Below are 72,089 nucleotides of genomic sequence, written 5' to 3'. Positions count from 1 at the left end.
TGAATTTATACCATTTCAACGCCTTTGCAGATGACTACCCCCCCCCCCCCCCACATCATGTAAAGCAGGTGTGCACTACAACGCTGACCATTTTGTGAATCAATTTTCTTGTAGTGAACTTCATTTCATACCTGGCATTTTCTAGTTGGTTGATCTGAATGTCCACATCTTTCTATTATTATTATTTTTTTTTTGCTAAGTAGGTGTATACCGGTATGGCCTTTTCAGATAGGGAAACGAGGGTGTTTTGGTATTTTCGAAAGTAAAGTTGAAACATCTCATGCACTTTTACTGAATTTTATTTGAGAGAGGGCAATTGACGAGGTAATACCCTAGCAACTTTCCTATTCCATCTCTTAAACCTTCTTTATGCTATTATCTGGACACCCTATACAATAATTAGTCTGTAGATGGCGCTGTTCATCCTGTCGGTCTCGTGGGCCTTCTTTGCCTAGTGTCGGTCTCGTGAGCCTTTTTTGCCTAGTGTCGGTCTCGTGGGCCTCTTTTGCCTAGTGTCGGTCTCGTGAGCCTTTTAAGCGTAGTGTCGGTCTCGTGGGTTTTCTTTGCTTAGTGTCGGTCTCATGAGCCTTTTGTGCGTAGTGTCGAACTCATGGGCTGTATAAGTCGTGGGTTTATTTTACTTGATGTCGAACTCATGGGCTTTATTTACTCAGTGTCGAACTCGTGGGCTGTATAACTAGTGGGCTGTCTGACTTGTGAGCCGTATGACTCGTGGGCTGTATGACTTGTGAGCTGTATGACCTGTGGGCTGTATGACTCGTGGGTGTCGGTCTCGTGACGTGCACCCGTATGCACGGGGTGTATACGATGAGGTGCATCGGTGCGTGGTGTGCTGTAACAAACTATAAAGGAGTGATTGAAACGAAATACTTAGAGCCAGAGTCAACATAATTACGTTACTATACTAGTAGTCATAAAAATAAAAAAGGGGAACTTAGCTATAAATCTGTGTATAAATGCACATTTAACTATTATTGACCTTATTGAGTCCTCAATGTACCATACAAACTCTACCAAAACTCCTGCACTGGATTTACTATCATAAGAATAGAACATAATAAAATCTGGTTCACCTGTAACACAAAAATAAAGAGGTATTTAGCATTCAGCGACAACAACTAAAAATTAGCTTCTCTCGGAGCTCTTTGATAAGGGCTGTGAAACGTTGAAATGCGGTTATTTCAGATCATCCCGTATAATAATTGCTTTCGCAATAATTCCTTTTTATTTCTCTCTCTTCTTTTACAGAATATGGCATTGTTTTGACGTCACATAGCTCTTTTGTGACATTCAGTGAAATTCAGTTGTCTCTTTGTGCTTTCATAAAAGCAAGCTATTGTGTATATGTGTTACCACAATGCATTGCTTATTTTGAGAAATATGAAAATAAACTAAACTGAAACTGTACTAAGCTGACCTGATATTGCTTTGATTTTTTTTCTTTCTTTTACCCATGATATTTGAGGAATGGAACATCCTCCAAAGTTGTCCACATTCTGTATGTGAATAGAGAAGTTTGGAAAACTGGTCCTCATTGCTGTTTTGCTATCCCAAGGTCGACGAGACTGAGAAGCCAGGGCCCTGTTTCATAAAGCTTTTCGTAAAGTTACGCAAGACTTTACAAACGACTGGAAATATGAAGTGCCAAAATGTGTGCACATTTTTCTCTTTTACGTTTTAACAAAGTACGACTGTATGTAAATATTTCATCTACTAGGGGCAAAAATACATTTTCAACTAAAATCGTGCGGTCTTAAAATGTAAGAATGATCATTATCATCTGCAAATTTCAACTTCAGCTATTCCAATTAACAATGATTAGGAAACTCACTTAGCCTGTCATATATAAGTTGTTCGTAAATTCATGCGTAACTTTAAGGGCAGCTTTATGAAACAGGGCCCAGGCTGGCAAGGGGACACTTCCATTAGTCAAGAGGGGTGTTGCTAGGTGGACAACAAAGGGGATGATTCAAGATACATTTTGCGCTCTTATATGCTCCAAGTAATCAGCTTCACAAATATTATGAAAACTTTTTTATAACCATATTTAATCTAACATGATTATTATCTTATGGCATTTATGTTAAGTGATGGCACAAAACATTCAACTCATTAAAAAGAAATCACAGTTATGATGCAACGATAACAGGGAACAGACACGACTGTATAGGCAGATACACTGCACTGGCTGGTAGGTACGTAAAGAAGGTGAACAGATGATGTCTCTGCACTGTCTCGTACTTCACTGTCATTGTTACCTCATGGAAATGTGAAGCACTCTACTAGGAGTATTAAAATCGACAACAAAGTAACTGCTCAGCTACTGTGATAAAAATTAACAGCCTGACGGTATGTATCAGTTGTTGCTGTTTTGCATAATTCTTTTGAACATTCCGTGTGACTGAGTGCATGTGAATTTGGAGGTGGTCGGCGCTCTAGTGAACGTCATACTATTAATGTACTGAGTACCTCCCATGGGTGAGACTAACTGCAAATTTAAATGTTTATGATATCAATAAATCAAGTAATTGCATGCTTATGCATCGTTACTTTTTCAATACATTACCTGAGTATCTGATGGAAATGTTTTCTTTGAATCTGGATGTACATGATTATGATACTAGAAATAGACAACTTTTTCATAAATCTAGAGTAACTTCCCATTCCCTCAAATTGATTCGGTATATTGGGCCAAATGTGTGGAATTCTCTGCCTCCATCGCTACGCAATATTCAATTTCTGACCTCATTTAAAACTAAGTATAAGTTTTATCTTTTGTCTTTTTATGTTTAACGCAATTAACCTCCTGTTAAATATCTTGTATACACTCACATTCACACACACGCTCACACACAATCACACATTGAGTAATCTTGTGCTGTAGTTAGTTATTTTTATGTCATACATAATTGGTGTATCTACCTGACAAGCGTCATATAGGCATATTTTACTGGTACATCCTATTTTGTTTTTCTTTATCATAATGCACTCTGGATTCTTTTATTGTAACTGCTCGCTGAAATACTTTTCAACATTATTATACCTGTAAATATTGTGTATATATGAATGATTGTTATTTTCCATGTTTTGTTTTATGAAGAATGAAATAAAACGAATGAATGATTAAAATTTGAGCACAAAACTTCAGCAGCACTGCATAAACCAGAACCCTATAATCATTGCAGTAGGCGTTAACTCGCTTTTGTGAGAAATTGAGTGATTTTCCGGCGAAGAGAGCAAAAAGCCAAGCAGGCATTGAGAGAAGGGCCAGAAAACACTTGTGCGATATCATTGTGACAATGAACAGTGAAAGGGAACATACTTTAGATGAAGAAGCTTTCGCTGAAGGTCACGAATAATACGGTTCTTTCATCGTGCGCTAAAAGATACCGTTCTTTTTTTTTCCCCTTCTCCTGCATGAATTCAGCTTTGTGTTTTTGTCAACAGTAGCCGTGAATCTCGACGCTATTGATTGAAGAGGTTTCGCAATGGCTTCAGTTGATATTCGCAGGAGCACTGCCGAGGATATACCGCAGATATATGACAAACTTCTCGAGCTGAACCGAGAGACTGGACTGACGAACAATTTTCAGACAACATTACAAGGTAATCGTGCCACTAATCATAGCACATCATATTCCCCTGTCGTTGGCCTTTAGAGTCGTAGAATTCCTCTAGTCTTTTTATTGCATTGTCCTGTATATTATGCTTGTACTGATCCGTATATGTTTTCCTTCATTTTCCACAGGACACTTCAGCATAAACAGAGTTCAGTTTCCCTTCAAATGACACAAAGCAGTGACAAGATTGTCGATCGACAACGATAAAATCGAAATTGACAGCAATCTGTGCAATATAAAGGGATGGCTCAGTGACAGATATCTATGGACATCGATTGTCTGTCGTTTTCATGGCCTATGCGAATAACTTATCAAATCTATCATCTTGTTCTCTTCCTCTGCTCGTCCACGTCCTCGCCACCATCATCCAGTTTTGATCCGGGCTTCTCTCAGATAACGGGGATGGTCGAATTTACTGTCTTACAGCTACCGCTCTCACGTTACCCCTTCTCACCACCTCGCTCAACGTCAGACACCCTCCTTCGACAAACCTTCCGAAGCTCCTCTGCAACATGTCTCTTTCTCGTGTTCTTTGATCGTTCTGGTGTTCGTGGTTCATACTTTCCTCAGGACACAGTCATCTTCCTTTCTCAGGACGTGCCCATACCACCTCACTCCATTCGTCCTTGCTATCATACCCGTCACTGTCCTCATTCTTCTTTTTATCCATCAGTTTCACATCACACATCGCGCTCCCAACGGCTCTCTCGGTCCTGAAGAAAATCCACATTCGCTTTCCCTTTAAACACCACATATTACTCTCGTGTAACATTGCAAATCTCATACGATTCCGATAAACTCTTCCTTTTTATCTTCAAGGAGAACCTTTTCCATAAGCTTCTCGGGCTCGTTTTGCGTGTGTGTGTGTGTGTGTGTGTGTGTGTGTGTGTGTGTGTAAGGGGGGGGGGGTGCTTTTTAATGTTCAAGCTGCTGTTATCCTCATCGTCAACATCCTGCTACCACAAGTCCCGTCTTAACAGAACCTTCCGAACCAGAGTTACCGCGACAATGTGTTGACAATCTTTTCTTACCCTACCAATGAGATGCTCCATGCTGGATGTTGTCTGGACGTTGTCGCAGTAACTTTTGCCCAATTTCTACACTAGGATAATTACCCCGACATTACCCTGGCTTTACTGCGACAGCGTTCGGACAACCCTTTTAAGACGCTCTCGCGGTATGTAAGATTTGGCTGGTACATTCAACACCCATGCGCAATAGTCAAGATAGAATGGTGTACCGCTATAATCGATCACGTGCATAGATTGTAACGACGTTTTGTTTACCAACATGGTTGCATACCTGAATGAACACATTGTATTTTAATATTATTTGTTTTTAATATGATTTTATTTTAGATATGATTTTTAGATATGATTTTATGGGTATAACAATTTATCAGTAAGATTATTAAAGGATGCAGCAAGTTTTGTTTGTAAGCCATTGCTTTACATTTTTAATTTGTCCTTAGAAACTGGAATTTATCCTCAAGCCTTAAAGATGGCCAACGTAACACCAATATATAAAAAAGGACCGAAATCGGACCCCGAAAATTACTGACCTATCTCGGTTCTGCCAATAATTGGAAAGGTTTTTAGAGAAAATTGTAAATGATAGGCTGGTTGATTTTTTTTAGTCCAATGATATTTTTTATAAACACCAGTATGGCTTTCGTAAAAGATTGTCTTTAATTGATCTTGTAAATACACTAATGACATCACTTGATGAAGGAAAAATAACACTTGGTATTTTTATAGATTTAAAAAAGGCTTTTGATACGATGAATCATGCTATTCTTTTATGTAAATTGGCTCATCATGGTATTCATGGAATTCCACTTCAATGGTTTGCTGATTATCTGTCCAACATATCTCAGCTGTTATCTTATAAAGGAATGGTCTCGACACCGAAGACTATAACTTGTGGTGTCCCGCAAGGATCAGTTTTGGGGCCTACACTTTTTGATATTTATAAATGATTTGCCACGCTCTTCCTCTTTCTTTAAATTCAGATTGTTTGCTGACGATTCAAATATTTTTCATACTTATGCTGCTCGCCAAAAAGAAATTGATGTGAATGAAGTAAATGAAAACCTGCATAAAGTTCAAACATGGTGTAATGTCAATAAAATTACAATCAATTTAAAGAAAACAAATTATATGGTAATAAGAGGAAAACGCCAGTTAGTTGCGATGAGGGGTGCGATAAAACTATCTGACACAGACATTGATGAGGTGAGTGTTGCATCCTTCATCGGAACTCAGGTTGATTGTCATCTTACTAGGAAACCTCACATTCAATTGGTAAATAATGTGTTCGAAGGAAAGTATAGGTGTATTGTATAATTTACGACAGTATGTTCAACAGCGCATTCTTGTGCTTTTGTATAAATCTTTTATAAATCTTTTTTACAGCCACACATATTATTATGTGGTATTAAGGTACGGGGCAGTACTTATAAATCTCACTTAAATTGTAGACACATTTCTCAAAAAATGGCTCTAAGAGCTATAACATTTTCGTCGTTACGAACATATTTAGAACCATTGTTCCAACGATTCAAACTTCTAGATGTTGTTGGGTTACATAAGTTCTCAGTTCTTTTATTTATGTATGATCTCTGCAATGGAACTATTCCGCACCCTCTGTATGACCATTGCCAAATTGTGTATCATACTTACAAGACAAGAACAAATGAAAAAAGAATGTTGTACTTACCAAAACTTAGAACCACACAGGGACAATTTTCGATTTCCTACTTAGGACCAAAAGTAAAAGATCTACATTTCGTAAATGCCTTGCAGATTTCCTACTCTAGTAGATATTATACTGTATCAAGTATTATTAGTATATTATATCAGAAAATGAATGATGTATAAATAATTCACAGTCATTTCAACTAACCATGTAATAATTTTTCTTTTGTATTTAGCTTTTAGTATGAAGATCAAGGTGACCTATCTCGACTAGCACTTGTGCTAACTTTTGGTTTCATTGTTAACAACAGCAACTTTGAAGAATTATGTTACATGTATCCTATTTAACTCTCAAATATCATCATTTAATCATGTTATTGTAAAGGAGTAACAGATACGTATATTTTTTCCACATATATATGTAGATACAATTGTGTTATGATTCTTATATGTACATGTTCAAAATATTGTTGCTAATAAAACTTCAAACTTCAATAATGAGTATGAACAATTTTCTCATTTTCTGACACAACTTGGAATATAAACACTAAACAAAAAGTTCCCCCTAAAACAAACCTCTGTAATTTATGAATCAGGAAACTTTGAGGAAATCTGAATACAGGATTACGTAGCTGTATTTCTCGGCTACCTTTCATGTGAAATTCAGTGGATATCACTTGTTCACGCTTGAGTGAGCATGACTCAAAATGGTCACTTTTTGAAGTTCACAAGCCCAATTTTGCAACTTTGATTTGGTGATATCGGAACAAATCTAAATTTTCCAGGATAAAAAGGCATGCAACGTATAATTTATGTGCTTCTTGTCTTACCATGTGACTTGTGCTCAAAATTTCACGGTTGAGTGAACACGGGGTGAAAATTACTAAAATGGCCGATTTGACATGTTTCTCGTGGTAATTTCTATCAATCAAAATTGAATTCGTGTGTTGATCAGTTTTTACACACAATTCATGTAATTTCACGGTTGAATGAGCACATTAAAAACAAAGAAAAATAACAATCGAAATTGTGCAGTAAGAATTGCGATAATTTTTCGCACTGAAATCAACTGTTTAATGCTTTTTGCATTGTGTTTGATACAACTGTGCATACAGTGATCACTTGACATTTCAGTCACGTTTCATCGCGCCTGTGGGGCTGGAAAACCTTTTTTACCCTATATAATAAAAAAATCTTCTTTGTTTTTTATGCTTTAGTTGAAACGTTGGGAAATTACTCTGATTTCAGTGAAAAGAATAACATTTCAATAAAAAATGACATTGTGACATGCTCCAGCGAGCACATAAGATGAGCAAAGTGTGCTGGTCAAAACCATTTTTCATGGTTGAAATTCCCATAAGATTTACATTTGTTTTGTTTATGAAGACGTGTTCAGCGATTTTAGCGGATAGAGCCTAAAAAGTGACTGCAGATGCTACCTAATCTGTGTTATATTGCCATAACGATCACATTATAGTCAACGAACATTTTAAGCAACTATCATCACCATCACAATCATCAACATCACATGAACAACAAAGGCCACTATCTCACCACAATCAATATCTGTCTCCAGACTCTCAGTGCATATTTGCAGCACGGGAGGATATTGATGTTTAACAAAAGTGACATTTGGTATCATGTCAACGATTAATTGCATTTATTTCCCCCTGAGTTGATGCATGATTTCATGACGTCACAAAGACATCAAGAACTTAATGCCAAAATTAGTATTCAGTAGCGAGAACAAAGGCCCGGAGATTTAATTTGCATAATTTCTCATCTCTGCCCCAACAAGGGGATTTCATCAAACTAATGGCAGACCAATTTCCCACGATTACTTCAATATTTAATCAAAGGTAGCCATGGATTATAAGGGGAGTTTCCAGCCCCATGTACCCTTTGACGTGTAAAATTTTGAAGGAATGCCAAGGATTACTGAGACATTTATATCGGTCTTAAAACGCAATAATGAAATGTTTTTCAGTTGATTTCAGATGCAGGATATTAATGCAACACCTGCTGGATGATTTCAATAAGATAAATCATTGTTTCGATGATTTCAATAAGATAAACCATTGTTTCACAATGTGGTCATTCAACCGTAAAATGAATCACATTGCATGCAAAAGTCATTGTTATACAACACCTTAGAATGATGTCAAATTGTGATTGGCCAAGAACATGTCACATGACATTCAATAGAAAACACCTATCAAACTCATTGAGAGTGACAGCCGTGCAATAGGCCCCTGGCATGGGCCTATTGCACGGCTCGCAGGTACTAATGCACGGCTTCGCGGGGGGTTACTAATGCACGGCCGCTCGACTTCACTAGCAAAGCGCCAGCAAGCTGGCCGGCTGCGCTGCCGGTAAGTTCATTCACAGGCCAGGCGCGCGCGGCGGAGTACTGCAACGTTTTACGTGTACGCGCAGCTACTTTACCTAGCTAGTTGCATGTATTGCGGCCTTACGTTATTACGGCTGTGTTTTTATTTTTGACTCTGATCTGCTACGTGGACCACAGTGATCTCAAAATCAAGACTTTATTTCAAGTTGAGAAACCGTAATTTGATTATTTTTCTGTGTTTTTACACAAAATCATTGTCGGATATAGACAAGACCTACTAGATCTACCGACATCTCAGATCGGCCTAACAGTTAGGCCTAACGCGATCTAACGTTAGTGTAGAATGGGTATAGACCTTGCAGAGTTTGCGATTCCTGTGACTGTGTGGTCGAATCATGACGAGTGTTTGAAAGCAGAACACTGGGTGGTTTACAATTCTCGGCCCAATTGTTACATTTATTTTTGGGCCTTCCCGAGTTGGCGGTCACTAATTTAATACTGTGATTGTGGACAAGATGTTGTATAAAACGAATAATTTATGATTTTGTTCGTACATTGGGGCACGTAATATCGCACTCGGCGCGAGATTCGCCACTGGTCTATTCAACGCGGCGCTACGCGCCTTGTTGAATAGACCAGTGGCTCATCTCGCGCCTCGTGCGATATTCGTGCCCTAATGCACTCACAACTCATAAATTATTCGTATATTATAAAATGGGTTCAAGAATGTAGCCAATTGGAAGCGCTGAAATGAGTCACGTGTGCGTGCATTATTTTGTACGATCATGCACGGCCTGACCTCACAATGTTTACACTAGCAGTGCGCACTCAATCGTTTGTTACAAGTGCGTCACGCGCTACTATACGCGCTGTCAATCCTGTAAACAACTTCTAGTTCGGGCTACCAGCCGGCCTTTCTTGTGCATAACATGTGGCGTATGTATACTCTTATACGTACAGTACTTATATGTGCGGGATTTCCGAGTGCGACGTGCGTAAATGTTTGGGACAAACATCTTCGGACATCTTGACTTTTGAAACGAGTGCTACATGTAGCTGACTGGTATTGACCCACAAAAGTACGTGAAAAATGCTGTTAGTTTTCGACCCATTTTATAAAACAAATGATGCACAGGATTATTTCGTGGCGTTAGTGAAGGTGCGCCGCACCTTCACTAACGCACTCTATCCTGTGCATCATTTGTATATTAGCTTTCAAAAACAAAAATTCCTCCTCTGCACATGAGCTTACCATGGGGTTTATGGCCAAACTGCCAATTTTTCATTATGTAGGATAAAAAAAGGGGGTTCCAGCCTCACTTGCTTATTGAAGCGTGACTGAAATGTCAGGTGGTCACTGATATGCGTGTGGGTATTAGTACAATATAAAAAAAAAACATACAGTTGATTTCAGTGCACAAAATTATCGCAATTCTTTGTTTTAATGTGCTCATTCAACCGTGAAATTATGTGAATTGTGTGTAAAAACTGTTCAACACACGAATTCAATCCCAATTGATAGAAATAACCACGAGAAACATGTCAAATCGGCCATTTTAGTAATTTTCACCCCGTGTTCACTCAACCGTGAATTTTTGAGCACAAGTCACATGGTACGACAAGAAGCACATAAATTATATGTTACATGCCTTTTTATCCTGGAAAATTGAAATTTGTTCCAATATCACCAAATCAAGGTTGCAAAATTGGGTTTGTGAACTTCAAAAAGTGACCATTTTGACTTTAAGTCATGCTCACTCAAGTGTTACCAAAATATCCACTGAATTTCACATGAAAGGTAGCCAAGAAATACAGCTACATGATCCTGTATTCAGATTTCCTCCAAGGTTCCTGATTCATAAATTACTGAGGTTTGTTTTAGGGGGAACTTACTTTTTATTTAGTGTTAGATGCTGTATATGAATTTTGCTGTAGTGAGTTTTTCTTGTAATACAAAATGAGCATCCTCCTCTCATTACAAGTGCTGCGTTTGACAATATGGAGCTGAGCTGAAATCGAAAACAGTGATTGTTACGGAAACCTATACATAGAGGTTTTTGATATGTACCCTTGCTTTCTCCTGTGGCTTTATTGCCCGAAGCGAGGAATTTTGTTCTTCGGAGGTTGTCCGGACGTTGTCTGCGTAATTAGGTCTATTCAGATAAGGCATTAGTAATTTTTGTTGTTTTACAGCAGGATAGTCAACAAAACTAAATCCTCTGTCTATATCTTGATCACTTCGTTTCTGAAAGAACTGGAAGAATCCGCTGCCGATAAGTCATTTGAGGCTTGGGTGGCCGAGGTAACTCCTTCTACCGAAGCGGGAACTTCCACGTCCGGACATATAAAACTCCGGCGTATAATCGGTTGCGTGCTTGCCAGCAGGATTTGTCATTACTTTCAAGGTTACCTCGCTTACATCCAGGGGCTCTACGTTGACGAAGAATATCGAGGTACATAAACTGGCTTGCCTCATCATACACTAAACTGGTGTTTATACTTACTTCCATAGTAATTAAAGAACCTTAAAGTAGGACTCTCTGGCAGTCACTAGAAAAACAGACTGACAAAAAGACCAGAAGAAGTAGTTTTGCGAGATAGGTTGAAACTGTCCTGCAATACTCAGTTATAAATAGTTTTATATACTCTTGTACCAGTTCCAAATGTAAGTGTTGACTTTGTAAAATGTACGTACACGCTCCGCAGACTTTTTTTATTCAATTTGTTCAGTTTTTTGCCTATCCAAGTGATCTCAATTGTGGTTTGAGTTAACCTCAGAAATAAAATTAAATCAAAAACGTAGATTTAAAAAGATACACCCAGAAGTTATGATATCCTTGGGCATGCACTGTGCAGGCGCTAGACTGAGGCACGGCGCCATATATGCTATGTCATTGTGTGGTTGCTTTGAATCATCACCATCTGCTACAGTAATGCATAGTTGTTCTGACTTCAACATTTTGTTTAGATTGATGTGAGCACTACGCAGCGTTTATCAAAGCACACAACGAGTTTCATTCATCATTCATTTTTTCCAGTACATAATATGTGTCAACATTACAAAATATGAAATGATATTTATGGATAAACAAATGATAGGGTGTGGCATTTCAGATAGTTTGCGTCTCATCCATTATTTCCCAAAGCATGAATGGAAAATATGACTTGGAGACAAAGATACATGCACAGTCTAGTCAGTTAGTCATTTCTATTGACCTTTTACGTGCACAACATTTCCCTTCCAGGCAGAGGAATTGGTACGCAACTGCTAAGAGCAGCCCAGACGGTGAGATAATATAGGCCTATCGATTTCTTTTCCATATGTCGTTAATAGCAACAACACTTCTTGTTAAGCATTAACATTTCCTCTATTCTCTCATTTTAAGCAGACTTTTAATCTTGTTCATTTCATTTCACATTGTTTACCAAAGAAAATACACTGCTGTAAAGAATACAGTCCCACCGTATGCTAACATTTATGTGTTGATAGTCGGTTATATTGAGAAAATCGAATTAGGTAATTATGGGTAAATGGGGAAATATCACTGGAACAGTACATGCAGAAGCAATGAAAGAACGATGTGAAGTGGTAGTGATTTCATGTAGTCTTTATTCATAGTGTGCGTATGAGGCTGGTTTTTCAATGAAGTTCTCTCTCACACTCAAACACAAACACACACACACGATCACTCGCACCTGCTGGCTAGAGAGCCTATATTTGATACGTAAACCATTTTTTTCTCGGGGCTCTCTTTAATCCAATCACAGCGGGGAATCGCCAAGAATTGCAATGGCATCTACGGCATCATTCATCGAGATAACATCGGTACAAGAAAGACATTCATGAAAGTATAACAGGCGGCAAGGTCGGTGACTCTTACACGATAGTAAAGACTTCCTCCGTCGATGCTGACAAAACTGCATGAATGACGAATTCTTCCATAGAAATGATGCACTCATTGTTTCTGTGAATCAAAAAAAAAAACAACAGTAAAAAATATTAAAAAAATAAAAACCTGTCTATCACAAACTATGTTCCATTGAATAGAGTTATAGTTAGTATCATCATTACTATACTGTTTACACCATCAGTCATTGTTTTATAATCAACACTATGATGTTCTCTAGAACTGCGAACTATCAGGATTTTTTTCCGAGAATCTGTTGTGCTATTCTTAATTCATCTTTCTTTAGATCTGAAATAAATATCTGAATAAGGTTAGGATGACTCTTATGAGAGGCTAAATAGTTTTGTCATCAGCAAACATAATAAAACTGAAAATCGACAATATATCATTTATTGAATCATCTAAATGTACTTTGTACAGTAGTATAGGGCCTATATAGGGGGCCAAGTATTGAGCTTTGAGGGACTCCATATGGGATGTTTTATATTATGGGTGAGTCGTAACCATGCACACTTACAAATTATTGCCAATGAGATAAGTAACCTTTATGCCAAGAGAAAGCTGGGTCTCGTATATCATCATCCGATTTATAAAGAGGAGTAATAATAACAATAATTATGATCATATTTTTTTGTATCAAAGGTCTTGCTTAAATCCATAATATGGAAATCACATGAAAGTTGTTGTGTAACTTTATCTATTAGTTACACAATGGCAAAATTAGTTGCACATTTTTTTTTCATTGAAACGAACTTGCATTGATTATAGGTTGTTGCTGAATGTCAAAAAACGAAATCAATCTTTTATATACAATCTTTTTCTTAAACTTTTAAAAATTAGGGTAATAATGAAATAGTACGATAATTTATTACCTGCGGATTTTTAAAAAAAATCTGTTTTATGTTTTAATGTCAATTTCGCAATCTTTGGCCAATTCGGGCATAATCCATACTATAAAGACATGTTGAATATATATTGTAAAGGAGATGCAAATGAAAAACATCTACATTATCACTATTTGAAGCTAAATCAGATCGTAAAGAGAGAAAATGCATGGTAAATATATGTACCAAATCAGGAATATTGTTTAATTCTTTGTCATTTACATTAATGTATGATCAATGTTATTCTTTCAATTCACCTTATCATTTCTTTTTATTACTTAATTTCCATGTTGAATTCATATCATCCTCTACTTTTTGTAGTACTTGCATGTGAATAAAACATTATCTTAGATATATATGAACCTTTTTAGAAGCTTATTTCGATAAGCTTTATGCTTAAATACAAACTAAAACATTTTGGTTTACTCATATACGATTTATACAACCGAATGGACCTTGACTGAAATTAATGTTCCTGGTGTTTCATTGAAGAGTTACGAAAGGTATGTTCTTATCATAGCATTACTTTGATGAAGTTATAAGTCTCTCATATCCTCTGTGTGAATCTTTTCACACATTGATCCAACCACCGTTCGTTTACTAAGTCATCATTTTAGGCTGTAAAATTCTCAATACTTTCTTTCCAATTATACATCACTGCTTTTGGTTTTGGTATCATTGATGCTCTGAAATGATTGTGAAGATATAAAAATAAAACTGACAAGCGGTGGGATACGTCATAAAGAATACCACTATTACAGCTATCTTAATATCAAAAGTATACGTTAATTTATTGTCTATAAGTGATAGAAATGATGTGGTTATCCTGGTTTGTTTATCATATAGTGGAAAAAAAATAACTTACATAATTATATGATATATTGAAAAATTCACTGCCATCATTCACTAACGTTTTGATCAGTTAAACTCATGACATTAAATAGACTTGTGGAACCCAAATCAACAAATTTCATTATATGAAAAAGTCTAAATCAAAACTTTCCAGGAGTAAAATACGCTTATTTTCTCTGAGTATTTTATCTAAGGTTTCTATATAAACATATATTTCATTCCTTGGAGTTCTGTACAAGGTTTCAACCATGACACTTTTGCCAAATTCTTTCTTTATTTCAATAAAAGTATCCTTAATTCTTTGAAGATAATGTCTTTTCTCATCTTAAAATCTATTTTGTTTGTGTGCATATATCAAAACAAAAGCAAATATGTGGCTCATGTAACGACATCGAATTGTTTGTTTTGGTGAAAATACTAAAATAAATGGAATTGAAACTAAACTGAGCTGAATATGACATTGCTTACCTCTTTTCCTTCTTCGAGTTATTGAAAGACCGTTTATATTTGAGAAGTACTTAGAACTGAATATCATCAAAAGTCGTCCATATTTTGTATGTTAACGGAAAAGGAAAACTGGTTCTTGCAAGGGGAACATATCAAATCTTGCTACCACGTGGTAATATGTTTTGATATAAAAACACCATTTTTCTTATAATCTAGTCTTCTAATTCTACTCGGCATTTTTTGCCACTGAATACGCAAAGGAAAATTCTCTTAGAGAAACTTCATCCTTATTAATGTACTATGTCATGCATGGCATGATATTGCTAGATGTTTTCATTTCTGCTGTTGATGAGTGCTCCCGCTAGATGTAGGTCTCCACTATGTTAATTTTTCAAGAATTTTCACTGATGCACTCTGAAAAACACAACATGAAGTATAAAGTAACTGAAATCATGCATTCAAACTTATACCACAGTTTAAAGTGTAAATTTTTCGTAGGATGAGTAAAGCATTCCCATTCGTATCTTGGGTTGCTATACAAATATATTTTAACTCTTAATTAGGCCCTGCAGGTAACCAGCTATTAAGTGGCAGATAATGGATCGTGATGACAGTGAGAACCTAGCGCATGTAACGTCTTATAGGTTGTGTACATCACCATGCTTACTTTTATCAATTCTAGCTTTCTGGGTAAGGGGGTGTAACTATTTGGTACCGCTTTTGTAAAATATTTTACGGCATTGTCGTTTATCGTGTGAGATGAGTAATGTTTCTTTTACAGTGTAATAATTCTGCACGGGAATGACAAGTACTCGTCTAATTGTCCATTCTTTGAACGATTTCAAATATGTTTTTCTTCTTGAATGTTATTAATTGCAAATACTGGACGATTCGTCAAAAAACAAAAAGATACTCATATATTGCTATAAGTATGCATGTGTGTGTGTGTGTGACCGTGGATATACACATATTACGTATATCATAATGTTTCTCTCTGCGTGATTATACGTTCGTAAACAGAAGCTCAGTGTTTCAATTAAGAACAGAATTACACAGCATCACAAGTAGAAAAAAAAACACTAGTTGCATGAGGTACATGCATGGTTAATTAGACATAGCATAAAGATTTTATTCACGGCAGTCAATTTAGTACCAGTATGCATGAATGGGGTACACGAGTGCTGAGTTCGATGGAGATTAATAATGTGTGAAGCTTACGAATACAACAAACAATACCCAGACAAGTACCATATTGCCCTTATTCAAAGGAACTTAAACGCTAATTACTCAGGATTTTAGTAAAATTCTAATATGTTATTAGGAGTTGTCTTTGCCTTTGTAGCGTCTATTCAGGATGGCATTACTGAAGCCTAGATCCAAATCTAGTCAAGTTAATGGTAAGATGGCTTTTCGTAGCAAAGAGCTGCATTAATTTTGTCAATCGTGTCTGTATAGATTGTGACTGAGCTATTATAGGACTCGGTAGAATTCGCGCAATGAACGTAAAAGACATCGTATTCATGGCTGATTTAACGGTTCAGCTAAATTTTTGTGGCCGCTATACGCAGTTGGATATTCACCACGGGATACAAATTGAGTGGCCGCTGGCAGCGTTAGGCAAGTGGCCGCTATATAAAGGGTCTTAAATACAGGAAGGAGGATTTTTCAGTGGCCGCTATAAGCAGGTGGCCACTAAGACAGGCTTGACTGTAGTGGAATCAGCCATCACTATCTATAGTTGACATGAACTGGTTTCATGCTTATTGTCTATGCTCTATTCGCAAGACATTTTACTCGAAATCAATTTCTTTAAACACATGTGCTGTGAGATGTTATCTACAGATGCAGAGCTACCCAGTCTCACGCATTCTGAGTGAGACTCAAGCGTTTAGGGGCCGTCTCACGATCTCACGCATGGCACCCATTTTTCTCACGCATCTAGCGAAGTCTGCAACTTTGGCCTGTAATAAGGAGCATAGCTCAAAGGTTTAAAGTGATAGTTGCAATTGAAGATATATTTCCCTTTTGTCTTTCAAAATAAGTAAAAAATAGTCACTTAAAGACCTAATAAAATGGTTTAGACATTTTTTTCTTAATGCTGTAATAATATTAAATGTTAAATTCTAAGTAATTCTATGGTCGTGCGGGGTTTTTTACTGTTCTGAATTTTGTTCTATATTTGATAACATAATGGATGCAATTTCCTCGGTTTTGGAAAACTGTCAATACTTTCGCCGCATGCGGCGCACTATCACTTCTAAATTGTGATGACGTCTAAGAACGGAGTCGTCGATATTGCTTCATAGCCAGCGAGCTAGCAAGGCTATACTAGCGCGCAGCGCAGCGACAGCCGGCCGGCGGCCAGCGCTGGCGGGGGTGCGAGCTAGCAAGCGCATAGTAGGCGCTGCGCTGCACTACTGTCATTGGCTAAGCCTTTTGACAAAAGAATATTTAATGAATTGCATCGGATTTAATACTGCCAATAATACAGATTACAACTGTGGTACGATTGGATATCCATTATTTTCGGCAAACTCGTGAAATAGGCCCCACCACTTATCCAAACATCCCCATAACATTTCGTGCAAATCCGTTTACCCGTTCTCTTGTTATCTTGTACACAAACAAACAAACAAACAAACAAACAAACAAATAAACAAACAAACAAACATAAGGAACCCTCTACATAACCCCCTGCCGATTTTCATCGGCGTGGGTAACTACGCATTCCTTCTGACACATTAAAGAAACTGGGTAAGGCCAAAGAATACAGCTACAGGTTGTTCCACAATGAAAGTCCACAAGACATATCCTTTGAAACACGTCTTTAGAACCGCTAGCTGAATACGTTCACACAGGGTACAGGAGTCGGGTAACATCTATTCACTTCACTCAGGTCAAAGAGTAGAAGCTAGTAGATGTTTTCCTTTCACATCTGACAGCCATAACTATAGGATTGGATTACATGTAAACGTCTTCTGTGTTGACCTATAATGACACTGAATGAGATCACACAAGATGCTGCATAAGGTGGTTTCAGTTTAATATGATGAATATAGATTTTGTACTGAAACATGATTTTAAAAATCTGGTAATAGTTTGAGAGAGATCTCTTTTCTTAAAACACAATAATTATATTGAAATGATTATGAATTTGTTGTGTGAATCGGCTACCAATATTATACATTGCTGTATCACTGGCGAAAGTAGTATTAGGAGACTTGGTAATCACATTACCACATCCTTTGATGATGTGTCAATCAATCGGCATTCTATAGTTTAGTGAAAGTCACGAATACAAGTCAGATAAATTCTGTTGAATTTCTGTTCACGTAAGAAATACATAATAAAATATAATGCCGGTGGTAACAGTGAATATAATTTGAAATGACTGAAGTGTACGAAATGTTACACACAAAAATGAAAGACATGCAAATTATTCTGGCATAATTCCGGCAGCAGTTTTCATGAAGTCCTGTTTATTTTTTTTGTTATTTGAAATGTGAAATAGGCAAATTGTGAAACATTTTGTACTATTTCTTAAAGCAAATGCTAAGAATTTTGACATTGCTCTTGGCAAAGAATTATATATATCAAGTACTTGATTATCCCAACGAGCACAAAAATTAGCTGCACGAGCAAATTAGGGATCCCGTCATAGAAAAGCATTCTTCTTCGAGTTGTGACTTGAATAAAAATATGTTTCATATGTACTGGCCTTTCATATCAATTATTATATGTCAAAGTCTTTAAAAATATTGTAAGTTTCAACGGCACGTTTTGGAAGTAGGTCCTACACGTACTATTTCTTATTCAGTCATATTCTTCGTTTTTGCAAATATGCAGCGAAGAAAATTTGAAAAGGCTGTTTGTCAGAAACTAGCGTTTCATGGCAACCCGATAGTAAATGAAAATCTGATTCTCATGAATATTAGCTCAGAATATTGTGTTTTGAATGCAGGGCACTTAATCCGTATAGCATAGGTCCTACTTAGTAGATTCGAGTTTGGCATGATTAACGTGCTTTTCCTTTTGAATGTTCACTGATTATTGCTGGCTTTATATAGTTGGTTAGGGAGAAATTACTTAAACCCCAAGAATGGTTGTGGAATCATATTTGTACAGTTCTATCTCATGTGGGTGAGACAGTGCGTTGATGAACAGAGAATAGAATATGTTAGTTCTCACTGAAGGACACTGATTTATTATGTTTAGCTTATGACTTCGTAGTTTCCATTTCTTTTTGATGTAACTATTATTATGTAACTTTATTAATCTAAGACAATTTATTAATCTAAGACAATTATTAATAGGCATCTGATGCCTATTAATAATTGTTTGTAGGCGTTATTACTTTATTCAACGAAATTCACGTTCTTCTGTCACAATGACGTAGTACGATGTATCTATTATCATGAAGGCCAATTTTTTTTTTTTTCAATGCCGTTCACTTGTAATGCATGCAACGCATTTTAGCCATACAACAGCTTTTACAAGGTATTTCATTTTTGGTTTCGTTTACTATCAAGTGATGGCGCTATTCTATAAGGATCAGCAGAACCGTTCACGGCTCTGAGGATCTGTGGGCTGTCATGGTAAATACCGGTAGTCGATTCACACACTGACCGCACTGCTGACGATTAAGGGGAAAACACTGCTGACGAGCACAGGTACTTGTATTAGGAGTTTAGTTTACAAACATTAAAGGGTGTGTATAGTATACTGGTCGAGGTGAGGATCTAGCTTTCAACGTTAAGCGAGATATTCAGAAACCACTCTATGAGATGTCAAAGAGCATGCAATTCAAAGGGGTATCAAAAGTTTATTTGATGAAAATCGGTTTTGAAATGGCTGAGATATCCAAAAACAAGGTGAAACAAAGAATCCTATTAAAAGACGTGGCCTGTCGCATTTTATAATTATCATTTCTTTGGATATCTCGGCCATTTGAAAACCAATTTTCATCAAATAAACGTTGAATCCTTCATAAAATTACATGCTCTTTCATATTTTATAAGAGGTTTCCCATTATCTCACTTAGGAAAGTTCAAAACACGAATCCCCACCGTTACCATTACTGTACAGTCCCTTTAAGATTAGGCAAATACTGTACGCAGATGATATTTCTTTGTTAGCTGAAGATAAACCACCGATTGATAGGATACAAGGAATTTGGGAAAATTAGTGGATTCAAGGTTAACAAAGAAGAATGTAATTTAATTGTTATTTTTATGAAAATAATTGTGACAGGCAAGATACAGTTTGGGTCTGTTTGTTTGTTCGTTTGTTTGTTTATTTGTTTTGTTTGTTTTGTTTGTTTTTTGGGGGACCCTTTTTAGAAAGTTAAAATTTTGTTCATTTCTTTCTCTTTTTTTTTCCTTTGAATGCCACTTAGAATAAAAGGGGATATGAATTATAGACAGATACTAAGTAAAACCAAAAGGTTATTAGGCTGGTGGTAGGAAGGAAATCTAACATTTCTGGAAAAAAATGCATCAGATCAAAGCATTTGTGTTGTCAAAACTTAATCAAGACACATCACTGCAGTTGTTTCTGGGTGGAAAGTTTTTAAAGAAGACCTTTTTTTTTGTCAATTTGTATCATGAAGAAAAGACGATATACAAAGAAATAGCAAATATTATGATTATTGTATATGTGACACATACAAAAAAAATGAAAAGTTTTAAATTGTTTGTTATGACACAACGTGTTGTACTGAGAAAAATACTAGGAATTTATTTCCTGGAGAAAGTAATACAGGGTGAGAGAAGTACATGTATTTTGAATCCTGCTTTAGATCTGTTGGTGATTAGCTTTTATTGTCATTTTAATACCTTGGTAGCTACACCTTTTTATTTAAAATTTGTGAAGACCTGGCAGGATATGGAAAACTATAGGCGTTTTGGAAGGGAAGTTACGAATCCAGTATATAATTTATATCTAATTGTTATAATGCAAATATCTACAAAAGACAAACTGTGTTCGTTTTTTCTTGAATAGGGATTTTATATGACCGACTAACAAATATTCACAGTAATGGACATGGTATTATAAAGCAGTTGGTATTTTTTCAAAGTCTCGGTATTAAGATAAACACTATTTTTGATGCTTTGTCAACGGATTGGAAGGATCCTGAAGCAACAAACTTTAGCTAATTGATTTGACAAATGTTGATATATAGTTCTGAATAATTTTGAACAGAAAATTAATCATAGGTGCATAAAATAAGAATTTATGAACATTTTGTCAAAGAATTGCAAGACGCTTATATACATGTATAGCTTAGAGTAACAGGATGGTCATAACAACTTTGAGTTCACAGACAAGGGGTCGATGGTATTATTTAATTTCTCAGACCTAGAAAAGTCATCACTGATTTCAACATGCAAATATTGCATTGAGGTACAATAAAGAGATATGTATGGAAATATATGATTGAACATTTTGATGTAGCCGAATAACTTAAGAGCTGGCAAGAAATATTTTTGACAATCATCGGTTATTTTACTGATCCAAGTGAGTTGTTCAATGATTTTGTTGAAATATACTATTATGTTCAAATTCAGGAAAGAAAATAACTTGCCAATTAGAGAAAACGTAAAAAAAAGAATCATTGTGGAAACTATTCAGGATCTAAAAAAAACCACACAGCATCTTTAGTAAGTAGATTGGATTTGCATAAGACGATATGGGAACACATAGACTTGGAGTGATGACTTAATGCACTTTTATATACAAAATTCAATTTTCAGTTTTGTTTCCCCACACATTCCTCTGCTCTGTGATTGCTTGAGTTGTGTGTGTCTACATGACTTTACTTATTTCTCATTCAATTCTCAAGTCAGGAATGCAAATCAAGTCAAGAGGGAAGGACTTTGAGCTTATGTATATAGCATGAATAGGTGGAGGTGTAGGAGTTGTCGGGTGTATACATGTGTGGGGTGGATATTTGCTGAGATATGAACGTATAGCCGGGGATGCATAAGGGGATGGCAGGCAATGGAAATTACGGAGGGTAGAGTTAGAACCAGTTTTGTTATAGATGATTTATGGTTTAGGTGAGGAAAGGAATTGGTATAATTGGTAATATTTAATCAATCATATATAGGCAGGTGTTCATACAAATGCATATTATGTGGGACTAGTGGGACTAAGGAGGGTTTAGACTGGGTATAAGTGGGAAGAGGTTTTGTTGGTTTGTTTTTACAGAATAGATTTTGCAAAGTTATGTGTTTACTTTGTTTTATCATACGTCATTACCTAATAATGATAAATATTGATAACAAAATCATGTGAAACATTTTGAGCTATTTTACAGTAGTTGTAGTGGCTTTGATATTCAAAGAAAAAAATGTAATGGTTTTGTTCGATTTGCTAACACAGTGAAAGTGACTGCAAATTTACATTTTGTATTACATGGAATCAGGAATAAAAATTGCTGGGAAAGGGTACACATGTGTGTGTGTGTGTGTGTGTGTTTGCATGTTTAAGGAAATCTACGCTTTTGAAAAATATTCAGAACTCGGGATCAGTTCGAAAATAATATGAGACAAGCTTGGTAACATTTCTTTTCTCGCGTATTGATCCTTTTCCTAACATTTCGACATTCAATGTGACTAGTTATAATGACGCTCCTTTTCCTTTCTTTCCTTTTATTTTTGCCCAACAAAGGCATTGGATTGTACAACACTGTGGCAATGTACATAATTATTTCACCATACCTATAACCACATGATAACAGCACCAATATAGATGTGTCTGCACATTCACAATTCAAATGTAATTTGGAGTTGGGAATATCCTTTGCAAGAAACATTGAGAAATAGACTGATGGGATATATTGAGTACAGGTCGTATACGTTAGTTGGACATCCTAAATACATAATCGGGACCAATTACAAACCTTCAAAGTACATTTGTACACTTAATCAGAATTGTGCAGGGTATACATTCACACTGCACATGACTATAAAGCTCTTCAGCTACTTATAATACAAAATATACCCTATGGTTTGCAATTTGAAAAGAAACAAGGGACCCAATCGGTCTAGTGATTACCCCAGTACCGGAAGTTCCCCTTTCACACATTTTTGCAGACTACAAAGCAGAACGGAGCAATATAGGGATCTTTGGATGTCTCAAGTAGACCTTAAAGTCTCTGTTTGTATAATTCATTCAAATACTGACAAAAGTATTTGCTCATTTTGTACATTTTAGTATGTTAAAAAAAAAGATAAAAATGTGAAAAATGTGACAATTTCAATGGGGCCATCCCCGGATCTGCCATAAACGAACTTGAAAGTACACTCTTAAATGTATCTACTCACAGCATTTCTGGTTTTATTATTTTCTTACAAAGATTCTCTACTCTGGGGGTTCCCAGGTCCCTAGAGCCCCCCGTGCTGCACAAATGAATATAATATACATTCTATTAATCTAGCCATAATTACTGCCAAGTTTGCCCATACGTTTTCAAGAAGATGAAAAAAAATGAATGTCCAATTACTGTATTGCAACTTTCATCATCTTCACGATAGATGCTCATGGTCCGCAAGTGAGTAAGTCCAAGGCTGGTACATGTGGTCCTGTTTAATAGGATTGTACCCTTTTTATGCCCAGTGTTTCAATGCCTTTCTTTATGCATTCATAAACACAATCATACAACTCACACTTACAGGCAGAACTATAAGCAATTGGAAATGAAATGATGCATTCAAAATTGATAATCCATCTCACAGTTAAAAAGGTCTCACATATTTATTGAAAACATTCAAAATTCATCGTAGTCGTGGCCATGATATGAGAGTTGTCACAAATACTGGCTAATTACTGTATATCACATGCACAAAGGCGGTGTCTTCCATTCAACACTATGATACATCACACGCACTGATACTTCATTCTTCGCAAAACAGTCACAGACCCCCAGAGGTTACTTCACCTCCACCTATATGTACCATGAATAAGCTATGACATGCTACCACTTGATAAAACCCATGCATGTGTGGAGCATGTATCTGTCTGTGAGTGTCTCTCTCTGTCTGTGTGTTTGCTCTGTCACTGAGACTGAATTTGGTGGATACTACAGACTAAATTTTCCAAATCATTGTGGCTCATGTTTTAAAGGTTAAGCCCAAGATTGTGACAAACAGATCTGTTCTTATCAAAACTTCAAGATAGGAATAAGGATGATTATCCCCTCCACCGACATACAAAATTCAAAGCTTGTGGGTTTTATTATGCAGATCAATTTCAGCCATAATACGAATGAAAGAACAGCAAACTTACGACTTGCTAGCTGAATCAGTATGAAACAACAATGAAGATAATACATAAAATACTATGTAAGGAGTAATTAACCACCATGACAAAATGTGCACCACTTTGAAACAGAACATTACAATGATCAAAACAGACAATCAATGTAAACACAGGATTTTATAGCTGGGATAGTATTTAAAGTCACAATGTAATCTAGCAGCAGCCACAGCATAGTAATGCTAAGAGTTAAGTGGTTAATCATACACCTTGTGTGTATGCTCACTGTTAATACAACAATACAACACACAAGTATTTCATATAGTATCTGTGGAACATGGGAGTCCTAGAAATTGACTAGGTGGCAGTCCACTTTGGAAGTATGTAACAAGTTAGAAGGTATGCACGCAAGAGGAAACCTGGGGTATAAACACACAACATATACTATGCCCAGACATAAATTTCTGATCTTCAGGATATAACTCGAGCACTGGTGATACATTTAACTACACATGCATGGTATATAACAATGCAGGTAGTATAATTGCCCAAATATAAAACAATGTTTGATTGTTGACATAAGGTGAAAATTTGGCTCATTACTACACTACCATGAAAATTTCAAAATGATCACAGAGTTTAATTTCATATGAAATAAGCAGTGTGATGATTCCTAATTAATACAAATGTTACATCATAATAGCTGCTAGACGAGAGTGTTTCCTGTCAGTGTCACTGTATCATGCTTGTCATTAAAAACAAAAAATCCAACTGCTGCAAACTTAATTTTAATTTGCATCATCTATGTTGCATCCCCAATACAGGATGATATCGCTGTCTTAGTTACAGCCCATAAGGGACAATCATGAAACTGCCAGGAACTAGGAAAATGCTTTATTCCTCTTCTTGCACATTATAAAACCTTTGTTGATATTTTAGTATCTGGTTTCAAGTTTGCTGGTCCATGCAATCAAATATATAATGGAGATTTGCCTTCAAAATCATTTTGAAGAAAATTGAAAAAAGGTTTCTCTAAATACACAATGAACCATAATACAAGTCTTTTGATGTTTCCCACATAGCAACACAGTTCTAAGCACATTAAGCATTTTATCACAAACATTTTAAATACAGTGAGCATAGACGATAGTACATAATTAAATCTCAACATGCAGCAATGAAGATCATCTAGTAGTATGATATTCAAAACACATGACATGACATGACATATAAACAGTTCCAAACATTAATTAAAATAAGGATTTTTTTTTCTCCACAAATGTAGTCAGTATCAAAAGGAAATTAGTAAAATTATAATAAACATGTTATGATATGAGGCACTGAAAACAAAACTTTTCAACTGAAAGATAATGAATAATAGGAAACTGAGAGTAAAAGAAAGTAACAGAGGAATGGAAAAACCAAAATACTTAGTGGATAAGTCTTAAAATAACTGGTTGCACTTACACATATATACACCTACAATAAAATGACACAAAAGCATCGTTTACATGTATAACACATAACAAAAGTCGTGCACAGACATACACAACAACACATAAACATCTATGTGACAGATTAAGTACACTATATATAGTATAACTTTTATACCCTGTTTACAGGATAATGTAGAATGGCACAGCAAAACTGGACAACAATAAACCATCTCAATATCTCTTCATCTTTATTCATGAGATGAATCTGATTAAGGTCAAAGGGCAGAGCATTGTCATTTAGAATGAACAATATGCAACTGTTCATAACTGATAAATCTCAAATGCAATTGATTTGCAATACAAGTACGAGTGGCATTACCATCATTATGTAACATGTGACCAAATAAGCAAAATTCTTGCTGGCAGATGACTGATATCAATAAATGTGATCTGGTGAGGGGACAGCTGTGAGAAGTTACTCAAATAAATGCTCTAGTTTGCCAATTAGACATACATAGCTTGAGTGTCTATAGATCTTCATGTGCTATGACGACACAAATCCTTCATATTTCAGTTGTAATTAACATGGATACAAGGTAAAACATCTAGTGTGACACGCTTCCACATTTCTAGTCCCCATTATCTACTGTTAGTCAGAATCAAAATGTAATTCAAGATTCAAACAGTCCAAGAAATATTAGGTCCGCACTTTTGGAAAACACCTTGAAATGCAATTGAGCCTTAAAAAACAAACAAACAAACAAACAAACAAAAGAACTGCTGTAAACTGAGAAATTTTCATGAGCATGAAACTTTTGTGAATTTCATGAGCAGCCAAGATTTGTGAAAGTGAAATGCATGCAAAATTTGTTGTCTACACACTGCATGCTTATAAAATGTAGTTTACTTGTAATTTTTTCATGGTCGGCAATTCGTAAAAGCTTCATGCCGCAAAAAAGCCAATCGGCTCCAATTCACGCAACATACATGCCATGAATGTTTCTGGTTTTACAGAATATGACACTGGGCATATTTACAATTTTCAAAATCAATTTTTTAACACATGCAGATATAAGTGATGTGTGGTCATGTCCTCAAGTGTACAGTTCACTATATTACTTATATTCCACTGACAAAAAAGTACATGAGAAGACATTTAATGGTACTAGTGAGGGGCTGCCAACCTTATACAGCTGTATAATACCACATGTTTTAAACTTTTGAAAATATGCTCATACTTTACACGCTTAATCAAACTTCTACAAACAACATAGTTTTCATATTCGATAAAAAAAAAAATTCTATTTATGATGCAGAAAGAATGTACTTAATATACATTGGCAGTTCTGCTAATTTTACAAATTCTAACAAATGGTGAAACAAGCAATATGCAAACAAAATCTAATCTAATTATTTTCTTTTATAGTAAAATCAACAAATGAAGGAAGTACCACTCCAGCAAATGCAAGATTTTTTTATGGCCCAAATGTGAGGAAATTAAATGAAGGGAATAGATTTCGCCCATAGCAAGGATCAAGAGGCAACTTATCTCTTAAAGTATGATCAGTTTGCTTTTGTGACTGCACCTCACAAACTGCAAACAGATGCATTGGTTGATTGATTGAGCAGGCCATGAAAATAAGCATTTGGAATGATACCACTGAGTTGGGTTTTCAATATTTTCAGACAGAGGACTCCTTCTCCAACTACATCTGCATTTCGGAAGCCTATTATCAAGTAAGGCTAGTTTGTAGAGTTGTATTTTTTTCTTGTTTTGTTTGCTACTGTTTATTGCACTTGAAATCGATTCCTGTTTTTAGGCAGGTGAAAGTGTACTTGTGAGTCCTACAGACACACATGTACATGTACTAGCACTGTACTCAGCATTCATACATTACAATAAACATGAGCTGAGCATACTTCACAAATCCACTAACTTTCACATTAATTTCATAATCCCTTCACAGCATTTACTGTGGAGTTTCAAATCTTACCACAGCAAACATAACAAAGAGTTAAGTCAGTACACTTTAATAAACCTTAGCTTCAAAGCACCTTTTGTCAACAGTAACAATTCTGCAAGTTAAATTTGTCAATTACATATTTCAATGTGTTTAACAATATCCACTTTTGATGTATCATGAATCATTTCATTACTGTTTAATCTTCCCACCTTTGAACATTTGACCTTCACAATCTATATCAAGATATCATATACAGATATCATAAAATGTAAGGGAAATTACTGCATATTTGAGCTAAGAGTTTCTAGTTTTCATTTGGTAATAATAATGACAGACAAAGCCTAAAAATAAGTGCATTACCTGTGCCATAATGATAGCGATAGTGGTACAGTATTTTCAAACTGTTTTTTTCCCCTTATACTGATATTTAAAGAACTTTACAGCATGATATTATTCAATGTCAGAATACAGTTCATTACTTACTAGAGTAAATTGCATCATTTGAAATACATATTCCTTCTGATGGACTGTCAAACATGTTAATATTTGCTATCTCTTGCTCTGTCATACACACACACACACACACACACACATACACACACACAAATGTACAATCATATTCTTTCTCTCTTCCCAAACATTTGTGCTTTCCTAGTTGTGTTCTTTTAAGTAGTCATGAATGGTAACGCCATAAACTCCTTATGTGCCATGTTCGCATGCCCAACTCAGTCGACGGCATGCCAAGTTTGCATATTCCGCTCAAACTTACAAATCCGCCCAAACCAATTGATAAATCGCCAAATGCCACAGTACATTTACAGTGTTTCTCCCGATTCCATTCGTGTCACATGTAGCTTGCATTTTATGTGGTGATTGGCTATCAGGCAGTGCTCCCTGATGGATTTGCCAGTAAATTCTAATAGTTTCTGTCCATGTTTTGTATGCAAAAGTCATGCCTTGCTACAATAATGTAGCTACTGATCATTTGAAAGAAAAACAATCATAAATTTGTCATACAATTTACACCAAAGAAAAGCTTGGCATTTTCTCTAGAACTTTGGCCAGTACAATAATGTTCTGGGTAACAAAAATCTATAGAATTACATAGATTTGAAAAACACAATGTTTTTCCAAAACATGCCTGCCTTGCTTTTTCAGAATGATGTGGGACACAGGGGGATTACACCATGGCACATTGCTTCCCACTGACAACTCAACTTAATTCACTGATAAATCATTATGCTAGGTTTTCTTATGTGGCACTTTTATGACACAATTTTGGGTTACCAGAATTTCAAAAGAGACTGAGAAAATACACTAAAGTAATGCATCATTTTTCAGGGCAGAGTACACACAATTGAGCTCCATATTTGCTGTCATCTACAGGTGGCATATCTCAAATTATCATGGTAACCTGTGCTAACAACTCAATCGATCACACGTTTAATCACTGTTAATACACCAATTAGCACCCCAATTAAGCCAGTATCACGGTTAATCCCTAGTGCAAGGGAGTTGCAGGATGAAAGTTTGTGATACTTTTTTTTCCCTACAGAGCACAGTCATCTGTCTGCTCCCTATCACATCACAGTCATTGGAAAAATAACTCATCATTCATTATGAACTAACTTAACTTCAGTGAGTATACGACAAGAAACAGGTGGCGTAAATAATCCCCCAATATGAGGTGCATAAACAACAATGTATCATTTTGAGTATATAATCTCACAGGTTAAAGTATCATTCAAAATTTAGAGTGATTTTTTTTTAAAGATCATCAAAAGCAATCAAAAATTTTCCTAAAACTAAGTGAAACACTTCACAGCTTTAAACTACAGCATTTATGATGTCTGAATACAATATAAACAACCTTTTTTAACAGTATGGCAGGTATAATGGCATACCTTAATAAAAGCACATTAGTACATTATATTGATTAAATTTCTTTTAGTACATGTTCTTTTTACTCCCCTCTATGCTGATGTGCAAACTGCAGTTGTCATTACACTAATCATCACCTCAAACAGGATATTGGTAAACTTCTGAGGGTCCCTTTCATTGCTTGTTACTCTAATGCTGCAGTTAAAATTTGAACATTTAACACTTATCAAGTTAACCCTTTCCATACTGAATTCTGAAATCCCCATAGACTTCATACACAGGCCACCAGGTTCCCATAGGAAATGAGTTAACTCTAGTCAGGGGGAAATCCCTCTTCAGTTATTACTGAAAAGTCTACCAGGATCCATCCTTCTGAGATATTTCTATTTAAACAATGCTAATGTCAAGGTCCACTATGAGTCTTTCAAAAAGCAAACACTCCATAGAATTGATCCTTTAAAAAGTGCATACAGTGTAGTTAAAATGGCCAGACACTCTATTCCAGTCAAAGAGGGTCATTGAATTAAAGGGGGAATCCAGTCTAAATATGTAAGTTAGACTGATAAGAAAGAGTAAAATAGAACGAGTTCAAGGTTAAGATTTTGATTGAAATCAGGTGAGAAATAAGGAAGTTTCCCTAATTTTTCAGGAAACAGTTCTTGAAGAGTCAATAGGCCCTATGAATTGAGGCTCAAATCATAGTATATCTATTTAAAACTGATGACTATTCTGAAGTCATTCAACCAGGAATAACATCATGTTTCAGACTTCCATGACAGAAACATTGAATTTTCATGGTTTTTTTCACAATTAATTGAAAAGTGTGAGGTTATGACATAATTAGCTCACTCATTTGCATATTCATGTCCACTGTAAAAGAACTGTTTAGCAGATATTAGTAAAACTTCACAATGTCATAACTTCCTTTATATCTTTTCAGTCAAATATTTACAGTTGAACTCATATGAGATTTTACTCTTTTTTTTTCATCAGACTAACTTATATTTGCACTGGATTTCCCCTTTAAGCATTTCCCGAAGCAGACAGTCATTGCTATGTTTAATACCATGCCTCCCTTCATGTATGGTGTTCATCTGCGCAACATTCGATGGCTTTGGATTCTTGCCATATTCACAACCTATGGAAGGTCATAGATTCTAGACTGGCATGAAGAATGTGCCCCAGGTGAAAGAGAATTTCATCAAATAGGGATTTTCCCATGATTCGTTCACCATGGATCAAGTTCTGGAGGTCATACATATGGCCGAGGAGAAAAAAAAGAAAGAAAGAGAGGGAGACTGTGTGAGAAAGACAGACAGACAGACACACAAACACACGCAGTAAGCATACTGTAAAAATGGAAATTTTTGCTGTGTTGAAATTTTCATGCATTTCGCGCAACCAGGAACTAGCGCAAAACTAAAAACATGCAAATATTTTAGCTTGCCATATGTTCCTGTGCATGGTGTCTTGATTCCTAGAATTAAAAACACGCGAAAATCTTCTTATCCAGCCAAGCACAAAAAATTAGTTGCGCGAAAATATCAACTTTTACAGTACATGGCCTGGCAAAGTATATTCTTAACAAGTGGGCAACATACATAGTAAACCATGGCCAAAGATTGCTTCAGTGAATGAAGTAACTCGACTAAAAAAAAACAACAAACAACAAACAAACAAAACAAAACAATACAAAACAAAACAAAATAACAACACCCATAACTAAATAGCACCCAATAAGATCCATGTCTGTGTTGTAAAGGTGAGAGGATTTTATTGCATAAAAAGAGAGGCTGCACATGTGCTACGGGGGTAAAAAAAAATATCTATGTCTGTGCGAAGCAACATTCTGAACACATTTATCGAAGCAGAAGCCCTCACTTGCAATAAAAGTTAATGGGGGGGGGGGGCTCAGCAGGCACTGAGCTTATTGTTTCTCAAATGACATTCAAATACATCACTCTACAGATTGTGACTGATTCTGAATGCACTACACTACAACATTTTGTCACCACTGAGGCAAAAGGTGAAGGTCCATATTGCATGAATCATACACATTGAGTACATATATTGCATGACAGAGCATGCATCCATGCTTTATTACATCAAGTCTACACATAATAAGTCCAAAGTCGGACAAATGACTCATTCCTAATGATAACAATTTAACACAGAATTCCTCATGCAGGATTTCACAGTTTATAGTGCATGAATGCGCATTTGCAAAAGGACAATGCAAAACAAGTACAGCCACGCTGATGTCAATTCCAAAACTTTCACATAATGTTAACTACACTGTCTTTATCATTCGTCAAGAGGCTCCACTAAAATCACACATTCTCAGCATGGACTGACAAGGGATATCTTCTACAGGACACAGCCAATACAAAGATAGTACTACACAGTGTCTGAGGTTCAAGACCATTTGACAATCATGGCAGACAATTCATCAAATCTTGCACAACATTTTCCCTCTTCCCTTCACCACCCATGCACACAGGGCAGTGACTTTGTCCAGTCAGTACAGTGCATTTACCTCCAGTAGATCTCGAGGACTTCCATTCAATTTTTGAGTCTAATTGAGCAAAGTTGTGCGTAATCATACTGTCCCTCTAGTAAGAGGCAAAAACCCTCTGTCCCTCAGATAGGACACGAAATAGAGGTCCTGTGTGTGAGAGAGTCACAACTCGTGTACATATAAGATCCCACTTCTTTCATTCATCATAAAGAGCAGGGTGCGTAACCCAGAGAAGTGGTCCCACCTCACATCCAACTGGACTCCATGGAAGACCAGCTACTGCAGCTGACTATGGGCTATCCAACAATCTTCTCAGATATGGAAAATGAAACAAAAGACAAACAAACACTCTCTAAGCATCTCTTGGTGGGCTATCGCGCATACAAAGACTTCTTTGTTATGGACTGTTCACGTAGCACTGTGTCGTGGTCTGTTACAAAAGCTTTGAAGGAAATTGAAACCGAAATTTGCGTGTGAATGGCACGAGGTCAGCAATATTCTTCATGTTAATATGCCTCCTTAAACCTTAAATATTCTTGCAGATATTGGCCATTATTGTTTGTGTGAGCACGTTTGACCTCCTCATCAAGATTTTACCCTGCTTTTTGCAAGAGAAGTAGAGTGAGTTCTCATGATATTATGTGCACAGGTTGCAGTTCTCCTGTGCACTGGACAGACAACTTTATGTCTCCTCCGAAAGACTTTGCAATGAGGAGAAAATGCCTTGCCAAAGGGCATTTCTACATGTACCTGGTTTGGGACTCGAACCTCATACATATGAGCATAGAAGCCTGCAATCTTATCCATGTGGTCTTAACCACTCGGCCAGGACAGCTCGCTATTTATAGGTTCCCTTTCAGGACAACAATTCAATTCAACACTTTGTGGAAAATCAGACAATCCGTTCAAAAGAGATTTATTTTCAAAGTTTTTGATGCAGCCATTTCTGAATGAGAAAACAACTGCAGTTTGTGACATCATTTATGTAAAACAGTATTCAACAAATAGAGATAATTTCACAAAATTTGTCTTTAATATAAAAAGTACACATTCCCTCAATTTGTAACTGAAATATGTTTTGAGGAAAATCATTCCCACTGCTCTCTGAAAAGAGGTTTAATGCTCTTTTCATTATGCTAGAAAAGTATAAATATACTGAATTTCTTTATTGTCTTTATATCATTGTACATACATGACGTCACAAAGCGTGGTCGTCTAATCCAGTGGCGACTGCATTAACTCTAAAAGTTGATAATAACTAATAATTTTTTTAATGATTGTCTGCTTTTTCTGAAATTCGCTGATGTGGTCCACTAATATTCCTGCATTCCGTAAATCGTACATCTGGGTTTCATTCTCTATTTAAGTAATCTCCTGGCAGTATTGCAATATCCAGACACTATCGCCCCTGAGTAGTCAGCCATGCAGCTAGGCCGGAAAAATCGTGCTACATCCCTGCGTCTGCACGAGGGAGACTCCCATACAATCAAAGTAGGCATTTTCACAGAAGGCATGATGAGGCTGGCTAGACGCACTGCTAGACCGATCCTTTACTTGAGCAGTCATCACATATTTGGCAGTAATCCATAAAAGTTATAGATATGATGGTTTATAGTAGGCTTTGTGTATCATGACACCGCAGCAGCAGCAACAACAGCAACTTCCTGCTTGAAAATCTTTGCAGAACGGGTGGAGGCTGAGTCGTGGCAGGCAGTCACATAGGCCATCCAAACCCTTCCTGGTGGACTGTGCTCAATCGGGCAAATTTTCCATGGATAGTCGCTGGGAGAGCTTTCCCTGCTTGACAGACAGACAGGTGTAATATGCCAGTTCACGGTTCCACTTTGCTCATGAGCAGAAAAAATGGTCGATCGTACCAACAGGCACGACTGTTTTTAGATTCACTGGGATAAGCATCTGTGATGTCATGATTATTGACATAATCCTCATGAATGCTATTTGCCAGCACATCCACCTGACAACAAATGTGGTATTTGGCAATATCAATAGAAAGAGATTGTCTATACATTCAATGCAAAATAATGAAATGGATGCTTTTCCCTAAGTGTTAATTAATGGATCATTCTGGTCTATGCAAATTTATTCTTTGTTTGAACAGGATTGAAGATTCCAATAAATTGTTACACAGAGCTTAAATGCATTCATGTCACTCTGAACATGAGTGAAGTGCCCCTAACCGACTGAGAAAAAGTAAAGGTCATCCACACCAATGTGCCCATGAGCAAACTCCAAACTGGCTTATTCATTTGACAATCTGCATCCATTGATTGTTGATAGATAGTTTCTGTTGCCTGCAAAGATTCAGTTGAAAGGCAACATATATGCAGAAAATAAAATGAACACAGAGCTAGGTTACCTTGCCTGACTGACAAGTGTGAGGATCTACAAGTTGCCGTAACATTTAGGCATTGACAAAAAGACACCTTTGAACACGAATTAGCAAACTTTTGACTTCATTCCAGGGGAAAAAACATCCTGGGACTGAACTTGTGGAACATACAAGCTGCCACATAACGGTAGATAAGGATGCTGCTAACATATACTCCTCTGGCTCTAGTGTGAAAATAATACAAGGAAAGAGATTATAATACATATTTTGCAAAGGCCATCATACCACGCTCTACAAATGATGGTGGTGAATGGAGAGAGAGAGAGAGAGAGAGGAAAAATATAAAAAAACAGTGTAAATGCCAACTTTATCTTTAACCTTTCATTTTCCAGCTGGCAAATAGGGCCTTGTTTGTTTCCTTGGGTGTTGCTTTTTTTCTCTAAATATCATATGTTAGGAATGTGCCTTATAATATATACAAGTGTGCAACATGTATGATATTTCACAGTATGAATGTGACACACATGCCCTTAACACGTAAGCATTAGTTAGATGTAGCAAATGTAAAATAAGGTTGCTTTTGAGTCGGTGTAGACTAGGCTAAAAGCCTCTTCTTTTTGAAGCAGTGTTTGGTTGAATTATTGTGGGTATTGCACATGCACAGACTGTGAAACTCCCCCAAAATCAAAGGAACAAATCAAAATAGTACTTGAGGTATAGTTACCCCAGGAAGGAATACAACGAACATTGTGGTACTCCCAGTGTTCATACTGTAAATCTAAACTGTAAGAAAAGTTGGGGGTTTCACATTAGTTTGGCGAGTGATAAAATTTTAAACTTAGACAAGTTGCGTTACATAAAGCATTTTTTTAACACCTATATGATAAATTTACAACAGCATGTGACATTTGGCAAGAGAATTCTCTTCCTTCTTCTTTCCAACTCAGCAATAGCACATAAATATACTGAAACAGGAACTTGATGGCAGGAAAACCTGCCTATAAGTGGGACAGGCTCTGCATGATGAGTTCTTCTAGAGTTGGCATGTCGCACGTTGGCAGGCCAGGTTTGACGTACTGCGCTAGTCTTGCCTCTAAGTCTCGCTTATCCTTGTGGAGACGCCACCTCACGCCAATCAGTGTCTGGAGGAGCGGAATCAAGAAGGGGTTTGTCTGGTCGTCGCCAATGTCCGACAGGGCTTTCTCCGCGTAGCCCAGCACGTGCGGCTGGCTCTCCAGCCTAGAGAGGTAAACCACAATGATGGCACAGAGCGTCCTTATCGTATCCTGGTGCCGCTCACCGATCATCTTCTCCTGGAGGTGCAGGGCATTCTGCAGGAAGGGCAGTGCCTCCTCAAAGTTGCGCTTCAGCATGTAGTTGTAGGCCCGCCGCAGGTCCTGGTTGTAGAAGAACTCTTGGAACTCGGCGCTCGTGCGGATGTCCTCGTGCTGGAAGATCTGCGTCAGGAAGTGCTCGAAGGCGCGACTGCGCTCCGCGATGAACTGGTGCTTGTAGTTCCCCGTCACCGCCTTCTTGGGGAAGATGACGCTGTCCATGATGTGGGGGAAGCGGCGACGGAGGTCCTTGTTCAGCTCGTGGAACTCCGAGTAGCGCCGCTCGATGATCGCCTGAGATGTGTCACTCCCGATGGTACGCTGCACAGCAATGCTGTACAGCTGAGTGGAAAAGGAAAACACAACTTATTATCAGACTACCATGTCACGCCATGACTGAGAACAGGTAGGCATGCTTTCCTCTATGGGCATGCAGAAAGGTGGAAAATCTCTGAAACAAATCAATTTATCTATGATTATCAAGTCAGACTTCAAAAAGCATACATACATAGCATACAATTCAATTTCTTGCTTTTTAAAACATGCTGTGCATACTGTAAAGCTGTTTCTTGAATTTCGCGAATCACTGTGGGGTCGTGATTTTCACAACACACGAAAATATCATCACACGCTAAGATATATTAGTTCGCTTATTACAGCTCTGACGTCAAAACACAAAAACATCTCACAAAAAAGTCTGTGACCTCCTCATTTGCGAAAGTATCTGTACGCGAAAGTACAAGCTTTCACAGTATAATGTGCAAGCTATCATATAAGGGATATGCCCACAGCACGAAATTCATTATAATTATTTGGCGCTTGTATCTGACTTTCTGGAAATGGCAGAGATAGGATACAACTAAGAATCATGGCCATAAACATGAGTTTGATTTCATAAAGAAAGGTCCGTGCATCATATCCCATTCAAAAAACGAAACCAGTGCACGTTCAATGATAACACATCTGCACAGCACTGAAAAGTTTGGAACACTTCAATGTTGATTTCAAGTGATAGCTCAATTTCATAATGCTGGCTGTTATTTAGAATTATTACTTGCATGCTGTCAGGTACATTTGATGTACAGGCAACGTATTCTACATGCATATGAATTATCAACATTTCTGTGAAAAGTCATGGTGTAATAACTTCCACCATTGCCAGCCATCATAGGCACTCTATAGGGCTCACACCTGTAAATAAAATGGGATGTCCCTGCAGCGTCCCTGACCCCTTCACAAAATCGTACAAAAGAATCCAAAACAAATGAAGAAAAAATTAATTAAAAGTCAGAAATGCAGTATGGCAAAAAACTGAATAGCTGGAGATATGGTGTATGAATTCCTCTACAAACTGCATTTTCGGTTGGAAGATGAAAGCTTTTTTTCATGGAATTTGAAAGGACTATATTTCAATGCGTGCATGTACAGAAAATAGGTGATTTTTTGAGTGAAAAAAACTCGTAGTCTGGCTTTGTGGACCCTTGGACAGAGTTTGAGCTGAAGAACCAGCCTTGGAAATTTTATGTATGAAAGGGTATTTCTCACTTATCCAGGTTAGTGAAGATGAAACAACTCATTTCTCCCAGCTATTTTACAGAATTTTTTGAATTTTGAATTTTAACACACGTCTCTATGGGGAATTATTTACCCATGTGAGCCCTATAGTGACAGTATGTGGAAGATGGAAGATCTGGCCTGAGAGTGAGCAGCAGGAGGATCTTCACTTGGGTTTCAAATGCTATTGAGGATGGGTCCTAGGACAGAGCAGAGGAGTTAATAGTCTCATTATTCTAGTATGTTAAACCCAGACAACAAACAGTTTATTTGTTGTTCTGGACAAATATGAGTCATTATATATCTGATCATTGTACTGTACACTGCCAGTATAACAAACACAGAGCTCTATTAAAAGCAAAACTCTTTACACAAAGAAGGAAATATTCAGGTTCCAAAATCATTGTCTATATCTTTACATACTTTATTGTTAAGCTATTCCACTCTTACAAAAGAAAACTGCTGATCCCCAGGACACTGTCATACAACGGGAGTCGCCTGTATAGTCAAATTACTGCAAAAGTACACTTTCAGTTTGAATTTTCCATAGTAACCATTTTTGCAGCATCATCAACACACCCACAGCTAGAAACTATCTTTGCAGAACCATATGCTGAGTTAGCCAGTATTGCACCTCATGCAGGCAGTGCACACCTAACTTGCGTGACCTAATTTCATTATACGCTTCCTCCCCACATTTGCATTTCACAACTAAAAATGTTCCCCACTGGGGGAACATTCCCAAGAGTGTTCTGCACATAGAAGAACATTACAAATGGTCTCCTAACGTTATGTTTAAAGGACAAGTTCACCCTCATATACATATGGACTGAGAGAATTCAACAATATTAGTAGAACACATCAGTGAAAGTTTGGGGAAAATTCGACAATCCGTTCCAAAGTTATGAAGTTTTAAAGTACGTATCTGAGCACTATGCAGTCACTGCTGGATGAGAAGACTACTTCAGTGTACGATGTCACATGTGTACAACGTATAAGGAAAATAAAAAGAGAATTTCACAAAACTTTACATTTTGAAGAAAGTGCACATTTCTTTGACTTGCTACTGACGTATGTTAAGGGTTATATTATTCCCCCTGCCTTCTGAAAATGAGAAGTCGCGTCTTCTTTGGTTATGCCAGAAAAGTGAAAGTATGTTGAACTTTCTTCATTTTTTCTTTATATCATTGTACACATGTGACATCACAAGCTATAGTAGTCTTCTCATCCAGCTGTGACTGAGTAGAAACTCCAAAATTTCATAATTTTTGACCGGATTGCCCGATTTTCCTCAAACTCTCACAGACGTGTTCTACTAATATTGCTGCACTCACTCAACCCATATGTCTATGAAGGTGAACTTGTCCTTTAAATCAAGTTGCTGACCGGCATTTACTTGTAACTATCCCCAGTGGATGTAGCATTTTCATGTCAGTGTGAACTGCTTGATCAGGTAGTAAAATGATTTACCTTGGTATGGTCTTATGTCAGATTCCTAATAAAAGTAAACATTAGTCACACGTACGACGTATCTTCTCAATCAACACGCAACAAGAATGTATGCAAATTCTCCCACATGAAGCAGTATGACTCTATGAATGATATTGACATACAAACTGTACATATTAGGTAAATGTCAAAAACTGCAGTTTTGTTTTGTCTCTTTACAAAAAACCACTTTCACTACCAATTCATTTCACAAACACAAAGCCAGAATAATAAGAAATAAGAAGCAAGAGCACTGCACTTCTCTATGACTGGCATACAGAAGGCATGCATAAAAACAAAACTTCATCTATATCTGTCTTCTTATTTCGCTTTTCAGCATGTTGTAGGAAAAAATAAAACAACTATTACTACAAGTGTTTTGATAAAACTACTGTGATCATTTTCATTATCTTTGTTACTAAATTGTCCTCATTACCATTACTGAATTTATGACTTTCCTCAATGTGACTGTTTGCATCATCATTCTTCATGGTTATTACCTTCAGTCTGTAATTCATCTTCTGAAAATATATGTCTAATATTAACAGCAGAGTAAAGAAATACTACATATTAACATCAGTCCCAAGTTTGGCCACCCAGGCATGAAAACTGGTCTTTGGGACTTTTTTTTAAAAATAAAAATGCATGCAACCTACCACAAACTTCTTGTACCCATCTTTCATGGTCTTGGCCGAGACGACCTCAAAGGCCGTCCTGCCCGGGAGGAATTTGTTGGGTTTCAGATGCTCCTGTCGGCTGTGGACACTCCCCGTGAAACCTGCAGGGAACGACATGGGAATGAAAGCATTATGGATAAGGAGGCTGTAGATGCTCCGCATAAAACCGGCATGGGATTTCTTGGCAATAAAAGCATTCATGATAAGGAGGCTGTGGACACTCCCTGTAAAACTGGCATGGGACAACAAGGGATTTGAAAGGATCATGGATAAGGAGGCTGTGGACGCTCCCCGTAAAACCTGCAGGGGATAACATGGAAATAAAAGCATTCATGACAAGGAATGCGAGATGGGTCCCTTTAAGTGATGATCTCCTCAAGGGACGATTCTGGACCAGAAATAACTTGATTAAACAAAAAGAAAAAATGACACAATTTACAGGAACAACAATGAACACTTTATCAAATTCGGATTTAAAGTATTCAAAATGTTATTAAACAATTTCAAAGAATCGCTCACTTTTGGAATAAAAGTTTTCAAGCAGCTGATTACGTGCAAATGAGTGAGCTGATGATGTCATCACCTCACAATATTCATTGATCATGTACAAAAAACTGACACAAATTTTCATTATTTGTCATACTGAATATGTCCGATACATTAGGTTTTATGTGCGAGCTATAAAATTTGCAAATTGTGAAGCAATGACCAAATTAACAGCTCATCAGCATACTGACTGTTCAAGAACCATTTTGTAGGAATTAGCAAAGAGTTCTTTACAAATTCATACATTGTATCTTCCTTGATTTTCGTCTGAATTATATCCAATTTTCATTGTGATGCTTGTGAAATTTCGCTCTGCCTTCTCAGACTAACTTACGTTTTGAATTATTTTTACATGCACTAAAAATGTAGGCCTATACATCTCTGAAAAAAAAAAATAGTTTTGCTTGAACCATGGAGCTACAACACTTTTAAACACATCAGGATTTCCTTATTTGCTAGTCTTTACTGGTTTTACCTATAATTTTTCTCACATGTGGACATGTTTAAATTTCACACTTTTGATTTGTATCAAATGGAAACCATTGCATAATTTAATAAAATACACAAAAAGCTAAGTGTTGTTGTTTTTTTTTCTAATAATGAATCTGTAACATCAAACTGCACCATACAGGAAAGCAAGAGAACTAAAGAATTGGCAATTACATGCATATTGATTATCCAAGTCACTTGCCACAATGATGGAAGTGAATATGAAGTAGAATGTGAAATATCAAATCCAGGATGAACTCAACCTCACATATCAGTGATTCATCAGCGATTAAAAAAAGATCTGACAACAGGAGGGAAATGGGGAAAGTCATTGTATCCTTTTTAAAATAAAGCAAAATCACCTGCACAGAATCATAAAGCATCATCAAAGTGGTTAAAACCTATAAAAATGACAATGCACAATTCAACCACAGAGAATCTGATCATCATCATTATACACTGTGTACCACCTGACAAAGCATTATCACCTTTGCCACACAACCATAACATCTTTTATGCAGACATCTCGGAATATAAAGTGTACAGATGATTGTGTCATTAATGTATTTATTGCCTCTTGACTGATGAGTTTATGTGAAACCTTGCGAGAAATTGAGATGATTATTGAGGAAGCAGACCAATATAGACATGAAGTGGGTTCACTGGCAGAAAATACCATTCTCCATACAATGTACCTTGTGCTTCCATATCCTTGACTATCATAAGCCATGTCTACACCTATCCCAAAACTTCAAGTTACTAGTATACTAACTACAATCACAAAAATTCCTTCCCTTAACCACGACAAAACTCCGATGCCGTTCACACCTACATGCAATTAGTAAAACTTCAAGTTAATGCTAACTACGATAGAAAATAAAGGTCACTCAAAACTACAAGAGCGTTGTGGTTAACAAAACTCCATTCACATTTGTCATAGTTTTAGCTCTCTGTGGGGGGGCATTCCCAAAACCACAACGAAACTACGACAATACCTTACTTAAGAAATCTCATGGTGTTCTCATGGTGTTCTCGTGGTGTCTTCGCCTTAAGGTTTTGTCGTAGTTTTCAAAACTATGTGCGTCTACATCTACTCTAACTTGAAGTTTAGTCCCCTAGGGGACCATCGTAGTTTACAAAACTTCAAGTTTTGAAAACCTTAAGGTAAAGAGATCTAGATGTGAACCCAACTGTATACAGCTTAATTGTATTTTGCCTAAACAGGCATTATGGATATGTAAACATTGTGAAGTACAATTTTGTACTGGACACTGGTTTGTTGACATGAAACCTTGTCCTGGTGTCAACAGGAGTTTCAGTGTTAAAGGGATAGTACAGTATTGGTGGAGATGAGAATTGGGCTATTAACTTTTTGTGAGATACCAAGAAAACACGTATGAAATAGTACAGAGCACACCATTCTAAGAGGAATTCAAAGTTTATTTGATGAAAATTGGGCTTGGAATGACTGAAACATCCAAAAACAAAGTAAAACAAAGCAATCATAATAAAGTGTGGGTCCCACACTTTATCAGAATTGCCCTGAAACCAATTTTAATCAAATAAATGTTGAATTCCTTATGGAATTACATGCTCTTTCATATTTCATAAGAAGTTTCTCATTATCTCACCAAAAAATGTTGGAAACCTCAAATTAGGTCTCAACCAAAATTGTATGATTCCTTTAAAGGGAACCCAAACCAAAAGAGCAATGTCGATTGAGTGAAAGCAGCAACATTAGTAGAACATCAGTAAAAGTTTGAGGAAAATCGGACAATGGATGCAAAAGTTATGAATTTTTAAAGTTTTGGTGTTGGAACCGCTGCATGAGGAGACTACTAGAGCTTATACTGACGTATGAGTGGACAACAATATAAAGAAAATGTAAAGAGAATTCCACAAAAATTCATTTTTCATGAAAATAACACATTCCATCAACTTGATACTGACAAATGTTAAGGGAAGCAATTACTCCCCCTGGTTTCTGAAAGCGGTTAGTCAAGTGCTCTTTCATTATGCTAGAAAAATGATTTTTTAAAATTTCTTTGTACTTCTTCTTATTATTGTCCACTCATACGTCATAACCTCTAGAAGTCTCCTCATCCAATGGTTCCAACACCAAAACTTTAAAAATTCATAATTTCGGCATCGATTGTCCGGATTTTCCTCAAACTTTCACTGATATGTTCTACTAATGTTGCTGCTTTCACTCAATCCACATTGCTCTTTGGGTTTTGGTTCCCTTTAAGTACAAAAAAATTGTTTGTGAATATCACACAAGATTTAAATAAAATTGGGCATGAAGTTGCAGCTTTGGCAAATTTTACCCCCTTTTCAGACGCATGCCATTTTATACCAAAACTTGGTAACGAAATGACGTAGAAAGAATCATCGTATAGCCAACAGACAGTTCAGACATTTATTTCGACCGTTCTGGTAAACGTCGTATAGATGTGCAGTTTCCCACTGCGCATGCTGAGTGACAGCTGTGGGGTCATCTTTCGTGCGGGGTCCCATTAAGCCCCGCCCAGTTATACCGTTCTATGGTCACCATACGTTCAGACGCACAGGGAATGCTGATTCGTTATCGAGTTCTAGTTTGAAACGATGCTCTGACCATCGTTTCGCTATACGTCGTTTTGTTATACATCGTTTCGTTAGTCAGCGTTCAGATGTATAAATTCATCATATAGCAATACCGTTTCGGTATAGCTATACCGTTCTAGTATAAATTTTTTGCATCTGAATGCCCTGTCAAACACTGATCACAAGGGAATGGAGTCAAATTTGTGACAAAGTTGTGTTCAACTCTTTGCACATTTTGTGCATTTATTATGGGTTCCTGTGAAAGAGATAATCTGGCTCCCAGGAATTAACATGCAGAAATTAATTCTTCTAGTCCATGAAAAGTCAATATGAAGAAAACTAATATATATATATATATATATATATTGAGTGCACATAATGTATTCAGAGTAATCCATGCATAGTTTCCAATTTTTTGTCACTTGCCAGAGACAGATCTCAACGTTTAAAACAATAAAACCAAATGAGAAACTTTAGCCTCCCCATTCTTTGCCGGCTTGGTTCAGATTTTCATCAATTCATGCTAACCTTTAAAATCTTTCCCCTGACAGTTCGGCTGCAATCCAAAATGAGAACAGTTTTGGTTTCCGTTAATTACTTCCCAACATGAAGACGGTGCATAGGAGACCTACTTCCTACCTTGAGTCAAACTCTTGGATGTACAAAGTGTCATCAGGATTAAAAGTTTTCATCAGAGAAGACATTTATTGCCTTAATGAGAGACAGTCACTCCCACAAACCTAAAAACTTGGGCTCAAGCGGTCTAACCACATGCTACAACCACAAGACTGCTCCAGGATTTGTAGAAGCCACTAATTTCTCCTAGCCTGGCTTTGTTTCTGGTATAAACACAAGATATTTTCACAGCATGAAATTTTTGCAAATTGGAGCCAACTGCCTTTTTCGCAGCAAGAAATTCGCACAAATTGTCACTGTCATTCAATGCATATAGTGTAGACAAGAACTTTCACATGCATTTTAATTTTGCAAATCTTGTCTCTTTTAAAATTCACAAAATTAAACTGCATGCAAACATTCCTTGTTTTACAGTTAGCCTTCTTTACATCAGCATGTTTGGGATCAAAATCATGACAAACTTTTATATGGATAGCTGGACAAAGAAAATACAACACAGATGACAGAGAAAAAAAAACATTCAAAATTTTGACAGACAATTTTTGATAACACCAAACACAGGGAAACTGACCAGAAGTGAATATAATTTATTCATGGAAAAATGAGCACAGAAAAATCCTGATGGAATCCCATTTTCTTTGCTCATTTTTCCACTTACAAGTTTTGCTAACAGTAGTTAAATACCTGAGTAGTACACATCAGTGAAGTTTGAGAAAATTGGTAAATATGTACAAAAGTTGTGAATTTTTAAAGTCTTGCTGCCACCACTGCTGGATGAGAAAACAAAGTCACTACAGAACAACAATGGAAAATGAAAACATTGTTGAATTCTCTTTCCCATCAGTACAGCGAAGACAGCACCAAAACTTTAACAAGAGACCCGCGGGTCTAGCGCTCACCTGAGTATCGCAAGTTCACCTTTCACGCAGTCACTAATCTAAATTATTCACAGCTCTACCAAAATTTGACGAGGCATTCTCAAGTGGAAGATGAAAATGTACAATAAGGGCCCAATTTTTTCAAGATTCCTTAATTTGGGGGAATTGGGGCCCCCTGGGGCCCTCTGGGTGGGGCATGGTGCCCAGTTTGATAAATTGAGATCCTGACCACCTAGGGATGCTACCTGCCAAGTTTGACAAAAATTCATCATGAGGTTTTCAGGAAGAAGATGAAAATGTACAATTCAGGCCCCCATTTGGACCCTTCCAACCACCCCCCCCCCCCCTACCCCCAAGAGGGGCACCCCTGGATCTCCTATGAACAAACTTGAAACTACAGTCATTAATGTACTCACTCATAGTATTATCTCAGCTCTATAACTTCTGATTCTAGAGAAGATTTTTAAAGATTCCTTCATTTGGGGGGTTTGGGCCCCCTGGGGGCCCCCTGGGCGGGGCATGGTGCCCATTTTAACAAATTGAGATCCTAACCCCCTAGGGATGCTACCTGCCAAGTTTGGTGAAAATGGGTCATGGGGTTCTCAAGAAGAAGATAAAAATGTACAATTTAGGCCCCATTAGGACCCCTCCTCACCCCCCCCCCCCCCCTGGGTCCCAAGGGGGGCACCCCTGATTCTGCCATGAACAAACTTGAAACTACAGTCATCAATGTGCTAACTCATAGTATTAACCTAGCTCTATCACTTCTGGTTCTAGAGAAGAAGATTTTTGCGGATTCCTTAATTTTTGGGGGTTTGGGCCCCCTGGGGGCCCCCTGGGTGGGTCATGGTGCCCATTTTAACAAATGTGACCCACGACAACGGTTTCAGGCAAAAGTCGCAAGAGCAAATTCCCTCCTAGGCGGGGTACAAAGATTTTGACCATTATTTTTGTCGATTTAGGTTTTTTGCAGAAATCAAATCTTTGATATGTTTTCTACATCTATACTAAATTTCATAGCATAAGACTAACTTTTTCCTATCGAAAATGGAATTTTAAGCACCCTATGTTGGATCGCACTCGTCAGTTTCAAGCTTCTTTCGAACGCTGCGCCAATATCCCCAGCGTTGCTACGGCGCAGGGTCTCGCATGCGATTGGCTGGTGCGTCGCATACATTTACATAATTCGGCTTTCGGAGACACCAGTTGCAGCGTTTGGGGAATGCTTTGTCCACGCGTGCACGATTACACGCTATATTGTTCTTGCTATAGTGGTTTATATACGTTTGCTCTGTAGTGCGTGCTCTTCGTTTGGCTCTCTATCCAAACTATTCTATCGCAATGTTCGACAACGGAAGTGAAACAAAAATCATGTAGCATGACATAACCGTGTGAAAAGAAAACTAGATATTCTCAAATTTGTCTACTTGTACATGTAGTAAAACTTATGACAGCAGACTGACTCAATGGAAGGTAGATGAGAGGAAAGGAGCGGTCACATGTGACTAATTATATTCAAATACTACACGTCAAGATCGCACCAAACTAACGAGTCGTGTTTGTTTGTTTGTTTGTTTCAATTTAATTAGCACCACCGAACAAAGCAACATATGCATGTCTTGTAAAAACAAAACAAACAGGAAGCGTGACCCTTGCCAGCACTAGCAATTTTCTGCCTTCAACAGGGTCGCCAATGATATATACAAATCAACCACAATGAAAACGCGATTTGTAAATGTGTGGACTCGCCACCGCTCCTGTTACAGTGTACATGCACACGGTCATGGCGTGTCCATGCCATTGCGTAATGCGTGCACCAAATACACATGTACATGTACACCATACAGCTGTACGTGCAATTATCGTATTCGCCATCTTGAAAGACGTACTGTATTAAACCCGAGTGAAACGCATTGTTTTTTGGCTCCATACGCCGAGGAAGGTGCCCGGGAAATTTGACTCTCTCAGTGAGCCAATCAGAAGGCGATGTGGTTGCTAGAGGCGGAGCTTAACATCGATTGGCACCATCGTACGGATGGGTGATTCTCCCCTTTTATCGCCACTCGGACATTGTCTTTGAGAAAGAGGTGAATCTTCAAAGCCCGTTTTCTCGCAATTTTGACAGGCTAACAACCTAAAAAGTGCATTTTATTTCTCTTTCTATGTCAACTTATGGTGCCGAAGAATACAAGTGTTTTATATCAATGCAAAGCTCAGGAAATGGGCAATGTGATTCAGTCAAAAAATGAATTTTCAAAATTCCCGACTTTTGCCTGAAACCGTTGTCGCCGGTCACAAATGGAGTTCCTAACCCCCTAGGGATGCTACCTGCCAAGTTTGGTGAAAATGGGTCATGGAGTTCTCAAGAAGAAGATGAAAATGTACAATTTAGGCCCCATTAGAACCCTTCCCCACCCCCCCCCCCCCCCTGGGTCCCAAGGGGGGCACCCCTGATTCTGCCATGAACAAACTTGAAACTACAGTCATCAATGTACTAACTCATATTATTAACTTAGCTCTATCACTTCTGGTTCTAGAGAAGAAGATTTTTACAGATTCCTTAATTTTGGGGGGTTTGGGCCCCCCTGGGGGCCCCCTGGGTGGGGCATGGTGCCCATTTTAACAAATTGAGTTCCTAACCCCCTAGGGATGCTACCTGCCAAGTTTGATGAAAATCGGTCTTGGGGTTTTCAAGAAGAAGATGAAAATGTAAAAAGTTTACGCACGACGCACGACGGACGACGGACGACGGACGACGGACGACGGACGACGGACGACGCACGACGCACGACGCACGACGGACGCCGGACGAAGGGCGATCGCAATAGCTCACTTGAGCCTTTGGCTCAGGTGAGCTAAAAATTCAAAACTTTTGAATGGATTGTCTGATTTTCTTCCAATTCATACTTCACTGATATGTTCCACTTACACTGCTGCATTCACTCAACCATGAGGAAATATGAGGAAACTTTGGGGGTTTGCATTATTGTGATTATTTGATATGAATTAATATTACTGGAATGAAGCTTCTTTTACTTTACTTTCTTATTTTAAAGTCGGACGATCGTCACCCCTAATGGTACGTTATTGCGTAACTCCTCTGAACAAACAAAATTTGTGCATGCAATTGCGCAATGCCAGACTGCAGTGCTATCCATAAACATGTGGGACTGTTCGTTGAGTATACCAGTGTGTACGCATCATACACAAAACATTGTGACCGCGAGCTGCGGTGATTGGAGGAGAGAGGCCCCAGAAGACACTTGGCTCTTTTGGCCTCTCTTCATGCGCATGCGCACTGTGTCGAGTGTGCGTCCATTCGGATTCCTTCAGAAGCTTCGCGTGGCTCGGACAGCCCTCTTGGGTAAGACCCGTGTGTGTTCGCTGACATGTTTAACCAACGCTATTCTCATTCGGTGTCACAACATTTGATACAGAATGGGGGAGGCAGCTTGTTGCGTTCGTCTCCGTGCCGCACAAACCACTCGCCATGATTGTAAGGCTTTAAAGGGTGTGTACAGTTCTTGTCGAGGTCAGGATTTAGCTTTTAAAGTTTTGCGAGATATTCAGAAACCACTCACTGAGATGTCAAAGAGTATGTAATTCTAAGGGGTATCAAAAGTTTATTTGATGAAAATCGGTTTTGAAATGGCTGAGATATCCAAAAACAAGGTGAAACAATTAAGAGATCCTAATAAAAGGCGTGGCCTGTCACTTTTTATTATCATCACTTTTTCGGATATCTCAGCCATTTCAAAACCAATTTTCATCAAATAAACGTTGAATCCTTCTTAAAATTACATGCTCTTTCATATTTCATGAGAGGTTTCTCATTATCTCACTTAGGAATGCTCAAAACATGAATCCCCACCTCAACCAGTACTGTACAGTCCCTTTGAGTCTAATTTTAACAACTCTCCCCTCCCCCCCCCCCCTCCTGCCATTTTGTTCACTTGATTTCACTTCATAATTTAAAGACCCATTAGCGTGGGAGTAGGAAGGCTGGCAAGGCTCAGATATTTTCCAGAATACTTGTAACAAAATGTGTATCTCTTTTATAACTGATCTCTGTGTATTATTACATGCACAGCTGGAGAATCTCCACTGGAGTCAACCATAACCAATGAGCACACACTCATATTTGCTGACCGCTGCTATTTGTGGTTTTCAAATGTACCCCAGTGGGCAGCGAATAATCATGCAACCAATGAATCCCAACGACACTGGGTCTTTAATATCGAAGGCAACTTGACCATGATGTGGATTAACTTTAATACTTTAGTTCCTTCCTCTAAGGATATTGGTCGAAACATTATTTACAAACACGCTGTTGGACATAATATAGGTAAGCCATTAATTTGCATATGAATTACCTATCAATTTTGCAAATGAGGACATTGAAACTACATTGTGGTCTAGAGAGACAAAGTGTATTCCAACAGAGTAACTTTTTTTTTCATTGTTAAGTAATTGAATACACATAACAGTATTTCAAAGAAAGACCAATCCTCCTCCTCCCCTCCCCCCCCCCCCCCCCCCATGATTAACCCGTTGAGGACGAGTCCCGAGTATACTCGGGCAAGCGTCTATGGGAAATGCCTGTTAAAGCAAAATCAAACCGTTCTCAACGGGTTAAATGCTTATGAAATGAGTCTACCACAATTATTGCACTGCACAAGAAACATTTCATGTTTTTAAGTCAATGGGCATGGCTTCAACATGTATATATGAGACTTACCTACATTGCATGACATTTTTATACAGAGCTCTTGTCATAGACACCAATAGTTCCTTCTCAGATGATCCTGGATGTATGGTCGGCAAATATCAAAGTTCACTGAAAATCTATATGTAATGCAAACTGAATGAATAATCTGGCAGCGAGAACTAGCACAATGTGTGAACTTTCTAATCCTGCAGTGATTTTATAGCGAGCTATTGCACATTCAACAAAATGCAGCTCTCCTCGGCCTGACAGCAACTTTGGGTAAAAATTCACGAACAATGCTAGAATTTATACAACTCACAGCATACAAATTTGCAAGTAGCAATAGCTGTTATGTGTCCAAATACCGAGTATTGAGCAGTCTATCCAAATACAGGAAGGAAGTAGCGGAAAGCACGATAACATCCAGGCGGTCACATGATCACACAACTCTTTCACCGAGTGGGTTGATTTTCCTCCCTATCATTGGACAAATAGACCTTGCATGATATCTTTAACATGTTTTTGGTTTTTTGTTTGTTCGATCTCCCCCCCCCCCCCCCATCATTATTGATACTACTACAGTGAGTGACAGTGGCTCATGCTTTATAGCTCCTTGGCTTATTTGCTTCTAAAGTTTATTTCTGAGAGAAGATTAGTACTTATAGGCTCATTCCTAGCAACCATATAACATAGATATCAGAGCAATATGCCATGAGGAAGTTAAAAACATTGGTCATTGAGACAGTGAAGAAGTTACCACATCTGGAAAAAAAAAAGTATATAGATTTGGTACTGAGCATTGTCCAAACAAATACAATTCTCCTTCGGTGTTCCATTCATGACTAAACTTGTCAATCTCAAATGGAAAAAAAAAAATCAGACGGACTGACATTACATTTGTAAAGAGTTGCATCAAATTGGAAATAGAGGCTTTTAAAGGTATGTGCATACACATGTAAATCGTATTACACACAAATTCAGGGTATAATTATTTTCACCTAGTTTTCGAATAGTCAGGGCATCTTCAAATTGATTTCAGCAAGAGAGGCTCCATTGTTTGAGAAGGGAAGTCCCCAAACTGTTGTTTCCACTTCCCACATTTGGTGAGTGTGTTTCCAGAATTTTAAAGTCTGACCAGGCTTGACACAAAGGAAAACTCAAAAGTCAATGATCCGATACTTTATGACTATAGTGGGTGTTGTTTCTAGATATTATGTGGAAGACACTTTGGTTCAGTCATGTCACACTTTGGAACAATGGCTGACAGGAAACATGAGTAATATTAAAGAATAAACCTTTTGGAAGAGAAATATCTGAAAGATTTTTTTTTGCTTCAGCCACTCCTCTGTAAGGTTAAAAATTTGAAATCCATAAAGGAAGTTAAGTTAGATGATTCACTAACTTTCACCCTCAGAATTAATTTTTCTTCAAATTCACCACATTTCTTCCCCAAATCAGCAAATATCCTTCCTCTTTTCAGTTGTGTCAATTCAAACTTTTTTTTTAATGTGGTCAAAGTCTCCATATCCGTGGACTCAAACCACAGGTGTGAATGACAGTATGTATACAAGGGAGTAAAATAGTTCCTAAATTTCCTTGTTTGTCATTTCAGCTTTTGCAAGTTGTTGTTTTTTTTTATAGTTTCCAGGGCATAACAATTCAAGGGGTTTGTATCAAAAGGAGGATTTCCCCATTAGATTTTCACATTGCTATAAATATCTTGTGAACCCTGACTGTACTGCTTAAGTGCTCTTTGTCACAGAACTCTGTGGATAATGATTGTTATCTTTTGAGGAAACTGGCCAGAGTCACCAGGGCATAGAGTGCTCACATCAAAATAACATGCAATCGCTATTCAGTTATCATCTGATCATCTTTGCACAGAAATGCTCGAAATTGAAAATGTCTTATTGCTTACATATCAGGGATCTGAGTTTTCAAATCTCCATTTTCATAAAACCTTGTCAGTGTACTATGTCAGAGCCAACAAACCTATCCCATACACAACAGTAGAGTAAGCTTGCACTCCTTGTAGTATGTCATACAAATCTCTTCACAGATATAGTGACTCATGACTAAATCATTGATTTCTACAAATGTTCTGGTTGAATTTAACAATTTCTGTACATGAATTGGAAAAGGGGTGCTGGCTGGGGAGCCTCAGACAACTGAATGAAAGGCACTTTATGATAGTACTTTATTCATAGCTTTTAATAGCTGCAACCTTGAACATCATTAGGCAAGGTATGCTCTGCAGAATAGAGCAAAACCTAACTGTCTGCATTGTACTACACACACAAATAGGGCCAATGTCCTATCAATTTACTCAATCCTGAGGATATTTTACCTCCCAGGACCTAGGAAAACAAGCTCCTCCATCAACCTGCAGGTACACATAATGCATTACAATTTACTTGAAAAGCTTTGTGGTTGCCAGGAACTTTTGATATTTTAAAGGGACTGTACAGTACTGGTTGAGGTAAGGGATTCATATTTTGAACATTTCTAAGTGAGATAGTGAGAAACCTCCTATGAAATATGAAAGAGCATGTAATTTTAAGAAGGATTCAATGTTTATTTGATGAAAATTGGTTTTGAAATGGCTGAGATATCCAAAAAAGTGAAATAATAAAAGGTGACATGCCCCAACTTTATTAGGATAGACGAGCTCTTTGTTTCACCTTGTTTTTGGATATCTCAGCCATTTCAAAACCGATTTTTATCAAATAAACTTTTGATACCCCTTAGAATTGCATGCTTTTTTACATCTAATAGAGTGATTTCTGAATATCTCACGAAAAGTTCAAAGCTGAATCCTCACCTCGACCAGAACTGTACACAGCCTTTAAGGATACAGTACAACTGAGGGGAATGCAGTGTCTATTGATTCCCTTAAGGCGCATGGTGCGAGGCGCTGTTGGATGATACTGCCGATCACTGTTAGCATTGATACGAAGATTGCCAAAGTTGTGCTGTCATCAAGAGTATTATAAAAGCGCGTAGGTGTTGCAAGTTAATGTTGCCTTCGTTGTCTTCTCTGCGCATCACGCAGTCTGTAGCGATGTCAGGAAGCGTGCTTATGTGCTTCTTAGTATGACATCACAAAAGAAGTTTGGATCGGACTCCTTCAGACTCGCGGAAATGGGTCAAAGCGTAAGCGCTAAAGAGGAGTCAATAGCATAGGTCTCTATAGGAAACTTGCGCCTTGCGCCCGCGAATGCATTCACCTAAACCACTGGGACCATGTGCCTTTAAGAAGTGGGAAACAGCCCCCCCCCCCCCCCCCCACCACCACACACACACACATACACACATACTCACATATAATAATAGAAATCCTATTTGAAAAATTCATGTCCCTATCTCACAGAAGGTCATACACGACAGTTCAGAAATGCCCATTATTTCCCCATAGAAAAGTCTGGTAATATATTCCAATTTTGTATATTTTCTATGCATAATTGAGTAATTCTCAGTATCACCAATTGCACCTGGTGGATAGACTACACAGCAGTAAAAGTGGCACAAACACTGCATGAAATGCCGATAATATACCGACGAAGCACCATAAATATTAGACTACATAATTTTTACGTACTGTTGTAGAGGTTGTCCATGGTGCAACGCAAGTCATTTTGAAAGGGTAAATGGTAATTTACTTCAGGTCCACAGCCTCAGTGACAACCCAGAAAATGTGATAGTTGAAATCACTTGACAAGATTATTTTTTTCTCTTTTTTTTGTTCAGAAATGTACCAAGAATATCAGAAGACTTGATTATGCGTACATAACCATTATAGTGGCTCTCCATGATATCATACGTTTTGAAAATGGTAAATAACTTCAGGTCCAAATCACAAATGCATTTACTTGAAACCTCATTCATCCCTCATTTACCATGGAGGGTCTCAAGTCACATGTAAAACTTTACCATAAAATTGCTTAAAACCACGCAATTTTTGTCAATACGGCGGTTCATAAATGTGCTAGGATGCTGCACACAGCAAACACTTCACTTCCTTCTTCTGTAGATCATGGATGACAAGTTCTGAGCAACAAATAACTAAACATTCACATTAATATATTGGCTTCTTTTTTTTCTGTTATAGAGGAGACTAATTTCCTTTCTAAATAACACATTTTTTTTGCCCTTGCTCTGCAGGCAGAATTTTCATTTTGACTCTTCTACAGCCCTAAGAGATAGAGGATATTCATGACAATGCTGCCCACAGCTTTCACATTTCCCTGCCAAAGCCCTAAAACAACTTGATTTCTGCTCTCCTTGGTTCAGCTGTGCTAATCCTTCAATCTCCCAAGCCAAAATAATCTTATCCTATTGTTGGTGTTAGCCCACTTCTTAACCCATTGAGGACAAAGCCCGAGTATACTCAGGCAGATGCCTATGGGAAATGTGTGTTTTAGCAAAATCAGTCCATCCTCAACAGGTTAAAAAGAAATAATCCAATCCCACTGATGGAATAAGCCACTTTCTGAATATGGATGTACTGGCAAAAAAAAAAAATGGTATAAACTGAACTCAAACAAACAGGCCCATACACACACACTCACACACACACACACACACAAGAATAAATGAGTGGTTAATGCTGAACACAGTATATACAGCATTGAACCAAATGCTGCAACTCATCCAGAGTAATGAAAATGACTTGATATAGGGGTTATTTCCTCTTTTTTCTTCTAGCAATTTCTATCATATTTTGTCAGAAGACGGCACTGGATATCAACAGTAATTGTCAAATTTCAATACTGATCAGAAGTACTTTGCATAGATCTATGTACACGAATAGTATGTATCGGGGGTATTCCAAAAATGCAGCACATATTTACATTTGTACAAACTATGTTTTGGGTTTATTATGTATTTTCTTCAGGATATCTACTATAGTCATCTAAGCTACATTGAAAAGGGTCACTACTAGTATTAGTACCAGGTGTAGTGAAAGGAAAAACAGGCAAAAACTGAGCATGTTGTGCTCATCAATAGCATGTAATGCTGAATGAATAATCAAATCTGACTGCTGAATGCTGTTAAATGTCTGTGAAACAACCCATCTTTTTTAACTGCACAGAGACCATTTCTAAATGTACATCCCCCATCTTACACTGATAAACAGATTGTGAAACACAGACAACAAAATCCACTCAAAAACAAATAGCTCTAGTTGTACAGTTGATGTTCAGTAACAGGTGGTGCACATCTATACTGCAACATTTAGGCCCGAATTCACAAAGGTGGTACAATTGAAACCATGGTTTAAACCATGGACAATTTGTATGGAGTGCGAAGTGTCGCATGGCCTATTTTGTTACGAAATCAGTCATTTCGTTGATGAAATGACCTTTTCATTGACGAAATGATCATTTCATCGATGAAATGTTGTCATTTCGTTACGAAATTATCATTTTTCATGACTGATTTCATAACGAAATAGGCCATGCGACACTTCGCACTCCATACAAATTGTTCATGGTTTAAACTATGGTTTCAATTGTACCACCTTCATGAATTCGGGCCATAGATTGTGAAGAGTTAGTTGTGGCTATGTCAGTTGTCACACTCCCAATCTGCCTGTATACATGTGTTTTTCACAGCAGTGCATGGCCACGGATAGAACACACATGGATGAGGAATGTTACTGCTGAGAAAAGATATCGCTATGTGAATTACATTAATTCCTTACTACATGTACAACACAGGGGTGGTTAAGATACACTGGTACCAGTAACAAGGCAAACAAATCACATTTACACATATTGCTGCTTATCCATAGATCTCTCATTTTTTGTGTTGTTTTTTTTTTTACTTTGCACTATTGCTTTCTTTCAAAAGTGATCACTATGTTGATAAACACAAAAGAAGTCAGCTACCCTCAGGACTTATCATCCTAACTGTCTGAGAAAGATTTTAAAAAGCATTTTATGTTGGATATCGAAATACTGGACCTGGTAGGCCATTACTACAGAAAGACCCGTGGAGAATCCTGTTACTTTCTTGTCTCAAACAGACTCACCCCCTCCCCTCGAATGAAACCAACAACAACAACAAACAAACAAGCAAACAAACATGACAATCTGACAGCATTTTTTGACGCAATCACAATAAATGAATGTAATCCAAACTATGTACTATGGACAGTACATAACTGTACATGGGTTTAGGCCTACATTCATTGTAACAGTGTGGCCCGTATTCCACTGTAGACCAAGGTTTAAACCCATTTTAGACTCACCTATGGTTTAGCTAGACCCGAGGTTTAATTTTGTATTCTGCTAGCGAGGTTTAGTTAAACCCAAGTCTATTTCGGGTTTAAATTAAACCCGAAATAGTCTTGGGTCAAGCCACCATGGTACCCTCTATGGAAGAAGAAATTCTCCCTCTCTGAGTACTTTTCTCTCCACAAATCCACTTAAATTTATTATTGGCAGTGTATCAGCCACATGAGCGTGACTTTCTTGGATTTTGAATAGTTTTTACGGGTATTTATGTCGAATAAGGGCATGCTGTATTTTTGCTTGCGACGACTCGTGAAGCACTGTGCATATACTGTACAGTTTGTGTACGTGTGCGACGCACATCACAGGATACATGGTAAGCGTATAGCGTAGCGCTATTATATTCTTGGCTAGCTAGCTTTGAATGCTCAGTACCAGCAGATCCATCGCGCCGCGCCGGCCGGCGGCACGGTTGCTGTGTGCGCTGGATGGGACATGGCTTTTTATGTCGATTGAATCGTGAATTCGGAATGGACTGGCAATTGATCAAACCAGGACTTTGAGGTAGGAAATTGAATAAAAGCTTTTCTCTTAAGATTGTCAGTTAATAAAAATGGAAACCATTCTAAAATTTAGAAGTAGATCTACTATCAACCCTGTCTCGATATTAGAAGTAACGTTAGATTTTACCTACCGTACCACACTAACCTAACTTTTACTAGATCTAACGTTATAGTCCTTACGTTACAATAATGTACTCTAGCGTTTAATAGCTATTCGAATAGGTTCTAATAACGTTAGTAGGGCCCCACTCCTAGTCCTAACGTTAGTCCTACAATCTAGGTTTTCGATCTAGTCTACTAGAAGTATCTATGCCAAATCGACCTCATCTGCAGGCTCTACCCTCTAGTCCTACGTTGAGTTCTTGGTCTAGTCTTCAGATTATTTTCATCGTAAAGTTTAGACTAACGTATCTATGTAATACTAGGTAGTACAAATGTAGTAGTATTTCTAACATTTAGATCTCGAGTCTCTTCTAAGTGTACAAGTAGATCTAGTACGTAGTTAGGCGTATCTGTGTACACGCGTGTGGCCGGCAAGCTAGCTGCTGTACGTATCCAGGCAGCCACTCGTTTTGTGCCATTGGCATTGATCTGTGTGCTGGTATCCTTACCAGTCATCGTTAGACTCGATTTAAACTCGAAATAAACCTCCTCCTGGGTAGGTTTAATTTAAACCCAATTTAGACCACAGCTGGACTTAGTAGAATACAAATTAAACCTTGGTTTAAACCTGGGTCTAAACTGGTGGTTTAAACCCAGGTTTAAACCCAAAAAACCCACTTTAGACCCAAGCGTGGGTTTAAACTCGGGTCTAAGTTTTTAGCAGAATACGGGCCTGTGTGTTTTGTATTCAGCTCAGAGATGGAAGGCGAAGGTCACAGAAATGCGAGATGCTACAAAGAGGCACACACACATTTAATTACTTTATTCACCATACGTCTTGTGACGGCTTCTTCTTCCTGAATTTTGCCAGTCAATTGATCATGTACGGTGCAATTAACAACACGTGCCTGCCCATATTCACCTATCAAGGAGTGAAATGTGAACTGTATACACCTGTATACAGTGACAGTAAATCTTTTAAGTTTATTCTTTTTTTTGGGGGGGGGGGGGGGGGGGGTTGGTGGGGGTATGAATTTTTCATTCCAGGGCTGTGGTTCTCTATGAAATCATCTACACTCCTGAAGATGTCGTTAAGTATCAATTGACGACTCACAAAGCACAAAAAGTAAATGTGTACCAGTAGGCACGTATGTATACAGCATTTTGCAAAAATGACTGCACTGTACTATCACCAAGACTGTAATCCAGCCTGCATAGAACTGTATGTATATTTTTGCTTTCAATGGGGGGGGGGGGGGGGGGGGGGGGGGGGGGGGATGAAGGAGGCTGATGTTACAAAGTAAGATGATCAAGGAGGTATGAATATATCCCCTTGGGATGATAAAGTGATATTCATACAGCCATGCACAGCCATCTTGAACCTTTATTTTTCTCGGTCAGCCTACCGGTACATTTTTTACACTTTCAACTTTGTTTCATATGATTGCTTACATCAAGTGATACTGAATGATCACTTCTGTACTAAATATGTAAATATAGTATACAGGTACATATATTTACAGAGAATACAAAAGGAGCAGAAAGAAATACATGCTGTGAAAAACTCTCTAGATTAATCTATTATCTAATTTTTACACAAATTGCCATTCTAGTACACATTGTACACATTCCATGTAATGCAAGTACTATGTGGCATGTCTTTATGATAGTGTCTATTATAGCTCATTTTACTGAGGCAAAAGGCTGGAGTTAGCATAGTTTAACAATTTAAGATATTACATCATGGATATTTTCCCCTCTGAACGTACTATTATTGCTTATAAATATTGTGAACTATCATTATTACAATTAGCTATCGCTCAATTTAACAATTTGGTTCAATGCACCTGTTTCTACTTTAAATTTACTTATTTCAACACCTGAAATCTAGTGTGCACATTGTACAATGTAGCTGTTGCTGGAAAACCTGTATGTTAGCACAACTATTCTTGTTAATCTGTCAATTTATAATTTCATGTTTTAGTTAATTTCTTCATTTGAGACTACCACCTCCCCCTCCCCCCCCCCCAAAAAAAAGAGAAAACACACAAACACACACACACATACACACATACACACATACACACATATATACTTAGCACTTGAAATAAAATCCATCTATAGTCTTTACTCACAGTCTTTATTTACAGTGACTGAGATCATCGGCAATGCCGTGAGAGAGGTCTAGTCCAACCGTAGCCAAAAGGCAAAGTCTTTTTCACCATGGGCATCTGAAGGTGATTTTCCAGTCAATAAGCATACACCTGGTGAACACATTGGATTGAGGCACAGACATGACAATGTGAATGCCCTACGTTCAGCCAGGGAGGTGGAAGCTGGTTCAGCCATGGCTACCTACAGTTTGTAGTCTACATTTCAGAGACCCTGTACCTTGCACAAATGGAATAACCACAGTGAAGTGGTAGTCATTTCTTTTCCCTCACACCAAAAAGCAGGTCTACATTTCGCATTAGGAGCACATGTCCCACGAAGCTGCTAGGAAAATTTAAGGCTAAGTTAGAAACAGGAATCGTTTTTACCGTGAAGTGTCATGACTTGTGTGGGAAACATATTTCATTCCTCCACTGCACATCTCATACCTTTCATAGAAGTGCACTACGAATACCCCCTCCCCTTCCTTTGAATGCAATATATGAGCAGAGTAGCTTTGTCAATTTGTGGCAATGCATGTCCAGGCTTTCAACAAGGGTCCATCACTATAGTATGGGTCATACACTAAAAGCATATCACACTCTATGACTGAGTCATGGTATCAAAAGGAACAGTTCAAATTCTGAAAACTCTTCTCAGTATTAAATCTGTAGTTTGTGGCTTTACACTGTGATCCCCTTGATTCAAAAACAAAAAACAGCAATCTTTGTTTATAAAAGACAAAGCGCAGCCATTATACCAGAGCTCAACATTAGCGGTGGCCTGGGGCCACTTAAAAATTTATGTCAGGCCACCAAATTTTTCTTTTGGTGGCCCAAGTGGGCAGCTAAGATTAAAGATAATTTTTAAATATTTTCTATTATTTCCAGCCACTACACTTCTTTTTTGGCCACTGAAATGTCAAATTCAAGGATTTTAATGGCCGAACCAGCCATCACAGGAAAGGGTTTAATAGCACCAAGCCATGTAGGCCCTACTATAGCTGAAAACATGGCCTCATGGCTTTTGGTGCATAAATACAGAGATTGGCCCAATATCACTGGTGGAGGCATACTAATACCCTGTACCTAGAAAGTAATGGATCCTTGACGCAGATTGTCATCCGACCTGATTAATTAGTGGGGGGGGGGGGGGGGGGGCCCTGCAGTCGAGGCTTCATCCCATTTCAAAGCATATATTGCCTACCAGACATAGCTCACACAAAACACCACAGAGAGAGGATCGGAGCTGATATTTGTTTACACACAACTAGCTAGTTATTAATTCATCATGTTACTAAATTGAACTTCTTTTTTTTTTTCCAGGAAACCATTAGTTACAGTGCATTTGCCATGACTCCCGTAGGTGCATGCATACGTACACTATCAAAGGTAAAGTCGAGCCAGAGGAACATACTACGCCATGGTTCCTCCCTTATGTTCAGAAGCATGCTAAGTATTATTGAATCCACCCTTCCTAGCTGCGGCAAGACCTGAGTTCAATGACATTAGAAACAGACTGTAGATCATGGATGTCATTTACTGAGTTATTAACAAAAAAAGAACAAAAAATATCTACATTTAAGTAGTACATGCACTGGTAGAGAGAAATGCTCAAGAATGTTGGAAGGTCCAAATTGATAAGCAGAAATTCTATCACAAATATAGCGCTACAGAATTTGGTGGCAAAGACCTGCAGTAAACGGCATCGTCCTAAAACAAAGCATTTCCTTGGCAAATGAATGTCAAGAGCTACAGAGATGGGCTTTGACCACAAATTATGCAGAGATTTCTTACTCATATAATATGTTATGTTAAAGAGTTATCAAAACATTCAGAATTTATACTCTATGTTCTCCATTCTGAATGAAATGTCCTTGACATTCAACTCTAGGTAACCAGGGAGATGGACCACCTCCCTGAGCTAACTATTAACATTACAATAAACTTTGGCATGACTGTCTTTTGATTTTGCAAATTTCACAAGAGCCAAGATTCTCAGAATTAAAATTCATGTGAAAATTCTTGTCTACACTATTACATTGAATGCAAGTGGCAATTTGTGAAAATTCCATGCCGAAAAAACAGGTGTCGGCTCCAAATGGTGAAAATTTCATGACACAAAAATGTCTTGCTATGCAGTACACCATGAGCTGTGGCTATTGGTGAGTTTTGCACAGAAATACTTTTGTACGCTGCTGCTTGGTTTTTGTTGTTGTTGTTTTTTTGTGTGTACTGTTTGTATTGATTTTTTTTTTGCATTGGGTTTTGTTTGATTGCATGTTTGTTTCCATTTTTACAAATATATACAAAATGTGGGCAAACTTAGCAATACTACTTGGGAGAAAATAGTCAAATGATACATCTGTAGGAATTCTGTAACAATATTGCAATATCATTAAATTCATTTTCGAAAGGAAAATGTATCCATGGTAGCTCTACTTTAGACAACGAGAGCACTTCCTCAAGAACGAAAGTGAATTTCTCCATGTAGATACTCATGAAATTGTCGGCCATGCTTTGGATATGGGGGGGGGATATGAGTTGTTTGTATCACTTTGAGCACTATGGCATGATATGGTATGTGCTTAATTCGATTTGTTTAAAAACAACAACTGATTGCCGTTATAGTAGGAGCTGGTGTAAAGGAGATTCATTCAAAGTTGTCAAAAAAAACAACAACAAATGAAATGAAATGATAAACAATAATTGTAACATAATGGCATGAATCCTGGCTTGAGTATCATTTCTAGAGATAAACCTGCACTAAAAGTGCACATTACAATTAAATTGAATGTTATTTCCAGCACTTTGATCACCATTGCATTATGTGGTATGTGCTGCATTCAATCTGCTGGAATAGTATCCAATTGCCATTATGGTTGTAGCTGGTGTAAAGAAGACCAATTCAAAGTTGTCAACAACAAAAAAGAAGAAAAACTCAAATAAAATGAAATGAGAGATTTTAAAGATAAATTATGTAAAATGGCTTGGATCCTGAAAGCAAGGCCAGTTAAACCATATTTAATGTACAGTTGATACTGGTCAACAACAGCAACCAACCCAGGTGTAGCCTTGGCCCTTGGTTATCAAGTACATCAACAAATCACCTTGGAACTCTGTTGCTACTCGTCACATGTACAGTGTATGCATATTATGTAAAGTATATAGTGTGACCATGTCCATCAGGACTGTGATTTTAAGTGTGCACACAGGCAATACATGCTGGAATGCAGGCATGGCATCCTGGTATTGATGGAATACCCCAGTATACTACACTCATCATGCATGCATGTTTTGTTTGCCTTAAAATGTCTTGTATCACACTCAAAACAGAAATGTTCTTGTAGCACTTTCAATATTAAAAGTTTAGACACCCTGCTTTCTTCTTGATGTTTACACATATCAACCAATATTATCAACAAATGTTGTTTTTTCTCATCAAGAAAAAAAAAGCAATGGTGAAAAAGCTTCTTTCAGCAGAGTGCAAAATTGGCTGGTCTACTTCATGAGGAGATATATTCCACAATATAGGCTACTACTTTTAGTTTCAGATCTGATATGGTACTATTCTTTAATGGAAGACTGGCTGATTGGTTCTTCCTTTGCACTGTTACCATGGAATTTAAGGAGAAGAGAAAATCTAACAAGTTTCATGTAAGGAGGAACCAGTGACATGTGGGGAAACCACCTCAAATTTTAAGGGCACAATTCAATTTGTGATTCTTAATATGAATGGCAGAAATCTTAATCTCAGAAAGCAAATAAATAAATAAATAAAATAAGAGGGAAAGTTACCTCATTTTGAATACCCGTGTTTTGATAAAGTTGATTGATATCACACAAGCACACACACACACACACTCACACAAACACATACACAAAACACACACACATAATGCTTATTAAGAAATGATTATTTCTGGGTAAAGTATGAAGAAGTAAAGCAGTGACACAATGTGTCATTAGACTTGGGGGACATTTAAAAGGTACCGGTAATTAAAAAAGGGAATTCCACATCCATTCATGGTAGCTATGGAAACCGATGTACAAAATATTCACAGTAGTTTGTAACCAGTTTATCATGATAACAAAACATAACAAAACAAACTGACAAATCTACATTCTTTACATTGAATGCCTTGCACACTACGTACTAGCTACTGCATTCTATGAAACGCATACTGAGTGGGGGCAGCAGTTGTTGTTTTTTTTTCCAATGCACAATACAATTTTATCTACTTATTTGTTTCTATGTGATTCTGTCATTCAAAACGTTCGCTGTCATTTATTTAAAAAGTGGGGGAACTGGCGAGTACATATCTGTGCATCTACAGTATAACACTAAAATGATGCTGTTCCTCCCAGCAGAGGTTGACGTAAAAAGATAATAATAGAAATAGAAGGAAAAGTGCATCCATGATGCAAATAATTCATGTTGCCCTTTTCAAAATCATGGCTATGGCTAGATCTATGCACGCTACTTTTTTTTTTTGCCCTGAAATGAGATGAGGTGACATAATGTACCTGGTACAACAGACGATGGATTACAGTGCATTGTATATTTTGATAGGCCACGTGCAACGTTAACACTACACAGGCCTATATAGGAGGCGTGTGTGACTCATACTAGAATAATATTTTGACAAGATGACGAAGGCTAGCTACCTATTTATGTATGACAAACAGAATGGAGGAGCTCGTTCCGCAGTACCGTGGCTGGGTGTGTATCATTCACACCCGACTTGCTTGCACATACAACGGAGAGCTGGCTTACCTATACCCGAGCGCACCCCGATCAGTGTTCCGTCAGTACAATCCTCATCCGTGGGGCTCTGCAACGTCAGATGTCCGTTGAATTCCAAGTCAAAATCTTCGTCACCTAGTTCGCTGTCCGACGTCGCCGAGCTCACAGGATCGTCGATACTGATGTCGCATTCGATCTTCTTTCGCTGGGCTGCCATACTCGTCGGACTTCGGCGATATCCGCCTTCGAACAAGCCTGGTCACATCACGGTTTCTCATTGATGGGAGTATAACGCCATGTTACTGCTCCACCTATTCGATTCTTTCGTTGCTTACAATACGGAGCAATGCAAATCATCATACATCAGCGAACCGCATAAATCTAACGAGCTAGTATACACCGTAGAAAACCCTCTCTCCTCCGCCAACTCCTCAAGCTCTATTGGAGTAGACCTGCGTAGTGTTGTTATCTTGATTTTATTGGAGCTCTGCCAGGTGGGCAATTTACTTCAAAACAGATTGTAGGCCTACATTTATTTATTTCTTTAAAAACTTAAATTAACAAAACCTACACAATATCTTATTCATTACCGTAACTGACTTTTATCCAGGCACCTATATTTTAAATAGTATAGTGTAGGCCTAAACACCAAATAATCAGAGGAAATATAGGTGGATAGGTTTAGGGGGCCAATTATCACCTGCCTCTGTACCGGAAGCAGGTGTCAGGTAAAAATCCGCCCTCCTGCAGATTATATGATTATATGAAGTAGGTGTGAATATATAACTCTGGCCTTATTACAAGAACGAATACCTATGATGACGCTGTTTTGTTTTTGTTTTGTTTTTAGGTCTATACAAATACTTAAACTTGTCAACACTATAAAGTTTAGCCTGTCATCTTGGCCTGCTTGACCCTCTGTGCGATTAAAGATTAGTTGAGATACTGGGGTTCGTTTCTGTTATCAAAACACTACTGGAAAACACTTATTAAGCAGTCAATGTCACCAAAGATCCTATGATAGGTCCTATACACTATCTTTGATGTCACTAATAATGATGATCTTCAGAAAACGAAGCTAGGGACTTATGTGAACACCCGACACCGTTGTAACCATCGACCGATATTCAGGCATAGAAAACATCGAACACAGCCTAGATTAAAAACACAAACAAACAAACAAACAAACAAACAAACGACAACAACAACAAGAAAACAACAAACAAACCCAAAACGCAAACGCAACTTTCAAGAAAAAAAATGTTGTTTTTTGTAAGAAACTTTGACATGGATCTCGTGACCATCAAGAAACATCGTCCAATCTTAATTATGTTAGTTTTGCTCAAGTTATTGCTACATTCCACATGATTGTCGCCAGCATGCGGATGTGCACTCCTGCACCAACAAAACAACAAACACCAAAATGCTGACGGAGTGAAGTAGGCCTAATTACAACGCCGAAGCTATTCCTAATTATGCGTGCATAACCCACTGCATGACTTCTATCTAAAATAAATAGCATAATACTCCAATCGACCCCGAGAAGACTTCGTTAAGGAGGGAATAGGGGCTATAGGCCTATAGTGAACAACTGCATACTCATTCTTAAACTATAACAAGGTGAAATAAAGAAAGATTTCAAAAGCAAATCCTTTGATAATAAAACCCGTCAAGAAAGTTATTGTGAAATGCATGCAAGTAGACATCCATTGCATTAGATTTTCACTAAAATTCAGTTTTAATGGAAAAAATTTAATCGAAAAAAACAAACAGTACCTTCCCAATTTTGGTAGCGATGGAATTAACATCTTGTAAAATAACTCATATACTATCCAGTTTTATTCATAAAACCTTGTAGGAAGTATAATCACATGTTAAAAAACTGTTGTTGTTTTTTTCTTATTAAAACGTAACGGTAGACGGTTTATCTAAAAAAAGAAAAAATGTTACGATGCCGTTCAAGTTGAATTAATCACTTTTATTAAACAATGAAAAGCAAACAAAATTCATCATGCGTGGTTATTAATTTCTTTTTGTTAATGCTTAAACAAATGTAAAATAGACGATTGGTATTATGTAGGATAAATGATCTTAAGCGTGACCAACGGCTCTTCTCTATAGACTACGTGCCTATTTCTAGATAAAGGATGCAATAATAGAATACGTTTCAAACCATGCAGAAAATGATAATAGTTGTATTATCTTCATGATCCGGCTTGGCCTTCTGCGGGACTATTATGTTTATCTTTCCGATTGTCCGTCAGCATTATGTCTTTTTGTGTTCTTTCTTTCTTGCCGAACATGTATAGTATACCTTCATATTTTTCTGTCTGTCTCATGGTAGGCTCTATATTCTGTATAATCATGTCTCTATATATTAATATTTATCTCTTTACAATCTATTACAAATCAATATATATATTCTCTATTTATTTTATCGTCGTATTTGTATATTCAGTTTGTCCATCTTCCTTCCAAAAATCACATTTTTTTTTTTCATTGTACCTATCTGATAGCTATATCGAATCAATTTCATTCATCTATTAACTGTATACTATCTCCCCATAACCCCTACATCTATAAAAGTCTGGACAATAATAGAATGAAAAACAAATAATATCACATAATGTATATACAATATACTTTGGTAGTATAATAACATAGAATAAGGACAACACTGAGGGCATAGATCGTCAGAGATGAGGACTTGATAATGAATTACGACAGTAGTTACTAGTTAAAGGAATGGTACAGTATTGGTGGAGATGAGAATTGGGCTTTTAACTTTTTGCGAGATATACCAAGAAAACACTTATTAAATAGTACAGAGCATACCATTCTAGAGGAATTCAAAGTTTATTTGATGAAAATCGGATTTGGAATGACTGAAACATCCAAAAACAAAGTAAAACAAAGAGATCGTAAAAAAAAATGTGGGTCCCACACTTTATTCTAATCGCTCTGTTTGGATATCTCAGCCATTTCAAAACCAATTTTCATCAAATAAACGTTGAATTCCTCATGGAATTACATGCTCTTTCATATTTCATAAGAGGTTTCTCATTATCTCACCAAAAAATGTTAGAAACCTGAAATTAGGTCTCAACCAAAACTATACGATCCCTTTAACATCGGCATAAGATATGATTTGAAAAGTGCTATACATGTAGTTATTGTGAAATCATATAAATCTGTGCACCGTTTTTTACGTCAATAAAGGGATGTACATGTTTGAACATTTACAAGGAGTGCATTAAAGAGGTTATAGCTCCGACATGTCTTATAAAAAGAATTTCTTTTATATTCTGACGGGGAAGTTGAAGGGGCATATCGAAGAATTACGTATCCTGTAATTTACAGTGCGTTTCCATCAGTGATTCTAAATATGTCGGTATTAGATGATTTTGTGTTTTAAAAACAAGAACACACTATTGATATTGAATTTTCACGTTGCTCAACTGATTCCAAGTATCATTCAGCGTTAGTGACAAGGAAGTTTGAGATGTATGATAATCTTTTTTTCAAAACCATCCTGGCATATTCATTTAGGAGTTTTTGTACATCTTATCCTTATGGATTTTTACACAGCTTCCCGAAGATGTGTTACAATTATTTAAAGGCTTACAAAAGGCGTACTCTACCCGGAAAGGTGTGACACGGCCTTAAATTATTTAAAGGACAAGTTCACCTTCATAAACATAAGGATTGAGAAAATGCAACAATATTAGTAGAACACATCAGTGAAAGTTTGAGGAAAATTGGACAATCGATGCAAAAGTTATGAATTTTTTAAATTTTTTGTGTTGGAACCGCTGGATGAGGAGACTACTACAGCTTGTAAGTCATATGCGTACAACAGTATAAAGAAAATATAAAAGAAAATTCAACATATTTTCACTTTTTTCGCATAATAAAAGAGCAATTGACTTGCCTCTTTCTAAAGGCAGGGGGAATAATATTACCCATAACATTTATCGGTAACGAGTCAGGGGAATGTGTACTTTTTTCAAAAGATGGAATTTTGTGAAATTCTCTTTATATTTTCCTTATATTGTTGTACGCATGTGACATCTAAGTTATTCATACACTGCAGTAGTCTTCTCATCCAGCGGGTACTGCACAAAAACTTCAAAAATTCATAACTTTTGAACGGATTGTCTGATTTTCCTCAAACTTTCAATGATGTGTTCTACTAATATTGCTACATTCTCTCAATCCTTATGTTTATGAAGGTGAACTTGTCCTTTAAGGCCGTGTCACACCTTTCCGGGCAAGCCCTATCAACTGTTATACGTGAGACTTGCGAAGAACAATGTACATTTTACTATACCCGGAGGTCCCCGCAGATGGCCCACACATGACAGTACCTAGCACTTATCTCACCCGTAGTCGCCCGGATCTGGAGGTGTGCACGCAACCCGCAACCATATTTAGGCCCTGTCACACCTTTCCAGGCAAGCTAGGCGGGCTTGTTGCGTGTGGGGATTTTCCAGCATACCGTACAATTTCTAAGAGCGGACAAGGAATAATATTGGTCGAGTTTTGTGTGTGTCTTACTTGCTGGACGCGTTCTACTTAAGTTCTGCTTGCGGGTATTATGTGTGACCTGCGTGCCAGGCGCGTGGGGGTTGACAACTCAGTGAAGAAATTCCTCTGAAGGAATGGCAGAAGTCCCACAGAATGTCATATCTTGGCCGCATACGGGGACTGCGAAGTACCTGCGAGGGGGTTGCCGACGAGGTGTTGCCGCTAAAGGCCGTGTCACACCATTCTGGGCAAGCTACGCGAGCTTGTGGCGAGGAGGTAGTTTCCTGCACGTAGAAGATTTTTAGCGGGCGAACAAGAATGTTTGCAATTTTCATTCATGCCTTGTCATACCGTACCAGAGGGGGGGGGGGGGGGGTGGGGGGGGGGGTTGCGGTTTGACTTGCGGGGAAACAAATTTACTCCCAGGAGCTCTCGGCAGTTGGTCCGCACCTGACAGTATCTAGCGCGTAGTTGCCCGGAGGTGCTCACGCACGTCCGATTTAACCGCAGCAAAGTTTTGAGCATGACCAAAACTTTTTCCGGGTGAGTCGCGGGAATGCCCGAAGAGGTCCACGCAGAACGCCAGTAGGAGGCCCTTAGCGGCAGCACTTCCCAGGCAAATCCCACGCAGGTATTTCGCAGTCCCGTATGCGGCCAAGATAATGAAATTCTGTGGGATTTCAGCCATTCCATCAGAGGTAAAAAGATCACACAGTATACTCGCAAGTATAATTTAACTACATTGTATATAGAACGCGTCCAGCAAGCAAGACACATGCGCTGACTCGCTCAAATCCTTTTCCGCCCTCAGGAATGTCCGGTATGCTGGAAAATCCTTACACGTAACAAGCCCGAGTAGCTTGCCGGAAAGGTGTGACAGGGCCTAAACACGGTTGCGGGTAAAGAAATATGCGTGCGCACCTCCGGGCGACTACGGTTGAGATACATGCTAGGTACTGTCATGTGCGGATCATCTACGTGTACCTCCGGGTAGTCAAAATTGTTCTCTGCAAGTCGCACGCAAGGCTTGCCCGGAAAGGTGTGACACGGCCTTTAAGGCCGTGTCACACCATTCCGGGCAACCTACGCGAGCTTGTGGCGAGGAGGTAGTTTCCAGCACGTAGAAGAATTCCGCGGGCGAACAAGAATGTTTGCAATTTTCGCACTTGTTTCTTAATTACTAGACGCGTGCTACTTAGCTTCTACTTGCGTGCATTCCGTGTGACCTGCATGAGAGCTTTGAAACCGATCCGTTTTCTGTTACGAGCGACTTATGGGTACTAAGAAGTACCTGCGTTGGAGTTGCCTGCGAGGTGCTGCCGGTAAGGGTCTCCTTCTGGTGTTCTGCGTGTACCTCTGCGAGCGAACCCCCGCGACTCACTCGGAACAAGTTTTGAGCATGCTCAAGGCCTTGTCATACCGTATCTGGGGAAGTTTTGCGGCTTGACTTGCGGGGAAACAAATTTGCTACCCGGAGCTTTCCGCAGTTGGTCCGCACCTGACAGTACCTAGCGCGTATCTCGCCTGTAGTTGCCCGGAGGTGCTCACGCACGTCCGATTTAACCGCAGCCAAGTTTTGAGCATGACCAAAACTTTTTGCGGGTGAGTCGCGGGGATGCCCGGAGAGGTCCACGCAGAACACCAGTAGGAGGCCCTTAGCGGCAGCACTTCCCAGGCAAATCCCACGCAGGTACTTCGCAGTCCCCGTATGCAGCCAAGATAATGACATTCCGTGGGACTTCCGCCATTCCTTCAGAGGAATTCCTTCACTGAGTTGTCAGCCCCCACGCGACTGGTACAAAGGTCACACAGTATACCCGCAAGCAGAATTTAAGTAGAACGCGCCCAGCAAGTAAGACACATGCACTGACTCGCCCAGATCCTTGTTCGCCCTCAGAAATTTCCGGTATGCTGGAAAATCCCTACACGCAACAAGCCTGCATAGCTTGCCCGGAAAGTTGTGACAGGGTCTAAACATGGTTGCGGGTAAAAAGATTTGCGTGCACACCTCCGGGTGACTACGGGTGAGAAACGTGCTAGGTACTGTCATATGCGACTCATTCCGGGGAGCGTTTTTTTTTTTTTTTTTTAGACGTCACAGATTGGGGCATGGCACGTGTTGAACCTATGGGAAACACGTTGGGTTAGGGTTAGGGTTTAGGGTTAGGGTTAGGGTTAGGGTTACGTTTTGGGTTAGGGTTAGGGTTAGGGTTAGAGTTAGGGTTTGATGGCTAGGGTTAGTGTTAGGGTTAGGATCCCCAATCTGTGCCGTCTAAAAAAACACGCTTCCGGGGACCTCCGGGTAGTAAAAATTGTTCTTCGTAAGTCTCACGCAAGGCTTGCCCGGAAAGGTGTGACACGGCCTTAAGGGCCTCCTCTTGGCGTTCTCCGTAGACCTCTGCACGCAGTCCCCGCGACTCACCCTGAAAAAGTTTTGGTCATGCTCAAAAATTGGTTGCGGGTAAATCGGACTTACGTGCGCACCTCGATCCGGGCAATTATTACTGGCGAGATAGAAAATTAATTTTGTTTCCCCCGCGCAAGTCAAGCCGCAAAATTTCCCCAGATACGGTATGACAAGGCCTTGCATGAGCATGCTCAAAACTTGTTCCGAGTTAGTCGCGGGGGTTTGCCCGCAGAGGTACAAGCAGAATACCAGTAGAAGACTCTTACCGGCAGCACCTCGCAGGCAACTCCAACGCAGGTGCTTCGCAGTACCCGTAAGTCGCTCGTGACAGAAAACGGGTCGGCTTCAAAGCCCTCACGCAGGTCATACGGAATACACGCAAGTAGAAGGTAAGTTGCACGCGTCTAGAAGGTAAGACACAAGTGCGAAACTCGCAAACATTCTTGTCCGCCCGCAGAAAATTCTCCTGCGTGCTGGAAAATCCCTACTCGCAACAAGCCCGGAAAGGTGTGACGCGGCCTTTACGTATGGTAAAATCATCGCAAAATACAGATTCTTCATTAATGACAGCAAATCCTCCATATGCTACCTATTGCCTGAGAGATTTTACAAACAATATAGTGGAAACATGTTCACACGATGTCAAACCGGAGTCGCGCGTAACACCCAAAATATACAACATCAACATACAGAACATACGAACATACATACATACATATATACATATTATGTATGCATGCATACACACATAATTGTCAGCATTCATATGAAATGTATACTATATGGGTGATGCTCGTTTATCCGAAAATAAAAAAGTCCATTATTTTGAAACACGCAAAGTCCATATACATGATGTTTGCTATATAAAGTACCAAAACATAGAAATCATTATTCCGAGCATTTTGTGGCATTATTCTCATATCATGGTTCATTGTTCCGGAAATTAAATAAGGTTCGTTTTTCCGAAGGTTCTTTAATCCGAAAATGAAAAAAAAAAAAGATTCGTTACTCAAACAATTTCTAAAGGTTCGTTTAAATCTCAAAAGGGAAAAAAAATAACAACAAAAACAAAGATGCGTGTACGGTGAACGACCCTTCAAAATTGCATCGTTTCAGATAAACGAACCTTCGGGATAAAGAATATTCGGAATAACAAATTGTAACCATTAATTGTATAGTATATACCAGCGGCGGATCCAGGAATTCCATAAAGGGGGGGGGGTGGATGCACCCAAAAAAAAAAACATATATGTATATATATATATGTATATATATATATATATATATATATATATATATAATATATATATATATTATATATATATTATGTATATATATATGTATATATATATATAGATATATATATTATATATATATATATATATATATATATATATATAGGGTTAGTGTTAGGGTTAGGATCCCCAATCTGTGCCGTCTAAAAAAACACGCTTCCGGGGACCTCCGGGTAGTAAAAATTGTTCTTCGTAAGTCTCACGCAAGGCTTGCCCGGAAAGGTGTGACACGGCCTTAAGGGCCTCCTCTTGGCGTTCTCCGTAGACCTCTGCACGCAGTCCCCGCGACTCACCCTGAAAAAGTTTTGGTCATGCTCAAAAATTGGTTGCGGGTAAATCGGACTTACGTGCGCACCTCGATCCGGGCAATTATTACTGGCGAGATAGAAAATTAATTTTGTTTCCCCCGCGCAAGTCAAGCCGCAAAATTTCCCCAGATACGGTATGACAAGGCCTTGCATGAGCATACTCAAAACTTGTTCCGAGTTAGTCGCGGGGGTTTGCCCGCAGAGGTACAAGCAGAATACCAGTAGAAGACTCTTACCGGCAGCACCTCGCAGGCAACTCCAACGCAGGTGCTTCGCAGTACCCGTAAGTCGCTCGTGACAGAAAACGGGTCGGCTTCAAAGCCCTCACGCAGGTCATACGGAATACACGCAAGTAGAAGGTAAGTTGCACGCGTCTAGAAGGTAAGACACAAGTGCGAAACTCGCAAACATTCTTGTCCGCCCGCAGAAAATTCTCCTGCGTGCTGGAAAATCCCTACTCGCAACAAGCCCGGAAAGGTGTGACGCGGCCTTTACGTATGGTAAAATCATTGCAAAATACAGATTCTTCATTAATGACAGCAAATCCTCCATATGCTACCTATTGCCTGAGAGATTTTACAAACAATATAGTGGAAACATGTTCACACGATGTCAAACCGGAGTCGCGCGTAACACCCAAAATATACAACATCAACATACAGAACATACGAAC

At 38.1% G+C, this 72,089-nt stretch overlaps 1 protein-coding gene across 1 annotated transcript; it reads right to left on the bottom strand.

Moving 5' to 3' along the window:
• Window positions 1-34,504: 34,504 nt before the first annotated feature.
• Window positions 34,505-63,096, bottom strand: LOC139713952 (sorting nexin-21-like). Its single transcript, XM_071625672.1, has 3 exons — window positions 62,910-63,096; window positions 39,218-39,339; window positions 34,505-35,861 (listed from the first exon to the last, which is right to left on the bottom strand). The coding sequence occupies exons 1-3, from the start codon at window positions 63,094-63,096 to the stop codon at window positions 35,184-35,186; spliced, it is 987 nt and encodes a 328-aa protein (XP_071481773.1). The 3' UTR covers window positions 34,505-35,183.
• Window positions 63,097-72,089: the final 8,993 nt, after the last annotated feature.

Source organism: Diadema antillarum, unplaced genomic scaffold, assembly GCF_040938485.1.
Source record: "Diadema antillarum isolate AM-2024a unplaced genomic scaffold, OU_Dant_1.0 seq00002108_RagTag, whole genome shotgun sequence".
Taxonomy (NCBI): Eukaryota; Metazoa; Echinodermata; class Echinoidea; order Diadematoida; family Diadematidae; genus Diadema; species Diadema antillarum.
This window is presented reverse-complemented; position numbering and strand designations above follow the sequence as displayed.

What these genes read in the sequence shown, in the direction of transcription:
- LOC139713952 (XM_071625672.1), bottom strand. Translation starts at nt 63,096, where the DNA reads ATGGCAGCCCAGCGAAAGAAGATCGAATGCGACATCAGTATCGACGAT. An exon ending in CGGGGTGCGCTCGGGTATAG is followed by an intron (nt 39,340 to 62,909) that starts GTAAGCCAGCTC and finishes CGTTCCCTGCAG; the next exon opens with GTTTCACGGGGAGTGTCCAC. An exon ending in ATGGGTACAAGAAGTTTGTG is followed by an intron (nt 35,862 to 39,217) that starts GTAGGTTGCATG and finishes TTTTCCACTCAG; the next exon opens with CTGTACAGCATTGCTGTGCA.